Source organism: Cyprinodon tularosa, unplaced genomic scaffold, assembly GCF_016077235.1.
Source record: "Cyprinodon tularosa strain WSP-4 unplaced genomic scaffold, ASM1607723v1 ctg726, whole genome shotgun sequence".
Lineage (NCBI taxonomy): Eukaryota > Metazoa > Chordata > Actinopteri > Cyprinodontiformes > Cyprinodontidae > Cyprinodon > Cyprinodon tularosa.
In genome coordinates this window covers 769,364-837,500 of record NW_024039481.1, presented here as the reverse complement: position 1 = coordinate 837,500, position 68,137 = coordinate 769,364, and the positions used below count along the sequence as shown (strand labels likewise).

The window sequence follows — 68,137 nt, the reverse complement described above, 5'->3', positions numbered from 1 at the left end:
CCTGAGAGTGTGGATGATGCTGTAAGGAGGGGGTCATACCATGAGAACAATGGTGCTTCCTCTAGGTGTTTTTTTGGGAAGACTCTTACAATTTATAGCTTTTACAAACAGAAATCGGTGTGGGTTGCTGGTTTGAGCCCCCACTCTGTCCATTTCTGTCTTTGTGCCCTTGAGCTTGACACTTCACCTGCCTTCATTGCTGTTGATTGTAAGAGAGCCCAGTGACAGTGACTCTGATTGCATATCAGCCTCACCTCTTTTATTGTAGCTGTGGCTACATTGTAGCTCATCACCATTAGTGTGTGAATGACTGAATGGAGTGAATACTGGATAAAAGTGCTATAAAGTGCAGGCCATCTACAATAAACATGTAATGTTATGGTAAATGGCCTGTAATTCTATAGCATTACTACATTCAGTCAAGGGCTGCAACTAACTAACTTATTTTGCAAATCGATAAATCTGTTGATAAAAAGGTGAAACTATAACTTTTCGACTTTAGTTCTGAGGTTCCAGATAGAACGACGGAGTATTAGGGCCAGGCTAGAGATTTTTTTTTCATCTATTTCCAGAATAAAGTCGTAACGAGAATAGTCATGAAATTATAAGAATAAAGTCGTAAAATTACGAGAATAAAGTCGTAATGAGAATAGTTATGAAATTATAAAAATAAAGTCTTAAAATTACAATGATAAAGTCAACATTTACGAGAATAAAGTCATAAAATTATGGGAATAAAGTCTTAATATTAGGAGAATAAAGTCGTAAAATTACGAGAAACAAGTTGTATTTTATGACAACTCTTACAAGAAGCACTTTATTCCCTAAAATGAGAAATGTTGAGCACCATGTGAAGTTATACTTTGGCTCTGGTTTGACAAATAAGGCAATATTTTAGCACCAGGATCAAATTGGGCAGAATGTCAAGTTGCTGATTGGTGGAGCTGGTCGGTCGTCATCTGCTGGTCGAAGCTCGAAGCTTTCTTTCTGTAATGGGTTGTTGTATGATGACCTCATTCTCGTAATATTACGACTTTATTCTCGAAATGTTACGACTTTATACCCGAAATGTTACGACTTTATTCTCGTAATGTTACGACTTTATTCTCATAATGTTACGACTTTATTCTCATAATGTTACGACTTTATTCTCGTAATGTTACGACTTTATTCTCATAATGTTACGACTTTATTCTCTTAATGTTACGACTTTATTCTCATAATGTTACGACTTTATTCTCGTAATGTTACGACTTTATTCTCATAATGTTACGACTTTATCTTGTAATGTTACGACTTTATTCCCGAAATGTTACGACTTTATTCTCGTAATGTTACGACTTTATCCTCAAAATAAAAAACTTTAAAAATATCTAGCCTGGCCCTAACACTAAGACTAAATATATATAATTTTTTATCTTAAAAGTAAAATGTTTACATATTTTTTTTATTCACAATTTTGATATAATTTCTGCTCTAAGTTTGGCGCTCTTTCAGCTAAAGGCATATTTTGCTGTCTATAGGGTAATAATGAGGTAATCAGGTAAATTATTAATCAATTACTAAATTAGTTAAAGACTATTTAAATAACTTATTAATGATGATTAATCCAATTAATTGTTTCAGCCCTAATTCAGTCGATAACCCATTCACGCACACACCTACACACTGATGGTGGCAAGCCACGATACAGCCACAGTTGCCCTGGGGCTCACTGACAAAAGCAAGGCAGCCATCGGGAAATAACAGAAAAGAAGTTTTAGTCTCTCATAAAAGCTTTATCATTCAAATCACTCTGGCTTAAACATGTAAATAAATGTATTCTTTATCAGACGATATTGTCCCAAAAATTTAAAAATTTCTATTTAAAGACAATCCTGTCTTAAAATCTGTGGGGGTTTTTTCTTGTCTAATGAATGCCAGTTAGTTACACGTCAGCCTGAACACCTAAATTCGGCCAATCATATAACAACACTCATCTGTCAATCAAATTTTTTTCGGTCTTAGCATTTTGATTCATATGTCGCAGCTAATATACGCAATGGTTGAAATAAGAAATAAGAATCATTTCCTTTCCCATTGAGTTTCTTCCCAGTGTTCAGGGGGATGGACGTCTGTGTCTGTGTCTAGAGCTAACAGTACTGGCAGAATTCGGAAGTGCAACAGTTGGAAGGGCCGCTTCCCTACGACTTTAATGCTTTAATGGATTTTCTGATGTTCTCCTGTTGATTCTTCCATAAAATAATTAAATTCAAACATATGAAAAAAAAATAAACACTGATTAAAATCTTTATTTATACCTTTAGAACAGCCTCTTCCCTACGACTTTAAAAAAACAAGCTTAAGTATCTCTTAATGAAAATTAGAACAAACCTTAACCAACGATTCAGTCTTTTTGATGAATAGTTTCACGTGGCTGTGCTGTCAGCCACATGCAGCACAAGCTCCTACTATTCATTTATGAAGTCTGTGATGAAAACACTGCGTCTGAAATGCAGTGTCGATCTCACCTTTGGTGACAGAGGTTTATCCTTATCCTCTGAAAGACAGAAGAGCCTTCCCGCCTACAGCCATTAACATCTGCAACAAATTGTTGAAAAAGTTTTATGCTGTCACAAAACAAATATTTATAAATAATAAATGTTTAAATAACAGTTTTCAATGTGTAATTTTATAAAAGTGTTGAATTTCACACTATGAATTAAACAAACACTTTAAATTGTGTTAAACAGTTTGAAGTAATGTACTTCTTTGTGTTGGTCTGATAAAATAAACCATATCAAAGGTTTTGGTTGTTGCCTTAAAAACTGTGAAGAAATTTAGCAAAAACAATCCATCCTTCAGGTTTCAAGTTTAAGGACTGCTTGAAGTTTAAAGCAAAACAAAAGCAGCAAAAGATAACATTTTAAAATATATTTGACTTAAACACTTTTAGATCCATCTTCAGACACCTGGTTGATGCTTTCATGCAACATTATAGTAAGAAGTAAAAACAAATCTCTACATTCTTAGGAATTTTAAAGCTGATGGACATGAAGTTTGAAACTCTGCAGCACTGTGTAGCTCTCTGCAACAATTAAAAGACACATTTGGAATGTTTTATGCATTATAGGGTGGAAGATGGAGCGCTGTGTTCTCTGTCAGCTGTCAGAGGCATGCTTATTTGTTCAGAAGGAGACAAGTGTTTTGTAAATGAAGGCGGAAACAATGAAGCTTTCTGCGATTACACACTGAGAGACTGCAAAGCTGTCAGCTGTTCCAGACATCTTATCTGAATAAAAGGCGGTAAAGTCGGACTACAGTCATTTAAAAATGAACTTCCAACCTGCTTTTTTCAAGTTCTGACACAGTAAAACCTGAAGTTCAAAGGAGATAGCTTCAAGTTTAACTCCTCCCAGACAGCAGGAGGCGCACTCGCCCACTCTTGTTCCAACATTAAGCTGTACTATTTCCCAGCTGATGTAGGTACCAGATTTGCTCGGCTGGTAAGTTCTGCTCGGGGCCCTGCCTGTTCCTATAACATCAATATATGGCAACTCCACTCGGACAAACTGTAATGCACTCGTTTCTTAAAGGAATAGTACACCCAAAACATGATTAGCCTTCATTTTCTACTCACCCCCATGCTGAACAACACTCTGGAGTACTTTTTTGATATCTCAAATGCATCTGGAGATCTGGGAGGCTTCTTGCTGTCTGCTGACATTTAAATATTGGAGGTCTATGGCGCCCGAGGCAGAAAGGTCCATAAAAGTCCACAAAAAACGTGTCAATATTCCTCCATACTGCTCGTCCAATGTATTCCAAGTGTCCTGAGTGGGTAGCGTCCATAATTTACTCGAAACGAAGTCATTTAGAATGTTTTTAGAGCATAAACAGTAGTGTATAGGATTTCTTAAAAGCGCGTTCACGACACTACGGAAACCGCGGCAGACCAAACGAGATGAAAGTGCGCATTCAGCTAGGCAAAGAACTCATGCTCTTCCTCAACACTGAAGTCCTCAGACATTTTTCTTTCGTTGTTTCTTTCTTTGCACAGGTAAACAGCACATTTCTTCTTCTACGCTTGCATTATCGGCAGAGCAGACGCTGAATGCGCACTTTCATCTGGTTTGGTCTGCCGGCTTCCGTAGCGTTGTGAACGCGCTTTTAGGAAATCCTATACACTACTGTTTATGCTCTAAAAACATTCAAAATGACTTCGTTTCGAGTAAATTATGGACTGCTGCTTAGTGTGAGGGATTGCATTCCAGTTAATGAGTCGATGCAGTAAGCTGGTTTTTCTATAACATAGAAGATAGAAAACTTTGAATCAATTTGACTGTATGGTGAGCTGTAAAGAGCCTTGAGATGACGTGTTGTTAATTGGTGCTTTATAAATAAACTGAATTGAATTGAAAATCTGACCAGATTAACATCTTTCATTTGCTGCATCCCTACATGACTTCAGAGGTTAAGTTAACTTTTTGGTGATTAAGAAAATGAATATTTCTGCATTTACTGTACAGTTAAAACCTGTCCATATTATCTGCATCTGAAAGAGAAGAACTTGTCTGCAAGTTTGTGAAGAGGGGGCATGGGGGAGGCATGACTGTGGTGTCCCACACAAAGACGATAAAGCTATTGGTGTGGCGTGGGTGTCCACTAATGGAACGCTGAGTTGTGCGAGTAGGAAATGTGTGCACACACCAACAAGGCTGCATCTTTTATTGATGGCTACATTCAAACACTGCCTTTCTTTCCTTTCTATTTACAGCTCAGCCGCTGTGCCTGTACAGGCAGGCATCTATTCAGTCGTTCCTACTGTTTCCAGGCTACAGAGTGTGTTGATGAAAAGTCTGCTCTGGTTTTCCAGCATCAAGGCTAGAGCTGTGCTCCTCAACATAAGCACACTTTCATCTGGGCTGTTCTATAAAAGAAATGTTTTACTAACTGGATTGCTATTTTAAAAAGATAGGCATCTAAATTGGGGGATTTAGTGAGTTTATTCAGTTGTTATGCGTAATTTTTAGGTTCATTTTACTCACCTGCTTCCTTTTTCTGCACAAGAGTCAGACTTTAATATATAATATGTACTTTTTCCTAATGTGATCACATCATAGAACCTTTTACTAGAATACATCTTAATTTAAATTAACACAATTCCCATAATCTGCGTTTTTTCCCCCATTTTTAGACAGACATTGAGTTAATAAATGTGTCTTTTATACTTTCTAGCCGGATCTTCTAACTACAATTAGATAAATGGCGCCCTCTGCTGGATAAAATCATGAAACATTAAAAAATATTAGATTTTCTTGAAAAAGTTACATTTTTCGTCACTTATTTTTAGAAAATAAACCTAATGGGCCAGATTAAACTAGTTTAAGCATTTAATTACTGTGATTAAGGTGATAAAAGCTTATATATTAAAAAAAAAACTAATTCAATGTCTCAGAAAATTAGAATATTGTTTAAAAAAGGTACAGTTTTTACATCCTTATTACCTCAAAAGGTTTGCTGGTTCTCCAAATATTCTCTCAGTCTTGGTCAGTAGGAGACTCAAGTCTATTGACTAGTCAAATTTCTAAAAGACGGCCTATCCCTCCCATAAGGAGGGGAAGGCACAAAAGGTCATTGTTAAATAAGGTTGTTGCTTATAGAGTGCTTTAAACATGTCTGTTCATAGAGAGCTGAGGGCAAAGAAAAACAGAGAAAAGAAAACTACACCAGGATAATCGCAGGATTGTTGATTCAGGGATTGGAAGAAGTTCAGAAGGATTAAACTGTGGCTGGAGTGAGAGCATGAAGAGCCATTATACAAGACCTTATGTTAAGTCACTCCTGAGTAAGATACGGCTTTAGATTCACTTTACCTGAATAAAGACACAGAAGACATGTGCTGCTGTTTAAAGGGTCTGAAGACCTATTTAGACTAAATGTGTATTTTAAAATCGAGGTCCTAGAATCTGGATGAAGAGCAGAAAGGCACTGAATCCATGTTGCTTGAAATACTTCAATTCAGATTATATAGCATCAATTCCCAACAGGTAATCTCAAGGCACTTTACTGAGACAATACTATCAGATTAAACAGTCAGACTGGTTGAACGTTTTCAATCTGAGTTTAGAGTTTAAACCTCTAAAATACACAAACATACACAGCAGGATTCATTCCTCCTGGAGGAACATGTGAAAATAAATTTTCAATTGCATTGTGTCTTTGATTCTACAGCAATTTCTCACGTCTGTCCCATGCAGTGACAGTGGTGACAAAGATATTTCTGCTAACAAGACGCAGAACCAGCCTAAGTGTGAACGGCCTTCTGCTGAGGTCAACTGGTAGTTCAAGGAGAGAGAACATACACAAAAAGAACATAAAAGCATGGATCCATAAGTACTCTCGGTATTTGAGAAGGTAACAGTGAACTAGCTCCACAGATGGCTGTCTTGGAAAGAAACATGCAAGCAGATGAGCTCTGAGTCGATTTTCATCTCAAAAACGATGACAGAGAACACATCTAGTCAGTCACAGTAAAAGCTGAGCCCATAGCTATAGGAGAGAAACAGGACAAAACACTGAAAACAGGCCCAACTTTATTGTCAATAATAGAAATTGTTGATGGCAGAAGCCCAGTTTATGCTGCATCCATGTCAAAGGATGAAGAGCTCCAGGGTGGTGTCACAGCTAAACAGAACCAGGGCAAAGGAAACTACTATGATGAGAAAAAGCAGAGAGAATCTAAAGTTAGAATTTGAACCAACAAATAATCAAGAAGAGAAGTAGAATAAAGCAGAGTGAGAAAAAGTTGTGGCTGTGTTGTCCAGCAGCCCAAGGCTATAGCAGCATAACTAAATAGATAGTTTAGGATGATCTGACCCACAACAACTATATATACTGTGAAGCTTCTACAATCAGGGATTATTTAGGGTATCTTGTCATCTACTGGTTCAAGTCCACTATTTTTTCTGAACCCCACAGTCAATGCAAGTATCACACCAGGACATTACAAATTTAAAGAAGTTCGGTCATATTCAGAATTCAAACTTCTGAAAGTACTTAAAGATATGAAATTATTACATACTGTTCAATAAATGTTAAGTGTTTTTAATTCAGAGTAGTTTTCACATGAATGTGCTTTACTGGAGGCATCCATGTTTGTCAAAGAACACTACTGCACTGCAAAAAATTGAAATCTAAATAGGTAATTTGTTCCTAAACTAAGTACATTTGTTCTTGAATTGAGGAGGTAATTGAGACACTTTGCCAATGGAACAAGACAATTTACATTTAAAATAAGAAAAAACAATTGCATTGTCTTATTTCAAGTGCATTTTATCTAATTATCTTATTTTAAGAGTAAAAATACTCATTCCATTGGCAAATCATCCCATTTACCTGCTAAAATTAAGGTAAAATACACTTCATTTAAGGAATTTTTACTTATTTCTAGATTGTTTTTGCAGTGTGCCACCTACTGATTTGTGACGTCACGGTGCGGTATCTGCTGTTGATCAAGTTCCAGTGCTGTATCTGGTGTTTGTCTCAACGCGCTTTTATCCAAGTCATCTGGAAAAATGTTGGCCACATATTACATGTTTTTTCTCTGGCTAGAAGTATGATGGCGAATCCTCTCTCTTCAAGTTGGCAATCCAATGACGAACCCGTCCGTGGAGGATCAGGAATATGAAAGGTGAAATAATTAAAGAAAAAGCAACACAGATAATTGGTGTTGCTTTTTCTCATAAAATCTGATTAAAATATGCTGAATTTCATTCCTTTAACTTGAAAAAAAATCAAGGAGGGCTTACTTCTGGCTGCTGTGCCATTAGGGCTGGAGGAATATGAGGTCACTGAAAGTTCCTCCCTGGTTCGATTAATTTTCAATTCAATTCAGTCTATTTCTATAGCGCCAATTCACAACAATTCATCTCAAGGCACATTACAGTTCAACCAGATCATACAGTCAAATTGATACAAAGCTTTTCTATCTAAGGAAAACCAGTTGATTGCATCAACTCATTGATTATGCAATACCTCACACTAAGCATGCTTGTAGCAACAGTGGAGAGGAAAAACTCCCTTTTAACAGGAAGAAACCTCCAGCAGAACCAGGCTCAGTGTGAGCAGCCATCTGCAGGGGTCCGACTGGGGTTCAAGGAGACAGAAGCAGAGATACAAAAAGCAGCTGTAAAAGGCGGCCCGGTCCAGGAAACACACAGCCAGGCAGACGAGCTCCGAGCCAGCTCCCATGTCAGAGGATGAAGAGAGCACATCCAGCCAGTCAGAGAAACAGGACTACACTGGAAAACAGGCCGATCTCCAGCATCTATAAACAAAGGTGTTGATGGCAGCAGCACAGCTGATATTTCTCTCCAGGATGGAGTCACAGCCAAACATGACCAGACGAGGCAAAGCTACTCTGAGAAACAGCAGAGAGAGCAGAACGTTAGAGATTGAACTAAAAGATTCTGCAGAGTGGGAGAATAGAGATAGAATGAAGCAGAATAATGAAATAGGGGTCCCTCTGTCCTCCAGCAGTCTAAGCCTATAGCAGCAGAACTATAGAGATAGCTTAGGATAACCTGAGCCACTCTAACTATAAGCTTTATCAAAAAGTAAAGTTTTAAGCCTACCCTTTCATCGTTCATATTATAACATTACCTTTGAATAGTTATTGTTCAAGTCTCTGCTGATGATTACTTTGAAAATTTAATATAAATGCAGTCCTTTAGGGTCCCATACTGAATTTCGTTTTTGTTTTTTTTTATATTTTTATTTATTTATTGAATTAAACAATTCATAACATATTGTCGGTACATCCCGCTCTACGTAGGCTGTGATGTAGGCAGTCTCGTGATGGTTCGGTTTCTTCGTGAACCAATAACGAGTCAGAACCGGAAAGAAGATGGATATATTAGGGAATGTTGTGGTTTGCTTTGGTTTGCGCAATTTACCGACAACCCCGAGTCCAGCTCACCTCCTTCAAGTGCATTGTGGGTAGCGTAGTCCGACTGCTGGTCAAAGGCTACTGTTTGAGAGGAGGCGTTTCACGTTCTACTACGTCTCCCACAATGCACTGCGGCATTCGGAGCTGTAGCTCGGACTGAGCCAAAAAAAAAAAAAAAGAGGAACGTTTGAGAATTTGCCTTCGGACTTGGAGCGTCGCTGCGAAAACAAACAATGGCAAGTTTAACGCGCTTTTTACGAACAGATTTTAGAGATTTGTTTTCACTTGTGTAAAAAACACCGCTGGGATGGTGACGTGTTGGCCCGCAGAGTTTGTCAAAGTCCGCTAGTAGCAGTGATTGCTAATAACGCGAGGAAATTAGCTTGCTTTAGCTAGCCAAGACAATTTAGCTTTTGTCAAAAAGAGCAACTTTTTATCACCAGTTAGAAGTTAGAGGTCAAGAAAAACGCTTCGGGGGGATCTTTTTAAAGAATAACTGTATCTGAAGCCGATGATATTTATGTGGGTGAAACATTTAGCCTGAGAAGTTTGGTGGTGTTGAGCCGTGATCCGCCCCCTTCCCCTTTACGGGAACCTGCAAGATTGTGACCACATAAACATTACAGATTCTCCCTTCTGCTCACAATTAGGGCAGATAGTCTGCATAGCTTTCTGTTTACATCATCGGTCTGGTTTTTGTTGGGGTCGCTGTCACCTCTCCCCCCTCCTCTGTTTCTGTCTCTGCTCATCCAGCCCTGAAATGTGGGATCTGCAGATGTCAGCCACTTTTAATCACTATCCTGGAACTCTGTAGAAGCTTTAGCCTGAAATAGTTTTAATATTTGGTTGTTAAGATGTTTATTTTTTTCTTTGGAAGGGTGTCATGCATTGATAAAACATATAAACATGTTGGTGTCTGCATGAGTTGAATTTGGTTAATGCTCAAACTTTTGGGACCAACAAAATCAAGAAATAGTCATAAAATGTATCAACTGATCTGCCTCTATTTCCTTGAGTTAAGGAGATTGGTGATCAGCTGATTGTTTGATACGAAATCGATCTCATCCACTGATGTCATGTACGAAAGAAAAACTAAAATCATCTTCTGTCATGCATTTAACCTCTTTGAATCTAGAAATAGATTGAAGCATCGTCTGGCTGATATTTTGGGCCAGTATTGGCAATTGTTATTTCTTTGTTTTTAAGTTGATATACTCCATGCTATTCCCAATACCAAAAAGAGCAAAGATATGCATTTAGTATCGTTACCATACCAAATTAGTACAGCGTTACAGTTTAATACTTTTGACAACCCAACAGCCAAAATACACACGGGTTGATTTACCATTAGGTACATACTAGGCTGTTGCCTAGGGTCCCAAGTACCTGGGTGACCTTAAAACTCCTTTTACATGTATGATTAATGCAGTTATTACTTATTTGTGCACATTAATTATGTCTTTATAAAGATCCTTTTATTGAAATGTCATCAGAATGCCCCCGCTTTTGTGTCCACCACATTGGATCGGTCCGTTTGCTGCACATGTTCAGAAAGGTCCAAACAGACAGCAGCAAACCATTTGAAAACAAACGCTGTGAAGAGCAGTGTTACCAACTTAGAGCTTGTGTCACTATATTTAGCGACTTTTCAGACCCCTCTAGCACTTTTCTTTCATAAAACGCCTAACACCAAATCTAGCAACTTATTTTCTGCTAGTGGAGACGACATATAAAAGCAGCGAACTCTGCTCTCCAGAGCAAGTAGATTGGTAACCCTGCCTCCTGCTCTCCTCTATCCTGTCTGCTGTCATGATTCATGCAGCTATTATTTCATCCAAATGAAAAATGGAGAACAGATAAGCAGATCATGACTTGTCTACAATGTAAATAAGGACTTTTGCTGTCGCCTTTTTGGAAACACAGGAAGGAGCAATCAGCTAAGTGAGAATTGGCTTAGTGAGTGACAAAATGTAGAACAAATAATGAATGTTTATTCCATAAAAATTTCTGTATGTGTATAATGTATAATTTTTATGTGTTGTCTTCCCAATTCAGAGGGTCCCCTGCCCGTCTTTGCCTAGGGCCCCACATTTCCTATATCCACCCCTGCACACACACATGCATTCTCTGACTTATTAGTGCATTTAGCAGCCATACATTAAGAATTAAATAGAATAGAAAATCCCTTTATTGTCCCACAAAGGGGAAATTCTGGTGTTTACAGCAGTAAAAAGATTATGGAAAAGTGGTTACAAAAATATGCTTAGAACCTTAGAAAAGTGTATAAGAATAACATAATGGTGAAGAGTTAAAAGATAAACAATAAAATACTGTAAAGTGTTTTAACAATATGATGCTGTGCACCTGGAGAATAAATAACCAATATCCAGCTGTGGACTTTTTTACAGTAATGGATATTATAAAATAGCAGCAACATCAGAGACGTGCAAAACGACAGCAGCATGTTATTTAACTGACTAAGATAGAAACTTCAAAAATCAGCATGAATGTAAGATTTTATTGAGGTTGTTGGGAACGGTGGTGGTTATAGAGTCCATCCAAACTGTGAAAAGATTTGTGAAATAATGTTTTTATGATCTGTATTAGTTGATGAAGCCTTTTCTAACATTCCACAGTATAAAATAGATAATACAAGCTGGTATGATTTGTGTTAATATCGTATCAGGTCAATATCGGCAAATTCTCTAAGCTGCGATATCGATGTCGTGTCAGAAATGAAAACATTGTATCAGGACAGCCCTATTGCACTCGTCTTTATCGCCGATGTTAACATCGGTAAAGTTCCTGATGTTGGAAAAAAATCTAGATGAGAATGGGCTCCAGTCTATAGGGGCAGATCTATACAGTCTATTTCTATAATAAATTCTATTTCATTTACAACTGTCTCCAGCAGCGGAAGGTTTTTAACTCTTTCTTAGCTCCTGTCTTGGATTTAATAAATACAGTTTAAAACCTTAAAAGTTAAATATTGTGTTTAGGACAGAATAAGTCCTTTTAACATGATTATACTATATATATATATATATATATATATATATATATATATATATATATATATATATATATATATATATATATATATATATATATATATATATATATATATATATATATGCATATGCTTGCTTGGAGAAGATTTAACGACAGCCTCGAAAATACAGTAATGATGAGAAGATGAAATCAAACGGATCTCTGGTTTCCAGAGAGTGAAAGAAGTTTGGGTCAGTTCCTCCCTACAAAGACCTTTAACTCAAGTGGAGGGGGGGAAATGATAAAGATGTTTTTGGAAATGCTTTGCAGCTGTTGAAATAGATGCATAAGACCTGTTTGCCACAAATAGAAACTCCCAATGAAGGAGATTAGACAAAGCTGTGACTCAGGAGGGCTGATTAATGTGAGTCACGGTTTTCTTTCCTCTTTAAAACCTTTGTGATTTTCTATCCCATTGAAGTTTGTTGTGTTCTTAGAACAAGTGAACAAACTCAGCCTTGGATTTGATGTTTTAAGGATCTACGGTCTGATTTTTATCTGTCATGCAAACTAAAAATGTCAAATTTTCTTGTCCTTTACTACTTAAAAACACAAAACTGAACCTTGAACGTCCTGTTATGCCAAACATTTTACTGTTCTGGTTCTTATAGCAAGAAGTAGAGAAAGAAATTATGTTCAATTTAGTTTATTTATACAGCACCAGTTGCAAACATATTTCTTCTCAAGGCATTTTACAGTCAGATAGATGGAAGTGCAACAGTTTAACTTCACTGTTTCACAGAAATTGGTGGATAACATTGCTGGATTGTTTCAGTGCCTTTTTAAATATAGTTAATGTTTTTTTTTAAAAATAACCTAAAGAGAGATGGAAGGGGGTTAGTGAATAAAATCTGTGGCTTTAACTGAATGCTTTCGTCGCCTGATATGTGCGTTTTTAGGTTTAAACTAGGGCTGCAACTAATGATTTTTTTCAAATAGATTAATCTGTCGATTAATTTTTTTCTATGAATTTATTATCGGATAGCCAAAGGCTTTTTACAAAATTAAACGAGATGAAAATAAAACTTTTCCATTTCTGGATAAAGTATATTAAAAGAGAAAAATTGTATTTCTTCTATCATTTGTTTCCAACTTTGAAGACGTTTTGCTTCCCATCCTGGAAGCTTTTTCAGTTCAAAATGTCAGGAATAGAGTTGAGATTGAGGTTTAATACAGTAACCCAACAATAAAAAGAGAATCCACCGGATGGGAATGCTGATCAGCGTCATTCATATGATATCCCCACAATGTAATTGCCCAATATCAGCTGATATCAGCCGTTTTAGTAATTGATTAATCTTATATATTGTTTTTCTCCCCATCATTCTGCAAAAGCATGAGCTTCATGAGATGTTAAGGCATGGCTGCTGAATGCATTAATGAATCTACGCCTGCATACATGTATCGGCTGCTACGATACAAGGAAAAGCACAAATATCGGTCAAAAAAAAATCAGAGCCTGATCAGTTCGTCTCTAAGCGTTTTGTTTAGAAAGGTCTCAGTTAAAGGAGTTTGGCAGCAGAGTGGAACATCATCTGTTCTATGGAGTAATGAGAGCAAATTGAAGATGTTTTATTTTGGTTTCCAGCACTATGTTAATAGAAACAGCACTAACTCCAGCTGAGGAGTTAGTTAACAGGGAGGAGATGTGGTTGGACTGAGCTTTTTATGTCCTGCATTTTTAGCATAGTAATAAAGCTTTATCTGTGTACTTAATGTCAGAAGACGTTTTGGAGCTCTTAAACAGGCTGAGCTGGATTAATCATATCTTTCTCAATCTCCTTTTGCTTTAGTTTTGTATGTCTTCCTATGCGCCTGTTGCTCCATCATTGTTGCCCTAATACCTTCATGTTCTCTCTGCTCCCAGGCCTAGCAGGCCAGCCGGTTCCCTGTGTTTCCGTTCCGTGTGCACTCCAGGTCGGGGTTATGAGCAACAGTAAAACGCCTCGTTACAACCAATACTCTGGTGGAGCCGCCGCCGGCGGGTCGTCCATCTCCAGCAGCCCCTCCTCTCCACCTGCAGACTCGGGTGTTGGGGTAAGATGGGTTTATTTTTAACTCTTCAATCTTTATTTATGTTTTTTTTTTTTTACTCTTAAATCTAAAAGAAACAGCAACAGAAAAGAAACAGGAATCGAGAGTACATCCAACAATGCAGAAACAAAAGCTGACATGCTGCTTTAGGAAATGTAAGACTTAAAAAAAAAAAGAAAAGATTTTAGAGACACAAAGTGAAAAACAATTTGGTTGAAGTGACATCAGGGAAGTTTAGAAATTTCGATTAAAGGAATAGTACCCCCAAAACATGATTAGCCTTCATTTTCTACTCACCCCCATGCTGAACAACACTCTGGAGTACTTTTTTGATATCTCAAATGCATCTGGAGATCTGGGAGGCTTCTTGCTGTCTGCTGACATTCAAATAATGGAGGTCTATGGTGCCCGAGACAGAAAGGTCCATAAAAGTCCACAAAAAACGTGTCAATATTCCTCCATACTGCTCGTCCAATGTATTCCAAGTGTCCTGAGTGGGTAGCGTCCATAATTTACTCGAAACGAAGTCATTTAGAATGTTTTTAGAGCATAAACAGTAGTGTTTAGGATTTCCTGAAAGCGCGCACATGCGCGTTCACGACGCTATGGAAGCCGGCAGACCAAACCAGCGCATTCAGCTCGGCAAAGAACTCATGCTCTTCCTCAACACTGAAGTCCTCAGATATTTTTCTTTCGTTGTTTCTTTCTTTGCACAGGTAAACAGCACATTTCTTCTTCTACGCTTGCATTATTGGAAGAGCAGACGCTGAATGCGCACTTTCATCTGGTTTGATCTGCCGGCTTCCGTAGCGTCGTGAGCGCGAGTGTGCGCGCTTTCAGGAAATCCTATACACTACTGTTTATGCTCTAAAAACATTCTAAATGACTTCGTTTCAAGTAAATTCTGGATGCTACCCACTCAGGACACTTGGAATACATTGGACGAGCAGTATGGAGGAATATTGACACGTTTTTTGTGGACTTTTATGGACCTTTCTGCCTCGGGCGCCATAGACCTCCATTATTTGAATGTCAGCAGACAGCAAGAAGCCTCCCAGATCTCCAGATGCATTTGAGATATCAAAAAATTACTCCAGAGTGTTGTTCAGCATGGGGGTGAGTAGCAAATGAAGGCTAATCATGTTTTGGGTGTACTATTCCTTTAAAGTAAATGTTTTGAATAAATTCAGTTTCTTCTGCAGGGCTTTGTATACGGAGGGAATTCTGTTCAGTTATTGTTGCAAGCGAAAATCGTGCTCTTTAATGGAAATTTAGAGAGTAACTCTGCCATTATTTCCTATTTTGTTGTTTTTCTTTAAATTTTTTCTCATTTTATATTTTTTTCAGATTAAGTCGTACTAATTTTTTTTTTTTTGTCACATTGCCTTTTCCATCACGTTCTCCTTGCTTCTGGGGGCGGGATTTCCTCTGCAGGAGGAGCAAAGAAGCATTTCTATTGGTCTGCTGGTGGATGTTAGCAACATTTTAATGGTCAACAGCAAGTTGCAGTGAGCTTAAAGGTGCAGTAGGGGATTTTTTTCTGTCGCATTTTTTACCATGTGGCTTAAAGATCTTCCCACAGCCACTAAGCAAGCAGTGAAATAGAAGGTCTGGAAGTGAAACTAAAATAAATGGTCCCCGCTACAGTGAGAAATCAGTGAGTAATCCCGACCAATCACAAAAGACGGTGCGTTGCACACTATTGGTTCCTTCCAATACTACAGGTGCTGGTCATAAAATTAGAATATCATGAAAAAGTAGATTGATTTCAGTAATTCCATTTAAAAAGTGAAACTTGTATATTATATTCATACATTACATACAAACTCATATATTTCAGATGTTTATTTTGTTTAATTTTGATGATTACAAATGACAACAAATGAAAATCTCAAATTCATCATATCAGAAAATTAGAATATTACTGAAGACCAATAAAAACAAAGGATTTATAGAAATGTTGGCCAACTGAAAAGTATGAACATGAAAAGTATGAGCATGTACAGCACTCAGTATTTAGTTGGGCCTCCTTTGGCCTGTATTACTGCAGCAATGCGGCGTGGCATGGAGTCGATCAGTCTGTGGCACTGCTCAGGTGTTATGATAGCCCAGGTTGCTCTAATAGTGGCTTTTAGCTCTTCTGAATTGTTGGGTCTGGTGTATTGCATCTTCTTCTTCACAATACCCCATAGATTTTCTATGGGGTTAAGGTCAGGAGAGTTTGCTGGCCAATTAAGAACAGGGATACCATGGTCCTTCAACCAGGTACTGGTAGCTTTGGCACTGTGTGCAGGTGCCAAGTCCTGTTGGAAAATGAAATCTGCATCTCCAAAAAGTTGGTCAGCTGCAGGAAGCATGAAGTGCTCTAAAACTTCCTGGTATGTGGCTGCGTTGACCCTGGACCTCAGAAAACACAATGGACCAACACCAGCAGATGACATGGCACCCCAAACCATCACTGACTGTGGAAACTTTACACTGGACTTCAAGCAACGTGGATGAAGTGCCTCTCTTCTTTTCCTCCAGACTCTGGGACCTTGATTTCCAAAGGAAATGCAAAATTTACTTTCATCAGAGAACATGACTTTGGACCACTCACCAGCAGTCCAGTCCTGTTTCTCTTTAGCCCAGGCAAGACGCTTCTGACGCTGTCTGTGGTTCAAGAGTGGCTTGACACAAGGAATGCGACAGCAGAAACCCATGTCTTTCATACGTCTGTGTGTGGTGGTTCTTGAAGCACTCACTCCAGCTGCAGTCCACTCTTTGTGAATCTCCCCCACATTTTTGAATGGGTTTTGTTTCACAATCCTCTCCAGGGTGCGGTTATCTCTCTTGCTTGTACACTTTTTTCGACCACATCTTTTCCTTCCCTTCGCCTCTCTATTAATGTGCTTGGACACTGAGCTCTGTGAACAGCCAGCCTCTTTAGCGATGACCTTTTGTGTCTTGCCCTCCTTGTGCAAGGTGTCGATGGTCGTCTTTTGGACAACTGTCAAGTCAGCAGTCTTCCCCATGATTGTGTAGCCTATAGAACTAGACTGAAAGACCATTTAAAGGCTTTTGCAGGTGGTTTGAGTTAATTAGCTGATTAGAGTGTGGCACCAGGGGCCATCAATTTTGAACCTTTTCACAATATTCTAATTTTCTGATATGATGAATTTGAGATTTTCATTTGTTGTCATTTGTAATCATCAAAATTAAACAAAATAAACATCTGAAATATATGAGTTTGTATGTAATGTATGAATATAATATACAAGTTTCACTTTTTAAATGGAATTACTGAAATCAATCTACTTTTTCATGATATTCTAATTTTATGACCAGCACCTGTATTTCTGTGGGAGCCGCTTCTGCAGCACTTTTAAAGTGGGAAAAAATTGGATCTTTAAAACTCAATTAAAAAAGTAGAAATAAACAAAAAATTGGAAATATAAAATCTGTAAAAGAAAAAAAATTGGAGAAAATAAAATATGAAAAATTAATTTTCAACAATAACAGAACAAAATTCACCTTATAGTTTTGAGTGTAGCGTTGCTGTTTTTTCAGATAAAATTGCTTAACTTTTTTTTTCTTTTAATAAAAGATAATATTTTCTAACTCATATTTTCACTTTTTTTGTGGAATTGTAATTTTTTAGATTGAGATTTGTGTACAGTAATCATTTAAATTTTCTTTAAAGGATCTGCCTCCCTTTCCCATTTCAAAGGCTTGCTCTCAATTGACCATAACAGAAATAGGAAAGAGTCTTCAGCCTCAAGTGATGAGAACGTGATCTGAAAAATGCAATTTGTAAAACTTAATCAGAAAAACAGAAAATTTATAAAAGAAATGAAGAATAAAAAAAAAGAAAACCTGAGAAAAAAGAAATGTTGTTGAATAAACAAACAAAAAAAACATAAGAGCCTATAAACATTTAAGTCCTACAATTGCATGAAAAACACCACAAACAAACATAAATAGAATGGACTTACAGGTGGGATGAGGAACATCTTGCACAGCGGCGGGCACAGGAGCAGGATTTCTTTAGTTGGTTTCACTAGATAAAAATATTCACATTTTATTTTATTTTTTGTAAAGGGGCAAAATGATTAATTTAAGTGTAGAATTTACAGGAAATGTTTTATCGGTGTCATCACCGGCTTCCAGGAGCACAGAATGAAGTTTGTTTGTTGGGATTTCTCCTTTTTCTTAATGATCGGTGACGATAACATCCATGCAGGAGAACAGAGGCAAAAGACTGACAGCACGGGGGATTAAACGGCCTCGGATGGACTTTGTTTCCGGTTAGAATACGCAGAAGTAGTATCAGCAGTTGTTTCTGTTACAATGTCTGCTGGGAAACTGACATTTTTCAAACTGGAGTTAGGAGCCAGATTGAACAGTGGACCAATCAGGTTAGTGCATGTCTTAAAGAGGCGTAAACAAGGCGTGTCTTGAGCTGTAAACAATCAGGAGGGTTTAGGAATAATGGTGCAGCCACTTCTTTGCAACAAGCATGTTGTCACGATTCCACCAGCATTTATAGGTCCTGCCCTCATTTTCTACGGCAGCCCGTAAGGTACAAAAAACAAACAAAAACGCTTAAACAATACAAAGTACAAATACCTTCAAACAAAACACAAACAATGCTAATCAAAAACAGACAAACATCCACAAACAAGCCGCAATATTTAGAAAACCCAATTCCAATAATTTACATTAAAAATAAATTACACAATTCATTTTCAGTAACTTACTATCCTTTACACAGATAATGAGATGTCGATCCAAGTTGTTTTTTGTCTCTGTGGTTTTGATTAGCTGTAGTGTAACCTCTTCATCTATCTAATCAGCCTCTCTTTGGTCTTATCCTCTACAGAGCATGATGGAGGCGTCGTTTGGCCCCACCTTTTCATCGTCTGGAGCTAAAGGTAACATTACTGAGCTCACCTGTCTGCTTCTGGTCTGTTCCGTCTTTCTAATCTTCTCTGAATGGTTTCAGCAGAGACCTCCAGCAGCTACAAGCAGCACAGAAGAACGCCCTCCTCCTCCAGCACCCTAGCGTACTCCACCCGTGACGACGACGATGGAATGGTAAACAGATTATTTTAGATGAACTCTGAGGGTGAAGCCATTTTCTTTTTTCTGCTGCACTAATGATTGTGGCTGTAGGGAGTTTACCAGACTTCTCCTCCTCCTTCCAGCCTCCCATCGGCACTCCCCGGAGGTCAGATTCAGCCATTTCAATCCGGTCGCTCCATTCAGAGTCCAACATGTCCCTTCGCTCTACTTTCTCGCTGCACGAAGAGGAGGAAGACACGGTACGTCCTTACATGGAGGTAGATGTTGCTCTCTGAATTTAAGAACCCCAAACAGACCCCCCCTTCCACCCCCTGTGTCTCTGTGACCAGGAGCCGCAGGTGTTTGCAGAACCGCCCTCTGTAAAGCTGTGCTGCCAGCTGTGCTGCAACGTCTTCAAGGATCCGGTCATCACCACATGTGGGGTGCGTTTGTATTTTATTTATTTGAGGTGTTCTCTATTATGATACAACAGTAGGCAGTCTTATTCCCACTGAGGAGCTCATTTCTGACGCATTTATTATGTCTCTACTTGAAAGAGTTTTGCATTTTGTGACGTTCCTGCTGCTGACCTCAGAGGATTTTTATTGGCATTTTATTACAGATCAACCAACACATTATTATTATTTTCACATTGATTTATTGGGCCGATTCTCAGAGCCGCCGTTGCTTTTCTTCCTCCGTTTACAAAATAGAAATGAAAATGATAACAAATGTAACACAAATCCATTTTTCTGTCAATGTTTTTTTGTTTTGTTAATAAAAGTTTTTAAGTTAAAGTTTTTTTTCTGTAATTTTTGGACTATAAGTCGCGACTTTTTCCCCATTTTTCGACCTTGCGGCTTATAATAATGCGGATTATCTATGGACTTTACAGCTAACGGCCACTAGGGTAATACCTAAATCTATGGATTTTACCATCCACCATGTTGGCGACACATTTGCTTCAACACACAAGTGCGGTAGCTGCACGTGGGAATGCGGAGGTCCTCCGGAAGCAGACTTCTACCACGAGTGCTACGAGACAGAACGACAGCGAGAAAGACTGACATGGCGAGCGTGTTAAACATAAAAAACGCTGCGGCTTGTATATGTACAAATCATGCAATTTACCTTCTGCGGCTTATATTCAGGTGCGGCTAATAGACTGAAAATTACGGTAAATTAAGATTTGTATAAAATGTGTTATCACTTGTCATTTTTTACAATAGAGGAGAGGAAAAATAAAGCAACGCCAAACTAAAGAATTGGCCCAAAACAGTCTGTAGCACATTTAGGGGATCAGATGGACCGAAGCTAAAATAATTACGAGCATTGTGCTTAAAGACAAAACAAAGCAGTTAATTATCATTCAGCAAATATTTAAAAAGTAATCCCACAGCATGATGCTGACACCACCATGCTTCACCATTAGGCGTGTAAATAATCATCGCTTTGTATCTATGCATCGATCCAACAGCCGACGATCCGATGCGTCGACACGTCCACCAGAGTGTCGATTCATGTTTTCTTTTTTTCCTCCGGTCTATTTTTATCCATTTGCTCCTGGACCTAATTTTGACTCCCGTTCTGCGGTGGCACTAAACCTATTTTGCCCTCCTACTTCGCTTCCTTTAGCCACTACCCTCTTTCCGCCTGCGCACACACACTCGCGTAAACGGTAGGCAAGACAAAGATGTTGGAGGAAAAAGAAGATGCCTTGCACACCCCTTACGGGTTCAAGTCATATGTGTGGAAGTATTTCAAGTTCCGTAACTGAATGAGGTTTTCATCGGCCTAGATGGAGTACAACTTTTCTACTTCTGTTATTTGCTGTTGTTTCTCAAATAAAATGCATAACGATATTACAGCTTTCATTGTTGTATTTCAAAATTAAAACATTATCTAGCCTTTAAGGTAAAAAAAAAAATTAACCAATTAATCATATTGATCGCGGTTTATTCTTGAGTATTGAAAAAAATCGAATCTTTGGGTCAGGAAATCGATACTGAATGGAATCGACTTGATGGGTGTGATTTACACCCCTATTCACCATGGTGGTGGTGTGTTCAGAGTGAGCTGCAGGTGATTGTCAAAGAAGCCTTAGCATTATTGGATTCAGCTTGCTATCATTTTAATGTTTTCTTTATTTAGTTGCTAAATGTTTCTTTTTGTTTCGATTGAATTTATCAGCAGCAGATTTCAGAGATGAGAGCAAAATCATCATTATTGGCCTTTATAAAAACAGTCATCTTCTAATTTATAGTGACTAAGAAATAAATAAATAAATTCATTCATTGAAAACATTTAAAAATTTGAGAAAATGTTCAGCTTTCTCCCTGTTTTACTTCCTCTGCAGCACACATTCTGCAGACGCTGTGCCTTGACTTCAGGTGAGTCCTGCTGGAAGGAGAACATTTTTAAGGTGTTTGCTTTGAAGCTTTTTAACACCGAATCCTCTCCTCCCAGATAAGTGCCCGGTGGACGCAGCAAAGCTCACTGTCGTCGTGAACAACATAGCTGTAGCTGAGCAGATCGGCGAGCTCTTCATTCATTGTAAATACGGCTGCAAAGCGGCAACCAACGCCGCCGGCGGAGCGGCCGCCTCTGCGGCGGGGAAACCCGGGGACTACGAGGTGGACCCCCTGGGCTGCCCCTTCACCATCAAACTGTCCTGTCGCAAGTATGGCAAGCCGTTATCGCGCAAAGCCGATTGCGAAACAGAGATCCGTAATTAACAATTGCTTTCTCTGCAGAGAACATGAAGCAAACTGTGACTACAGGCCGGTGCGCTGCCCCAACAACCCCTCCTGCCCCCCACTGCTCACCATGAACCTGGAGGCCCACCTCAAGGAGTGTGAGCACATCAAATGTCCGCACTCCAAATACGGGTGAGTTTATCTACCTCTGCAAACCTTATTTATTCATCCACATCGAACCAGATAGGGTTCCATAAAAACCCTCGTCTCTTGTCCCCACAGCTGCACATTCATAGGGAACCAGGACACGTATGAAACCCACCTGGAGATGTGCAAGTTTGAGGGTCTGAAGGAGTTTCTGCAGCAGACTGACGACAGGTGAGCCACGACTGAGACGAAACATCTGACGGCAAACATCGGCTCACCTGAAGGGTTCTGAGGAAAACTTCTCTGGGTTATTGATCAGGTTCCATGAGATGCAGCTGGCTCTGTCCCAGAAGGATCAGGACATCGCCTTCCTGCGCTCCATGTTGGGCAAACTGTCTGAGAAGTTGGATCAGCTGGAGAAAAACCTGGAGCTTAAATTTGGTAAACACTGGTTTTGTTTGGCTCACATTGTATGGAGTGAATTTGCTTCCACTATTATTGCAAAGAACGTGTTCTGTAAATTGAAGATAGAAAACATTTAAAGGAAAAGTCTGTTCAATGGATCAATATCTGTACCTAAAATTATTATGTGTGCGATAATTTAATGAATTAAGGGTTAATTGATAAAAAATGAAAACAATCATTTTTGTCGTGATCACTGAGTCTGGGAGCGGCCATTTTTGCCCAAATATAGTAGCACCTCATTCCTGACATCTTCCCGCAGTGACGTCACGATATTCGTGAAAGCTATAGTTAAACTGACAATGCACCGTGCATGGCAGTTGGATGTTGTAATACATCGAGTAAAAGTGAAAAAAAAAAAAAAAGTTATTTCACCTTTCCGATTCCCGATCCTCAACGGACGGGTTCGTCGTTGGATTGCTTAACTTTGTCATTGAACTTCTGGCCAGAGAAAAAACATGAAATATGTAGCCAACATTTGGAAGAAGAATGTTTTCATGATGACTTGGATAATAGTGCGTTGTGACAAACACCAGATACAGCACTGGGACTTGATCAACAGCCGATACCGCACCGAGACGTCACAAACCACTAGGTGGCAGTAGTGTTCTTTGATAAACATGGATGCCTCCAGTAAAGCACATTCACATGAAAATTACTCTTATTTAAAAACACCAAACATCTATTGAACAGTATGTAATAATTATATATTTAAAGTACTTTGAGAAATTTGAATTTTGAATATGACCGGACTTTTCCTTTAATAAAGAAACTTATAAAATAGCTTTAACAACATTGTATTGGTCAATATGGGTCAAGAGCAAAGTTTGAATTAGGCCTAAAGTGAATGTGATCCATGCAGCATGTAACACTCAAAAACTTAAAATCTGTAATAAATTAAAAATAAAATCTGCAAAAAAACAAACAAAAAAAACAACCTAATTTTTATGTATGATTTTTTTTTTTCTAAGAGACTGAAAACACAAACCCAGATAAAACGTCAAATGTACGGTACTCAAAATGTTTATTTCTAGTTTCTAGATTCCATTTGTTTTTCCGTTTACAAAAACTTGTACTTTGCTTGCGGCAATAATGGAACAAAATCCTCTCAAAGACATCTCTGACCTTTGAACCCTAAATAGATTTATCTTTACAAGAACAGAGCCTTTTAATGACATTTAGTCTGTCAGGAACTAATGCTGCTCTGCTGTTTCTCCACTGAAGTCGATATGAAGCTAAAGTTGTTCAATAGTTGCTTTTCCTCTGATTTGCTTGTCTTTGTGTTTTTTTAAGACATGTTGGACGAGAATCAGAGCAAACTCAGCGAAGATCTGATGGAGTTTCGAAGAGATGCCTCCATGTTGAATGTAAGTGTCAAACATTTGTGTGTGAAAATCAGACAATGAGGTCAGATAAGAGAAGGCTTTTAGCAAAACAATTAAATATTTATGGTAAAATAAAACTAACGTCAAAAAATCCTCAAGTTTAAAGGACAGAAGCATCTGTACAGCAAAAATGGATAGAAAAAGGATAAAAGCATATTTCCTTTATTATAAAACCAATGATGAATCTTTTTTTTTTTTTGTCTTTGAAAACAAACCTGAGATCATATTTTACCCCTTAATATGATCTATTCAATAATAATCAACCAAAACCAATTTAAAGCAACGCTATGTAACCCAAGTAGCTTGATTTGAGCGATCCTGTCTGGTAGTACTACTGGCTGCTTTTTACAGTGATCCATGGTGGCAAATCTATTGGGATTTCTGTCAGGCGATTAATTACATCTGCAATAGATTAAGAAAATTATATTTTCTTATCACAGAGATCGCATGACATTTACAGGGTTCCCACGGGTCCTTAAAAAGTCTTAAAAGCATAGAATTCTTCAAAATAAATCTAAGGCTTTAATTGGTATTAAAATGTCTTAAATCAGTCTTTCGTAGGTCTTAATTTTTAAAACATCATAAATAGGATTATTTTTATTACGATTTATTTTTGTAATCTAAATAAAAAGTTAAAATTGACAATTTTCTTTTCGCCATTATTGGTTCCGTCCCGATAGCGGAACCAATAAAAGCGTTGTTGCGGCCGGGACATTTGGGAGATGCACCATTTGTCCGGAAAATATGAGCAAGTGTAAATGTAACCAAAATTGGCTCCAGCCAAGAGTTTTCTCCATGGCTAAAACCAGGGAACATGCATGAGGCTCAGTGGATTTTGTGCAAGAAGTCATTCAAGCTCGGAACGATGGGAATTAAGGCAGTGGAGTCACATGCGAAGCGCGAAACACAAAGCGTCAAAATCGAGTTACAGAGAAACAGCCGGTATTTCTCAGTTTTGTTCCACCCTTGTCTCTGCAACGCCTCCACTTATCACCAAATCAAACATACTAAGAAAACCATACAAATAAAAATAGCAGCAAAAAAGTCTTAGCACTGGTTATGTTCTGGCTTTAAAACTGATTTTTGTTCCCTGCTAAAACAAAGTTTGTGAATTCAGTTAAATAATTGTTAAAATATATCTGTCATTTGTGTGTTTTTAGCTTTCTTCCTGTATGGGAAGCTTTTCAAAATTTGAAACATTAGTGCAGTGGTTTATGTTGAAATAAACCTTTGGGCTAAGTTATCACAAGCAGGTTTTTCTTGTGTTTCTTGTGAATTTGGTCTTAAATTTTTATTTCAAGTGGCATTAAGAAGTCTTAAAAAGTCTTGAATTTAACCTGCCTTATGCTGTAGGAACCCTGATTTAACAAGAGACTCATTTATTCTGGCCCCAGCCCTTTAAGTTGCGTTCATAACCATAAAGTGGATTTACTTCCGCAGAAAATGTGTATTGTTGCATCGCTATCAAAAAACCGCATAAAAATAGAAAAGTATGATTATAAAAGACATAAAACACCTGAGTATAATCTATAGTCTCATACTTTATTTCTTTATGAGAAGTCTAAATCTTTTTAAAAGTGTGATATATTACCCAGCACTGATTTTAGACATAAAAATCTTTTGTTAAATCATTACTTGAAACTGTACAGTCTTTCATTTAGGATCAGCCATTTGAGGTGGTTAAGATGTGCCCTCTGTGTGTCTACACCCTGCAGTTTTCTCTCTCCGGTTAATTTTCCTTAAACGGTTCTCTGGGGTCAAACTCTTTAAATAACACTTCATAGGTACCTATAGGTATTAAAGAACCAGGAGACATGACAACAGATTCTGATAGAAATTGTACTCAGATCAGAGAAATTTCTTAGAGTTACAGAAGGCAGCTGCTCACCTCTCAGGAAGTGGCCCCGATTAACAGTTAAAAGGGCATTTTATTCATATCCAGTCTGCCACGTCATTACATCATACACGTTAGCAGATGATTAGACATCCATGGCTCCAGTCTTATCAAAATATTACACTTTGTTCTTAGCTGAAGGACGCCGCTCTTATTCCATTTCCAAATCTTTGCCACCTACAGAATGAAGATTATAACTGTATATCCAGACAGAGGAACTGTCCTAATTAGATAAACTATTATGGAAAATATCAGTTCTGACACGCAACAGACAGCTAATATTAAGGTGTGATAAAATCACACATCAATGATAATTATTCTAACAGTAGATTGTACTCTTCTGTTTTATAATAATATTTTAAAAGGAAAAGGGTTAATTCCAGGGAACAGCTGAGAGAATATTATGGTGCGTTCAGATGCAGTGTTTACACCCTGGGCAGCGTCATGAAGTAGGAAGCTGAAATTAATAAACCAAAAAAAGATGTGTGCTGCTGTTGTTTTGGAGATATTAAAGATTATTTATTGGTAACGCCTTCAATAACCATGTCATAACATGGTAATAACATAGCAAGGTATACTTTATTACTAGGTAACAAGAAACACTTTATGGAGAATTTTGGTTAGTGTTGTGCTTCAAATTTTAGGCAAACAAGGTTAAGTCAGACTTCTTAGATGTCAAACCGTTATTAACAGGTAACTCAGTCATTTCACTAACAGCAATAAATGAATATGAAGACAGTTAAGAAGACAGCAAGCCAGTCTTCTTAACTAAACTCTTATTTATATGTAACTTCAGTTCAGTTTTATTATGCTTTATTAACCTGATCACAAGTTATAATTTACTTTGTAAGCTGTTGGTAGCCGGTGGCCAAAATAGAAACTTATGTAGTGACCTAATGAATAGGGCTGGGTATTTTCGCAAAAATTCCTGAATAGCTTCTATTTTGATTCATACGGTTCTAAATCGATTAATTTCGATTCGATCTGTTTTTACAATAATGAAAGTGATTCAACTGTGTCTCAAAATACTCATGTATTTTAGTTTTTTCCTGTCATATTAAACACAAAGTGCAAACTTGTAAATCAGACAGTTTAAACTTGAGATGTGAACAAAACTGCCTAAAACGTCCAAACAAAGCAGAACTGCATTATCCTCAATGCACAAACCACATTTGCAGCGTCGGCTGTAACAACCACAGGGTGTTTGCTGGTCAGCCCCCATATGTTAATGTCTTCAATCAACCTATTAGCTGTATTTGCAGCTGTCTGGCTTGAAGTATTTTGAGTGCATCTTTGCTGCTCATTTGAATGAGAATGTCACGCATGTCACTATAAAACTAATCGCTCTCATTCCCTAGACATCGATTTTGCAACAATGTAGAGGAATTGATTCAAAATCGATTAAATCAACTTTTTTACCCAGCCCTACTAATGGAGATTAACCACCAAAAGTCTCCATTGTTATATAGTAACATACAATTATAATAATTATATTCAGCTAATTAACATATACCCCTTAATTTTGGGGTTATTGCCAAATAATCTTGTTACAGAGCAATATACGGTGACTTGCTTTCTTATTACCATGTTATTACATGGTTATTGATGTACTGTAAAATAAAGCGTTACCTGTTTATTAGCTCACCCAGAGGTCAATTATCCCCCCATTGAGCTTTGAACTGAGTCAAAATTATCCAGCCTGCTTTTTCAGTGCTACAGGTAAAACTATCGTTTGTGCTGATTCGGTTTTCAAGATAAAATTACTTTTAATTACGTCCATCTCTGCAGACGTTAGTGCTGCGTTCGTTCCTCGTTGCATAACATCACATGTCATTCCTGTGCTGATATTAGATATACCAGTGGGCATGTTTACCTTATTTAGTGACTGGAATAATTGTTTAATATTTAGTAAATCACCAGCATCCCAGACCCCTTTGCTTTGGACCCACTGTTACCCCTGGCAACCTCATGTGATTTCCTGTCAAGGTCTCGCTGTCGACATTTCACAATAAAAGGACGGATGAAAAAACATCACAGACTAATGCCTAATTATTCCTTATAGAAAAAAACTTTGAATCACTTTGGGGAGACCATCATTTTTGGAAAAGCTTCAGAAGCTCAGAAAAATAAATTCCCCTTTATATAATCCTGAGCATCTGGGTGACGGTCGGATTCGGTACGTCCCTGTAAATCTACCCAGACAGAAAGCCCCGATACTGGGCAATGACAGACTGGTCTGTGCTGGAGGCGAGGGAGGAGAATTAACAGTGCTAAGACTAAATTAAAATGGCTGTTTTTAAAAGCCACCTAAAAACCTTTGGAGAGCATTGCCTATTTCTACATTTTTTAACATTATTTTTTCTATATTCCATTTTACCTGAGAAATGTTTACCTCGACTGCACTTCTTTAGACTACATAACAGCCGGTCCCTGATTGGCTGCTAGAAAAGGTCAGCTCGTTTCAAACTCAGCGATCGCTGCTCCGCTCTCTCCATGCGATGCTGCTGTTTGAAACCTCAGCTCCATCACCACAAAACTCTCCTCCTCTTGCATGTTTCCTCTGTCCATAGCGTTCCTTGACAGTGTCGTTTCTAAGTCACCAATTTAGTGCTACTTGGTCCCAATGGAATTTCCCATTGGGATCCTACTAGCACTAAGTTGCTAACTGGTTAGCAAGATGCTTCAATAATTTTCTTCAAATTCTTTTACACTTTAAATATTATAATGTTCTATATATAAAAAAATTTTTTTGTTAAATTTGTTTTTCAGGTTGAGTTTAGTGAATAGCGTTCTTTTTAAATAGTGTTTTATGGATCACGCTCTTCACATCTGTGTTTGAAAGTGAAGAGAACGTGATCTGTGAAATGCAAAAAAAAAAAGAACTCTTTAAAAATTGAAGCTTGCAATATTCATAAACATAAATTTTTTTAAAACTATTTTAAAAAGGAAATAATGGTGAAAAAAATTTTGTTTTTGACAAAGCAAATTTTAGAAAAAGCTAAATTACTTAAAATATCTTTTGATTTTCTAGATTGTATTTCTTTTTTCCAAATATAAATTTACAAACGGTTTCCTTTGCTGCCAACATTAATGGAACGGATTTCTCTCCATAAGATTCTTTGTGTAAAGTTGAGCTTTGTCTCCTCAGGATGAGCTGTCACACATCAACGCCAGGCTCAACATGGGAATCCTTGGCTGTAAGAATCTCTTTACCTTCGCTTCTTCTCCGTTCTTTTTAACTTATCCATCCTGAATTCAAACCCAGCTCCTCTCGTCTCTCAGCCTACGACCCACAGCAGATCTTTAAGTGTAAAGGGACGTTTGTCGGCCACCAGGGGCCCGTCTGGTGTCTGTGCGTCTACTCTACCGGAGACCTGCTTTTCTCCGGCTCTTCTGACAAAACAATTAAGGTAAAAAATCTCTCTTGATGAAACCATTATGCTACGTTCATACCTAAAGCAGCAGAGGCAGCAGAATCAGATGGTTTACATGCAAAGTCAGTGGATGATGCACATCTTGGCATAACAAACGGTCCAGCAGCGCCTCAGGAGCTTCTGAGGGGGACGCACTGCGAAAGCAACAGCTGCTGGAGCTGGAAAAATTCAACTTTTGCTGCTCGGCGCGACACATCAACCAATCAGAGAAGCTGAAGCCGCACAGAGGTGGCAGCATCATGCTGAGGGGATGCTTCCATTTAGTGGAAGAAGACAAGATGACTGGCAGAGGAGTACAGTATGTAAAACTAATGGGTAGTCTGTGCCCCCCCATTCTGAAAACATCACTAAAGTATATTTAATGTATTTAGATGTTAGGAGGAGACAGATCTACTGATCCGATACTCTGAGTCTATCTGCTCTGATTTCGACCAATTAGCAGGATGGAATATCTGACGAATGACGCCGGATTTAATCTGGATGAACTGACTGAACTGATGAAGTTTTCAGGTGGACTTTCTCACTTAACCCATTTAGGCCGGGAAAGCATTACCGCATTTCTACCATTCAAGCCGGGGGCGCTGTTGCGTAATTCTACCATTGACGCCGGGAGAGCATATAAGTCAAGCAAGAAGAAAGAAGTTTTTTTCAAGCAAACATGGAGGAGTTTGACAGAGAAGAGTTGTCGGAAGGCAATGATTTTGAGGAGTGTGTCGGCTTTGATGACGGTATAGATGAAAATGATGACTTTGAACGCGCTGAACCAATCGAACTACCACCGCAATGCACGGAGTGTTTTCAACCGCACACCTGGAGTGAAAGTTGATTTGCCTGGAGACGCCACACCGCTGCAGGCATTTGAGCATATTTTTAATGAAGAACTTTGGATGCATCTTGTTATCGAGACGAATAGGTACAGTGACCAAACAAACCAAACTCCAACAAGAGCAAAGATGGCAAAGTGGTCACCCGTGACTGTGACGGAGATGAAGACATTTATTGGGCTGTGTATGGGCATGGGACTTCTTGTGTTGCCAGTACGAAGAGATTATTGGCGACAGAGTAAACCTCTCTTCAGGACGCAGTTCCCCCAAAATATGTCCCGGGACAGATTTGTGGCCATCTGGAGGTAAGTTGTATGCAATTTATAACACAGACATATGCATTATTATGCATAATAATACTGTTAATAAGTAATCATCAGATAGTTATTTATGTAATGTTTGTTCTTTATTTTAAAAACGTTTTATATTGCACATTCTCAATGAAGACATGATCACATATGGAAAAAATAAAAGGTTGAATTTTTTTTTTCTTTTTGATTACTGCTTTTCACTTTTTTTTTTTTTTTGGAAGAATTTCAAAGATAAAATATATTTTGAGTTCTATCTGCTACAGAAGCTGAGATATCAATAATTTACTAGGTGTTGACACAGTTGCTGAATTTACAGAAAAACTTCAGGTTTTAGGGGTATTTTTTAAAATCGGCCATAGGTTTTTAAGGTGTTTTTTCCAGGCGTTTTAGGCCTAAATGGGTTAAAAAAATATTAAAACTACTTTTTACCCATTGATGACAGCAAATATAGCTGCCATTGTTACAGGCAAAGAAATGATAGGGTTGCTCCGCCCAACGCGCATCAGACCCACTTTTCAGCACGCGTTTTTGCTGCTTCTGCTGCTCGCTGTGTGAAGAAGCATTACATTGATCTTTATGTTTTAATCTAAATTGTTTACACATTCCAATCAGAAGTGCCGTATAACCATGCATTGTTTCGCCTCCTTTAAGGTGTGGGACACCTGCACTACTTACAAGTGTCAGAAAACCCTGGAAGGTCACGATGGGATTGTCCTGGCTCTGTGCATCCAGGGGTAATATAAAGCAGACATACGTTTTGCTCCATAGTGTCGTTCTCTTTGCAGCGCTAAGCAACAGGACGTTTTACATTTGTCTCCACAGAAACAAACTGTACAGCGGATCTGCTGATTGCACCATCATTGTAAGAAGCCTTCGTCCGTTCTATCAATGCCACCGTATCATAGTTTGCTTTCAGGAAAAAGAAGCCCTTTGTATTGCTTGTTACCTGTGTAGGTGTGGGACATCCAGACCCTGCAGAAGGTGAATACGATCCGTGCCCATGACAACCCCGTGTGCACGCTGGTCTCCTCCCACAACATGCTGTTCAGCGGCTCCCTCAAGGCCATTAAGGTACGCAGCCTTTGGAGGAATTTTATCCCACCTGGATTTTCAGTCTGAGTTGAGCTGATTGCCAACAGGAAAGGATGTGTAAAACATTTATAGATTTATTTAATTTTTTTCTAGCTTGAAAGGTAATAATGAAAGGTTAGATGTTTTTAAGCATTGCAACTAGTCATTAGAACGCCAGACTCTTATCACGCCATAAACAAAATATTGCTGTTGATCTATTCTCAAAGATAAATTGGAAGGTGAGTCGATATTGATGATAATTTTCTCCTGGATATTGTAGCGTGTTTGCCAACAATTAACTCACGCTAAAGCCAAGGTCCAGCAACGATGCACTTTGTTTATGCAACGAAATATACCAGGAAATGCTTGTTCACTTATATCCAACAGGTGAAACATTTTTCCGATGGTGCCACTTACAGCTGCAGCCTCCAGAACATAATGTTAGCTTAGTATGAACAGACTACCAACACAAACAGCCCTGTTTAACACAAAACTAGGATAAATGGTGATGTTTTCCCCATCTTGACGTTACCCAGCAGCCCTTGCTGCTTCTCCAGCCTCATTGGACATTACAATGACAGCCTGAGTGACTGGTGGAAAAAGGAGAAATAGTTTGACACAAACCTGCTGACTGTAAACAGTTCATCACGACCTATTATGTAGGCCTACAGTTCAGAAATCATGGTTATGTTATTAAATAATTGTTTTATTAAACACAAATATATCTTATTGAATATTATTTATTTTCATCTCCAGTTATCATTCTAGAAAAGCTTTTTCAAACAGGTTGTGATGAATTTTGGAAACAGGAGATGAGTCCCTGGTCTAATGCGCCACCTGGCTTGAGCAACCTGTTCAAAGTCTTATTTTTATTTATTTACTTATTATTTAGGTAGCGCACACGTCATCCTTATCTTATTTAATTATTACATCTTATTTGTACTTACAATCTTATTTTCCTCTCTTTTTTTAAACGATTGCACTGCCAGAAAAAGTTTCCCGCAAGGGATTCATAAAGTAATAGTGATTCTGATTCAGGAACCCATTTGGCAGAATTCAAATTAGCTGTTTTAATCTAGATTATTTCATCTCTACAGTTAGATTAATCTAGATTAAACAAATTAATCTATGCCCACCACTAATTAAAACCAAAAACTTTCAGGTATTTTCTATTATTTTTCCTGTCCGCTTTGATACTGATATATCTGCATGAATCAAACATAGCTTTATAACTTATTTTATGATTCATTAATATTTCTAAAACAGAATAATCTTAATCCATAGAGTGAGACAAACTTTGAACTGAGTGGATAGATGGTGTTTCTATGAAGGTTCTGATATTTTAGAGGCAGGCTAATATACTAAAGTAGTTTATTCTAAACGAATTAGAATCCGAAGCAGATGTCTAGCATTCGTCTTTCACCTCTTTTTAAATGTACACATCAAACAAAATCTGGTTTCATCCAATAGATGAGATCTGATTAGTAAATGTCCCACTATAAATGTTTAAAATGTGGAGGGAAACTGAAATCATCCCACTGATGATACACAGAGGTGGCAGCATCATGCTGAGGGGATGTTTTTGTTTAGTGGAAGCAGAGAAGATGACTGGCAGAGGAGCACAGTATGTAAAACTAAAAGGTAGTCCCTGCCCCCCCCCCCCTTCCTGACAGGATCACCAAATTATATTTAATGTATTTAGGTGTTAGGAGGAGAAAGATCTACTGATCCGATACTCTGACTCTATATACTCTGATATTGATTAATTCACTGGTTGGAATATCTGATGATTGACAGCGATCCAGATAAAGATGCACTTTTGTCATCTTCTGGCCGTTTTTGGTGTTGGATTTTCAAAAGTCAAAACAGGAATGGTTTGAAAGGTGGAGGCCACTGACATTTTTCCCTTCCTCATCTTTCTCTTTCACCAGTTTTGCATTTGGCTAGGGTCACTGTCACTACTGTTAGCATGAGGACGTCATCCGTCGTCTCATTAGGAGCATGCCCCGACATTGTCAGGCATGCATACACACACGTAGGGGACACACAAACTACTGAATACCGTTTTGAGTCGCTGCAATGAAATTTCAGCAAAATGGACTAGCCTGCCGCATCATTTTTTCACTGTAATTTTTGGGATGTCTTTGAATTCAGCCCTCTGTAGGTTTATTATTTTAATTTCCATCAAATGATGTGGCATCCTTTTGTTCCTGAAACATCACCCGGTCCATATCAGTATAAATAAACAGCATGACTTTTTTCCCCTTTGAGAGCTGGTATATATATATATATATATATATATATATATATATATATATATATATATACACTCACCGGCCACTTTATTAGGTAACCCATGCTAGTAACGGGTTGGACCCCCTTTTGCCTTCAGAACTGCCTCAATTCTTGGTGGCATAGATTCAATAAGGTGCTGGAAGCATTCCTCAGGGAGTTTGGTCCATATTGACATGATGGCATCACACAGTTGCCGCAGATTTGTCGGCTGCACATCCATGATGCGAATCTCCCGTTCCACCACATCCCAAAGATGCTCTATTGGATTGAGATCTGGTGACTGTGGAGGCCATCTGAGTACAGTGAACTCATTGTCATGTTCAAGAAACCAGTCTGAGATGATTCCAGCTTTATGACATGGCGCATTATCCTGCTGAAAGTAGCCATCAGAAGTTGGGTACATTGTGGCCATAAAGGGATGGACATGGTCAGCAACAATACTCAGGTAGGCTGTGGCGTTGCAACGATGCTCAATTGGTACCAAGGGGCCCAAAGAGTGCCAAGAAAATATTCCCCACACCATGACACCACCACCACCAGCCTGAACCGTTGATACAAGGCAGGATGGATCCATGCTTTCATGTTGTAGAAGCCAAATTCTGACCCTACCATCCGGATGTCGCAGCAGAAATCGAGACTCATCAGACCAGGCAACGTTTTTCCAATCTTCTATTGTCCAATTTCCATGAGCTTGTGCAAATTGTAGCCTCAGTTTCCTGTTCTTAGCTGAAAGGAGTGGCACCCGGTGTGGTCTTCTGCTGCTGTAGCCCATCTGCCTCAAAGTTCGACGTACTGTGCGTTCAGAGATGCTCTTCTGCCCACCTTGGTTGTAACGGGTGGTTATTTGAGTCACTGTTGCCCTTCTATCAGCTCGAACCAGTCTGGCCATTCTCCTCTGACCTCTGGCATCAACAAGGCATTTCCGCCCACAGAACTGCCGCTCACTGGATGTTTTTTTCTTTTTCGGACCATTCTCTGTAAACCCTAGAGATGGTTGTGCGTGAAAATCCCAGTAGATCAGCAGTTTCTGAAATACTCAGACCAGCCCTTCCGGCATCAACAATCATGCAACGTTCAAAGTCACTCAAATCACCTTTCTTCCCCATACTGATGCTCGGTTTGAACTGCAGGAGATTGTCTTGACCATGTCTACATGCATAAATGCACTGAGTTGCCGCCATGTGATTGGCTGCTTAAAAATTAAGTGTTAACGGGCAGTTGGACATGTGTACCTAATAAAGTGGCCGGTGAGTGTATAAGCAGGGTATGCTTATTAACACTTATTAGTCACAAATATATATTATTGAATATTATTTTTTTTCATCAGCAGTTATCAAAGCTTTGTCAAGCAGTTTGGAAACAGGAGATGAGCCTCTTTCCTAATCCGTCACCTGGCCTGAGAAACCTGTTCAAAGACTTCCTTTATTTATTTATTCTTACCCTTATCTTATTTTTTTTTTCATCTTTATCTTATTTGTTATTATATCTTATTTGTACTTACAATCTTATTTTTATCTCTTCTATGAATGATTGTACTACAAGAAAAGCGTTTCCCGCAAGGGATTATTTAACTAATTCTGATTCATGAATTAAATTCATGAAACAAATTCAAATTAGCCATTTTAATCTAGATTAATTCCAAGATTACAGTGAGATTAATCTAGATTAAAGAAATGTATCTATGCCCACCACAAATAAATATAAACCGTATATATATATATATATACACATACTGTATAGGGATGGGACGATTTATGAAAACCGTCCGAACTGTTCGGTTCGACTGTCTCGGTTCGGTTCGCGTGTGTTGCGTTCGGTTCATGCGCTGCTCCTTTTTCTCATAGGCGAAGCGTTTACACTCCAGAGCAGAAGGTGGCGGTACTGCGACCAAAGCCAACCACCAGTACTAAACAAGAAGAAGAAGAAGCGAAGCAGCGTAGCCGGGTGTAGCAGGGAAAAAAATCAGTTGTTATGGAGAATTGTGTCGGACTGGCGAGTGGGAAAGAACAGGAGTTGGAAGACGCGCCAGCAGCGCTTTATAGGTCTGCTGTATGGGACCACTTTGCATTTAGAGTGACCTACGATGACGGCGGAAAGAAAGTTGTGGATAAAAGTGCAACAGTGTGCAAGCATTGTGCAACACGTTTTGTTTATGCTAACAGCAACATGACCAACATGTCATGCTAACCCCGAAATCCCTCATACTCCGTCAGCAATCCCCGCTGCGCTCCAGACTGGCTGCTTAAAGCAAAGCCTACAGCCTCCATTGTGGCTCCGTCCGCTCCCCTCTGAGTTCCTTGGAGATGGTAGAGAGGATGCGCAAGATGATTAAATTCAAAGCAGCAAAACATACGGAAATGATCCAGGGTTTCCGCGGATCATTTAAAATAATTACAATTCATTATTTTTTGGGGGATTTTTTCATTAATTTCATTAATTTTTATGGGATTTCGGTGTAACAATCAACATGTATCGAACCGAAAACCGTGACCAGAAACCGTGAACCGAACCGTGGATTTTGTGAACCGTTCCACCCCTAATACTGTATAATAGTTTCCTGTTTTTTTTATCTTAATATATTGAGTTTAGTAATGTGTAGGAAAATATTTTTGTTTAGTCAATATTTAACTCATCTGGAAATACTACAAGAGAAAACTCGGTTATGAGATATTGGGCGCTTACCAATTAATCATTAAATTAGATTGACTTTAGAGTCATTAATCAATAACTTGATTAATTTGTCTGAACTTTATAATTGAACGTAAAAGTGACCAAATAAACAAAGGAAAGAACTTCTCTGCATCTAGCTGTCGGGTCCTTTATGGTTAAAGCTTGAAATTAGGGTAAACATTAAACATTGGGTCAGTGTTTTAAAGATGGCGGCTCTCCTTAGATGTCTCTCCACCAGCTCATTGGAAATAAAACATTTATTTCTGTTCCTATGGTAACCCACCACTGTTCCTGGTGCCTGTTTAAAACCCACCTGTACTCTGAGAAAAGCAGGAGTTCATTCAATGTATTTAGGAGAACCGCTCCTCTCTTCTCTGGGTTCTTTGTGTTGCATCTAGTGTGTGTGTGTCTGTATTGGTGTAGGTGTGGGACATAGTCGGGACGGAGCTGAAGCTGAAGAAGGAGCTGACCGGACTGAATCACTGGGTCAGAGCGCTGGTGGCCTCCCAGAACCACCTGTACAGCGGCTCCTATCAGACCATCAAGGTATGTAAGAAAAATGTTCACTCAAACTCCAGATCGTTTTGGTTGATGTTCCGATCATAACGCATCAAACAGTTCCTAAAAATGATGATTTATTACATTTAATGGATCTGCTGATATTCTCCTGTCGATTGTTCCATAAAATCATTAAATTCAAACATAGGGGGGAAAAAAAAAACAGATGAAAATCTTTATTTAAAGGATCAAAACTGGAAATGGATAAAACTGTGTAACAGAGATAAATAAAACTAATAAGTCGATTACAAGATTTCACTCCTGATTTTAATTCTATTTTGATTGTAGTTGGTTTTTAGTACTTTTTTTTTTAAACCGTTTTAGTTTTAGTTATGAAAATGCTTTAGTTTTTTTATTTGTTTCAGTTTTAGTCTGTTTTGTAATACGACTTAGATACCAGGAGCAAAAGTAAATAAAAGATAAAAATATTTTACCGTTTAAAAAACTAATTAAAACGAGAACTTTAATGAGAGAATGTTCGTAGTTTTCATTTGAGTCGATTTGCAAAACAATCTTTAGTTGCAGCCCTACAACAAACCCACTGTAAGCGTGTTACCGCCACCTAAAGGGCTGGAGTGGGAAATTCAGTTACTTAATATTAAATGTAAAGTGACCATTACTTAGCACCTCTGCAATTGTATTGCAATGCAGTAAATTGCCCGGCCTTATTTTAGGTGCAAAAGCAGACAACAGATGATGTAAATTTATTAGACTCACTAATTTTAAATATCTATAATAAAATGTTTTTTTTTTTTCTCACTGAAGCATTTGAATCAGTGATGAACTTGGTCGCTTTAAACGCCTCAGCCTTCAGGTGATCACTCTGTTGGTTCCAATCTTTATCTTATTTTCTGTAGTTGTCAGTAATATATTAAAACATAATTAGATAATGTTTTAAATTTTCTGTTTACTTTTAACATTTTTAACAAAGTCCTCTGGGGAAACCCTGAGAACTCTGAGGCATTTGTTAAGCCGGTTCTTCCTTCATTGATTCACCGTTACGTCTGGCGAAAGCATCTTATTTATTTATTTTTTCCAAAATCAAAATAGAAAACTAGAATACATCAATAAAATAAGAAATGTCATGCAGTGTGACAGAAACCCCATAGATCAGGGGTCTTCAGCGTTTTCTAGGCTAAGGACGCCAAAACTGATGGCGAGATGGAGCGAGGACTCCCTAATTATATATATATATTGTTTGAAATTGTGTTAGATCAAACTGGTCCTATAGTCACTCTATTACAGATGGAGTCATGTAATGAAAGTAATTTCTCCCTGGAATTATTAAAGTATTTCTGATTCTGGTTCCTGGTTAATGGGACAGGTGTTGTGAATGAAACTGTGCCCAGCTTGAAAGAGCTCCTGTGTGACGCTAAATGTGTGCATTGATGACTGAAAGACATCTTCTGCCTCCATTTATCTGTTTACTACAGTCTGTTGAATTCATGTTAATGTGGATTTAAAGACATTTCAATTAGTGGAAAAAATTGCAGTTGGGAAAATAAAAAATACAAATTTATCAACCAAAACATTTGCGACCCCCATGCAGTACCTCCATGGACCCCCTAGGGGTCACAGACCTCCACAATAGGGCTTATACCAAAGGCCAGAACCCTAAAACAAGGAAACATCAGGCAGCTCACATTATGAAAGACATTTCACTGGAGAGAGAAAAGAGAAAAGACATGTACAGTAACATTATTTCTACATTTAAGCTTTCAGATTTCAGGAAGTCAATACTTGTAGAATCATACATTGCTGTCTTTTTTGGATAAAAGTATTTTTTTCAAAGACTTTCTACCATTTATTTTTGACAATACCAAATATTTTCCATATTCATTCCATAGTTTTGCATCACGATGCCGAAAAGAAAATTGAGTTTTAATACTTAAAGGAAAATGAAAAGAGAAAGCTTGTCCAGTAGTGGAAGAATGGACTTGGTAGTTCTTAACAAAATAATTCTGGAAACAATCAGGAGACTGACCTTGTTTTATTATAAAAAGAAAGGTACATGTTTGATAAATATTAATGTCATAAATATTTAACAGCTGTAATTTGGAGAAAAGGGGAGCACTAGCTGGATAAACTTTAGAAAATGTTTCTCAGCGAACAAAAGCATTTTGTGAAAGTAGGATTTTTATAAGATAACTAAGTTTCTTGTGAACAAAATTTGTAATCCTTCTAAAAATACCTAGAGATTCAGTGACTTCTATCGCCTCCTAACTCCATGTTTCCTCCCTCTTTGCTGGCAGATCTGGGATATTCGCTCTCTGGAGTGTGTTCACGTCCTGCAGACCAGCGGGGGCAGCGTTTACTCCATCGCCGTCACCAACCACCACATCGTCTGTGGCACCTATGAGAACCTCATCCATGTAAGAATCTCACCTAAACACCCAGACCTGCTTGCCTTCCTTTTTATTAACAGTCTACATAGACTGGGAATACTGGAACTGGTTCTGGATGTGTGATCAGACCCTCTACAGACGGACCTGCTTCAGTCACACCAAGTTTTTTTTAAACCGTTTGCTTCCAAATACCTTTAAAAATATTAAAGGTATTCCAGAGGCAGCTAGCTGAACTCCTCCAGGATCTGTGTGTTGAAGCTGCAGGGCGGGATGCTGACGCTGTGGGTCTGTGTTGTAGGTGTGGGACATTGAGTCCAAGGAGCAGGTCCGAACCTTGACGGGCCATGTTGGAACAGTCTACGCGCTGGCCGTCATCTCCACTCCTGACCAGACTAAAGTGTTCAGCGCCTCCTACGACCGCTCCCTCAGGGTGAGTGTGGTGGCTGCAGTAACACCCAGCAGGTAGATTAGAAGTGGAAACAAACAGACTCCGCTTGTGTTGCAGGTGTGGAGCATGGACAACATGATCTGCACCCAGACTCTGCTCAGACACCAGGGCAGTGTGACGGCGCTGGCCGTCTCCAGGGGGCGCCTGTTCTCCGGAGCCGTGGACAGCACCGTCAAGGTAAAACCGACCTTATCTGCTTCGTCTGATTGGGCCTCAACCTTATGGAGGGATTTTTGTTCCTTTATTTCTACAAGCAAAGGACACATTTTGGGAATTAAGTTTTAAAAATAAAAAAACATTTTGTAAATTGATTTTAGAGATTCAATATTTTTTTTGAAATCTTGAAATATAACTCAAAGTCGTAGGGAAATCATATTTAAATGTCAAATAATTCTGGCTTAGGAATGTATATAAATGTACTCTTTATCAGACCAGATTGTCCCAAAAGTTAGAAAATTTCTATAAAAAAAAAAAAATCCTGTCTTAAAATCTGTATTTTTTGCAGGACAGTTAGTTATACGTCAGCCTGAACACCTAAATTCAGCCAATCATATATCAACGGTCATCTGTCAATCACATTTTTTCGTTCATAGCATCTTGATTCATATGTCGCAGCTCATATACGCAACGGTTGAAATAAGAATAATTTCCCATTGAGTTCCGACCCAGTGTTCACAGGGATGGACGTCTGTGTCTTCGGCAGGCGTAGAGCTAACAGAACTGGCAGCGTTGCGAGGCAAGGGCTCAAACGTGTACGGCTGGAAGCCTTCTACACCAAACCAAGCTTCTGCCGCCCTGGCGTCCTCTTCCACAACATCTTCCTCCCCGCTTTCCTCCTCTAAATAAAAAATGTTTGATTGAGGAGACTCATCCAAGACCTCTGACACTAAACTCTCCTCCTCTTGCATGTTTCGTCTGTCCATAGCGTTCCTTGACAGTGTTGTTGGAATTTCCCATTGGGAAACTACTAACACTAAGTTGCTAACTGGTTAGCAAGATGCTTCCGAGACATCGGCCAGAATCAAATTTGTTTGCGAACCTTCCGCGGCAACAATCCCGCCCCCTTGATAAGCGACCAATCACATTCACTTTATTCACTCATGTAAAATCGTGCACCACTCAGGAGAATTCAGAAATGAAACGGTTGGAACAGCCGCTTCTCTACGACTTTTGAAGAATGTTATCTGGAAAATCCAATTTGAAAAGAAAGCAATTCGTAAAACTCCGGTCATTGGACTCATAAGTATCACACACAGTAAAGATCTCTGATCATCTCTGTCCTTCTCTCTCAGGTGTGGACTTGCTAAACGGACCATCGGCTCTGCAGGCATCCAGCAGACTTTGTTCTCTGCTAACTTCTCCAAAAGACTCCCCTGTTCTGCAAACATCTCTGAACGTGACTCTCTTCATCGCCGTGGCCTCAACGCCGACTCTTCAGCCGCCGTCTCACAGCTGACCCTAACCGGAAAGGATGGAGCAGAAAGCAGACACTATGGTGTCGATTTTGTTACATTATTGTTCCAAGCAAAGATCAGGTTTTGTAAATTAGAATTTGATAAAAAAAAAAAAAAAAAAGAAATGCAATCCACAAATGAAACTTTTTTTAATTTTATTTTTACGTTTTTTTTCCACCTTTATCATTCAAATTAAATTTTTCAACATAATTTTTCTGATGTTATATTTTCAAAATGTAATTTTCTTTAAAAAAACATTTTTTAATCCTTGTTTTTCAGATTTATTGTTTAAATCGCACTTTTCAAATTACGTTCTACAAATCAAATTCTCCTCTTTTCAAGCACAACACAAACGCTAGCTTTTATCCGCACATCGACCAATAAAGATGTTACCTTTAATGCCCATTAAGACCAATAGAGACATGTCTTCACACCCCCAGATGTAAAAAGAACGTGAAATTTTCTATGAAAGGAATGCCCTTTGTAAAACTTTTTCTAAAAATCTGAAATTTGAAGAAGAAAAAAATATATAAAATATGTAATACGTAAAGAATGAAATGAATAGAAAAAAATATGAAAAATAACTTGAAAAGGAGAAATAAAAACTAAATAAGACAGCAAAAAGCTACTCTCATAACATTTTTTAAACTTACATTTTTAGATTTTCTATATTTCCATTTACAAAACGTATCCTTTCGTTTAAACAATAATGGAGCAAAGTTCACTCCATAGACGATCATTCTGACTCCTCACTCTCAAAGACTGGTTTCCACTCCATGCGTTTCCCTTCTTTTCTGTGGCCTTTCTCTGTGGTTTTCATTGTAAACTCGAGGCTCGATCATTGAAGGCGCAGACCTTGAACTGGTCGACCCCGCTTTCATCTTCAACGCATCGTCAGTTTCTGTACGCTGCCTTTATAAAAAACACTCTGAATCTAGAAAAGTCTTTCAAGAAGTGAACGATCTCTAAAGTGTCCATTGTTATGATAAGGTTGTTTGCAGAGCTACTATATGCTTGTACAGTTGTGTTATATATTTTTTTCTCCGACGGTAAAGAAGGATGGTTGTTCTGCATGCACATCTCTGTTAAAGTGTAAAGGACTTCTTTTTAATAACATAAAAACAAGTGCCATATAATTCAGTTGTATCGATGCATCTTACGCTCCTTTCTCTGCAGCTGTCAATGGAAGAAGAGGAGATGGAAACTGTAATCTTGGCTTGAAGAAGTTGTTTTAGGACCCATATTGGGTTAAGAATAATGAAAACGATGAAATGCAGACCCTTGATGTTATCCATTTAACACGTTAGCTTAACATTTTTAAAGTGTTTTTTTTATATATTATTTTAGCTCACATGGACTGTAGCTTTGGTACAGAAGAAGGAAAGAGAAACGAATGAGACAAAGTGTCTGACTTCACTGATCCGGTTTGGTGATTTCTTGTATACTTCTAATCATTTAAGATCAAGTTTATCATTGATCAATAAACGGTTGTACTCTTTGACGGCTGCTGATCTGATTTATTTCATTTCAATATATATGGGGGTATTTCACAACCATTAAAGTACCTTTAAAGGGGTCTAATCACATAATATATCTATGAAAGCAGTGTAACTATTAGCCACTAGGGGCCTTAGAACGGTGACCTCCAGGTTTAGTTCCCTTATGAAACTAAACCGTCTCCCTCATTGATAACAGACCAGCAGATGGAGAAGTTAATGGGTTAAATAAATAACCTATGGTAAATAAAATTAACCAGTCTACTTTAAAGAACAAGAAATGTTTCTGAGCTCCATGAAAAAAAAAGCAGTAAATGAAAGTCAGTGTGGATGAAGTTATACACGCGCTGCTTTGTTTTAAAAAAATAGAAATATAAAAAATATAACCGCGAATGTCTCGGGGACAGTGATTTGCCTACATGTTATGAATGCTGGCATACCATAAATGATAAATTATGAACAGTTTAGTTTGTGCCTTCAAGTCGTTTGCCCATAGGAAGACGTTACCTGGATATAACCTAATGTAATATATCTTCGGAACAGCTCCAAATTACACAAAACTGATATGGGTGAGTAGAACATGATGTAATAACGTAAAATCAAAGGGCTCAATGTAAAAAAGTCGGCCTTCCCCTTTAAGGAGACAGAAGCCATAGCTCTGTTGAACCCTATACCACCCCCCCTGCTCTTTGCAGTAATGACTGTATTAGATTCTTTATATGATAAAATTTATAAAGATTTATCATATCAAATATAAGTTATTGGCACCCCTCTAAATATGATTTGTTCATTTCTGGAAGCTGAGGCAGCATCTGAGGTAACTATAGAACCCCTGCTAGGTTTGGACTGTTTTGATCCGGTTGAGCTTTTATAGTTATTGTTGCATGTTGCAGTCCCAACCAAGTTATTTAATTTCAGTTCAGTTTATTTCTATAGCGCCAATTCACAACACATCATCTCAAGGCACTTTACAGTTCAACCAGATCAAACAGTCAAATTGATGCAAAGTTTTCTATCTTATAGAAAAACCAGTTTATTGCATTGACTCAAAGGCAATCCCTAACACTAAGCATGCTTGTAGCGACAGTGGAGAGGAAAAACTCCCCTTTAACAGGAAGAAACCTCCAGCAGAACCAGGCTCAGTGTGAGCGGCTATCTGCCGAGGCCGACTGGGGTTCAAGGAGACAGAAGCAGACATACAAAAAGCAGCTCTAAAAGGCGGCCCGGTCCAGGAAACACACATCGGGGCAGACGAGCTCCAAGCCAGCTCCCATGCCAGAGGATGAAGAGAACACATCCAGCCAGTCACAGTCAGAGAAACAGGACTATACTGGAAAAACAGGCCGATCTCCAACATCTATATAAAAAAAAAGGTGTTGATGGCAGCAGTACAGCTGATATTTCTCTCCAGAATGGTGTAACAGCCAAACAGGAACAGACCAGATGAAGCTACTATGAGAAAAAGCAGAGAGAGCAGAAGGTTAGAGATTGAACTAACAGATTCTGCAGAGTGGGAGAATAGAGATAGAATAAAGCAGACTGATGAAAAAGGGGTCCCTATGTCCTCCAGCAGTCTAAGCCTATAGCAGCATAACTATAGAGATAGCTCAGGATAACCTGAGCCCCTCTAACTAGAAGCTTTATCAAAAAGGAAAGTTTTAAGTCTAGCCTTAAAAGTAGACAGAGTGTCTGCCTCACGGACTAAAACTGGTAGTTGGTTCCACAGGAGAGGAGCCTGATAACTAAAAGATCTGCCTCCCATTCTACTTTTAGAAATTCTAGGAACCACTAGTAAACCTGCAGATTGAGAACGATGTGCTCTGTTAGGAACATGAAGAACAATCAGATCTCTGACATAAGCTGGAGCTTGGCCATTTAAGGCTTTATATGTGAGAAGGAGGATTTTAAAGAAGCATTCCCTCTCATTTTTAACTCTAAGATATGATTAAACAATTCCTGTTACAGGGATATGTACATCCGACTTTTAAGGTAGCTGTAATTAAAACTTAAGAAACTGTCTCTGGATCCAAACGACTTGGTCAAATATTTGCCAAAGTGTAATCCTCTTTCCTTATCCAAGGTTCTTGAAAACCCCTGAACACTTTGTCTAAATATGAAGGTTTTATTTCTTCCAGCTCACAAGATGTGATGCAAAACCTTCTTCATTTCTACCAAAAGGAATCCCTGAATTATATCCAAAGCAAATATTTCATTGCATTCTGTTTATTTTTGGATAAAGACCCAGATAAAAAGGTACATAGATCTTTAAATATTTCTTTCTTATAGTTCTTGTTTCTATCTATTTGAATATTCAACATTTTAGATAATATATTGAAATTTAGGTCCAGATTGCTACGGTATTATAAAGCAATTATGTAGGTTCTCTGTGTATTTTTTTAAATCAGACCCCTATGAATTTAAATCTACATTGACCCCTGAACAGTGGCAACCAAGGGGGAAATTGAAGAAATAAAGCCAAATCTGCCAAAGTAGAAAGAATGTTTTTGGTTCTTTGCTTTTTTGGAGTAATATAGATTTTATTGATCTGTGTGTAATACACAACTCACAGTAGATCAGGTAGTGTTTGCTTTGAGATGGAAACCCTGTAAGTCTAAAACCATTCCTTTATGCTTGTCTGTCTGCTTTATTAAACAATATAAAGTGTTGAAGTAGATCTGCTATTTTCACAACCTTTTTGAGACAGTTTTTTAAAAAGTAGGGCATTCAATCACAATTTATTTTATTTTTTTATTCTATAAATCAACGCTTTGTACCCAACAGCAATGATGAACTGCATGGCAGCATTTTGTCTCCAGCAACTGTATTACCTAGGCCAGAGCTGTCAGTCTGGTAAAGGATCTGGTTGTTATTCAAAATTGTAAAGGGTAACGGTTTAATGAAGTGCAACATAAAACCATAAACCCTTTTTGAGTACTACTAAAACCGACTAAAACTATCACATATACTAATGACTAAAATGTGAGAAATGCAAAGACTCCGAATAGAAAACTTTGAACTTAGCAATAAGTCAGGAAGTTTCTTAGCTAATCAGCTAAAAATAAACAAATAAAAAACGGCTATATTTGCAGTTACAGACTCAATTGGTAATATATTACAGGATCCGGAGGATATTAACAATACCTTCTGAGATTTCTATAAATCTTTATACACATCATAGGTAACAATGGAAATTCCACAGATACGAGAATTTTCGTCAGTCACCAGTCCCCCCGCAGTACTTATCATATGGAAGCCCGTTTCCGCCACTCAAAAAAATAATCTCATTATAATGAGATAGTAACTCAATATAATGAGATACCATCTCAATATAATTGAGCAGTCGCCTCGTGCCACAGATCCAACAGCTCCACTTTAGTTTCTGTTTGTCTTTATTTCAGTAAACGTTTTGAACTTTCCTACTGACTGTCTCTCCTTGAAAACTGGCTCCATCTGCCCTGTTTCATGACCAAAATTTGTTTTTTTTCCACATGGGTATAAAGTATGAATATGTAATAAAACAATTAAATATATTTAAATGTTAATTTAGGATAATGTTTCATCAAATTGATTTAAGCATCTAAAGTCACACTGGAACAACATTTGGAATGAACAGCGAGTGGCAGCATTAGCAGTTCTACCAAACTAGCATTGAGTTACGTTATTTAAATGATCACATTTTACACAAAGAAACAAATATATTTCTAAAGCTTTAGACTTCAAATAAAATCCAGACACTCAGTCTTTAAGAGCAAGTCAGCATGTGCCTGAGTCAGAGAAAAGACCATCAATATATGATGCTGCAGCACCCATACATGAAGAACGGGTCTTCCAGCCTACATCACTGCAGACAAAGCAGAGCTTCAGCTCTAATGCTTTATAGGCAGAGATTCTAATGAATTACTGAATTAATCCAGATCATGTTATATCCACTGGTGGAAAGTAACAAAGTACATTTACTTGCTTAAGTGCGTTTTTGAATATATTTACTTGAGTATTTTTTTGGGAGGGTACATATAACTCTCCACTACATTTCAAAGTCTAATGTTATACTTTCTACTCCATTTTTAGGAAGCCGCAAGTTACTTGTTCCCTTTGGCTCAGCTTAGCTTTGTAATCCACTGTTGCTGTTTTTCTTTCTTGAAATGAAATTTTAACACGGCAGATATTAGCCCTTAGGACTGAATCTGGACACCACTGTTTTAAAGATTTGCATGACATTATAACAATGTGAGAAACTCAGGGCAGATATTATTTGTAGTTTATTCATTTTAAGGCATTAGTTGTCGCCAATGTGGCCAGGTTGTTCAGATGAGTTCTCAAATGAGAGCTGTAGTTTGTTTCTGGTAATAGATTCAACATTAAACCTTTATTCAATAGTGAAAGTTTAAGGAGAATCAAGAAACTCCTGTTTTCTTTTTTGGTTTGTTTTTAAATAAGAAATCAAAAGAGCTGTCTTTATTTTCTGTGTCATTTTTATGCTGAAGTTCTTTCCAGGTGGGGTTGAATCTGTAGCAGGTGGTTCTACGCATCAATACATCAGGTGGATTCTGAAAGTTAGAAGGTTCTTTAAAATTACTCTGAAAATTATACAGAAAAGTGCTGATATTAGAACATTTTATTAGAATTTTTGAAAACTAATACTTTTTAAATACCTACTTGAACATTCATTTCTTCCATATAAATCTAGTTTTTTATTAAAACAACAAAAATAAAAATTAATACAAAGTGGAAGGTAAATTGATTCAGACCCCCCCCCCCCCCGTCATTGACATTTATGCACTATTTTTGCACGCCACGTATCACTTTACTTGGATTTATCACTTTAGTTGGATATTCACTTCATACATATATATATAACAGAAGAGCTATATGTGTATATATTTTATCTCTTTTTATTCTTATTTTTTATCTTTATTATTTTGTGTAGTTGGATGTTTGTATATATTATATAAAACTGTAACTGGAGCGTGTAACAAAAGTAATTTCCCTCTGGGATTATTAAAGTATTTCTGATTCTGATTCTGATTCTGAAAATCACGGAATTAGACTAGACTAAGACTTAGATCAACTTTATTGACATTAAATATACACAGATCGATCTTTATACATTAAATATATATTTTCTTTCATAGATTCATTCGGAAAACAGGAAAACAACATTTTCATATTTCATTTGATTTAATTTGGGGATACATTCTTTTATACCTTTCAAAAAATTATAATGGCCCATCCTCCGGTTGCCATATAGGCTATAACAGTCAAGTGGAGCGCCCTGCGAGTCAAATATTGAAAGGGATACCCGGTGTGTCATTATGTGACGCACAGGGATACTGACCAAACGTCCAAATGTGACGAGCTGGGAGGGAGAATGTGTTGGAATATTTTCTAAATTGAATATTTCAATACTTGAGTAGATGTTTAAACGAGTAACTTTTAATTGTAGTTTATTAAGTTTTCACTAATAGTATCAAGTACTACTTCGTCCACCACAGTGGAGATAATTTAACTCCAAAGATCGAAATTGGGTGTGTACATGGATGCAAATCAGAATGGAAATCAGAAAAAAACTCCTTTGGATTGAAATTTCTTTCTAAATTCAGATTCAGATTTATTGCACAATATTTCAATCTACAGTAGAAAACCTTAGAAAGCGGCCAGTGAGCTTTAGAACTCGCTCCTTTGCCTCATTAAATGCAAACTTTGACTGGACTCCCCTTTAGGTAAGGATTAAAATATATTACTGCAGAAAAACGTGCTTTGTTTGATGCTAATTAGCTGGTGCAGTTAGCAAGCTTTTCTAATTGATCACACGCACGCGTGCGTGCGTGCGCACGCTCACCCGCTGCCATGGAAACGGAGCACCAGCCATCTTTAATGCTCATTTCTAACCTGAACCTTGGAGATAGAAGTTGCTGCTTTCTGTGGTTTGCTAACCTGCTAAAGATGGGCTTCGCACCAATGGACAACTGGTTCCTGGATCATCTGGAAGGTTTATGTCACTCTTTTACTATGTTAACTAAAAACAAAAATGTTATGTGAAAAATTATTAGTTTGATGTTTTTTCATGGAAGTTGTGACAGCTAGCTTAGCATCTAGCATCTTTGACATCTCAGAGATTAAAAGGTGTTTTGTGTTTTTGCCAGGAATGTTATCAGTGATTTAGTGATTTAAAAAAATATATTTGTGTTTGAGAAAAACACCTTTGTTGAATTTGAGATGAAATGTTTGTAAACTAGATGCACTAGTTCTATGATTTTTTTAAAAATGCCCTGAAAATAAGTTTGCTCTATATAAAAATGTTGGTGAAATTACATTAAATAAATATAAAAAAGACACTTGAAGGACAGTTAACATAATATAAGCTGAACTTTTTTTTTTTTTTTTTGTATTTGATAAAAAAAAATATATAATTTTGAGTGTTTTGGAAGTTGACTGAATTTCTCCTGATAAACAACTGGGAAATAAAAGATAAAGATTCTCAAGTTGTTTAGTTTAGTTAATGTGTATTTAGGAAATGTTAGGTTTATAACCAGTTTTTTTTTTTTTTTTTTGCTTTAAATTGATTTTTATTGGTTGGAAATGGGAGGAATGATAACAGAGATATAATGATGTAAAACAAAAACACCTTTTGGTTTGTGAGAATAATCTTTGATGAATTTAATGCGGAAATGGTTGAAAAAATACAAAAAAAAATGTTTTAGGATAAAACGTTTTTTTATATATATATTTGAACTTGAAAAGGAAGATTTTTTTAAAACATGCAGTGGTAAACATATTGGTTTCCATGGAAACCTTAGTACAGGGCTCGGCAACCTTTAACACGAAAGAGCCATTTGATCCGGTTTCCACGGAAAAGAAAACACTGGGAGCCGCAAATACTTTTTGACATCTAAAATGAATTTATTTATGAACGCATTTATTAAATAGAAAGAAAAAACAACTTCCCTTTCATGCTTCAGTACGTGCAAAACACTTATTAGTGCTTTGACTACCCTTTTGAAGATGGGCTATCATCTTATCTAAAATGAAGATAACACTGTATATATTGCTTTTTTTTTTTTTACCTTTACACTTTTTATAAACAACTAAAGTGTGTTGGTTAAATCCACGAAGTGCTACAGAGAAAATAAAATTTTATCTAAAGAACACATTTTGAATTCTTGAAAAAATTATACAATGTCTGAATGTCTCTTTCAAATAAAATAAAAAGCTGAACTTAAATTATCCATGTAGCAAACAAAAGCAAAAAAAAAAATGCCGTGAGCTGTCAACCTTATATCGCCTTTGGGCTTTCAGAGCTTGTTGCGGAGCCTTGACCTGAATTTCAAAAATAAATTAGGGAAAAAAGAACTGTGTCACTAAACAATGAAAAATAAATATTTGCAAAATATCTGCATAAATATTTATTTAATCTGGTTAATGGGACTTCTGCTCCTGAACCTCTGCGCACAGCGCTGCAAATCGGGGCTGTACGACGTCACTCTCATCTTTACGCAGGAATGTAAGCTGTCATCTATGAGGCGTTAGCAGTGTTTGTTTTTAATGTAGTTCATGGATCACAACAGTATTTCTATTTAGGAATAAAATATTAAAGAACTAACACAAATAAAATACACTTAAATTCGTTTTTTTTTTTTTTTTTTTTTTTTTTTCCCAAGCCACTTAGAGCTGCAGTATAAGGATGAAAGAGCCGCGGGTTGCCGACCCCTGCCTTAGTAGAATGCATTACACAGGATTTTAAGGTGGCATATATTTTTGACTTTAATGGAAGGTCAAAGGTGTTAAAAAATTAGTGATTTTAAAAGTTTCTGGTTGAGGATGAGGACGAGGATGAGGCTAATTACAAGGTTGAGGATGAGGAGGAGGCTGAGTAAGAGGTTGAGGCTGAGAATGAGGAAGATGTTGAGGATGAGGCTGAGGACGAGGATGAGGTTGAGGATGAGGAGGAGGCTGAGGATGAGGAAGAGGTTGAGGATGAGGCTGAGGACGAGGATGAGGAGGCGGCTGAGGAAGAGGATGAGGATGGGGAAGAGGCTGAGGAGGCGGCTGAGGAAGAGGTTGAGGATGAGGAAGAGGTTGAGGATGAGGCTGAGGACAAGGATGAGGTTGAGGATGAGTAGGCAGAGGAAGAGGTTGAGGATGAGGAAGAGGTTGAGGATGAGGCTGAGGACAAGGATGAGGTTGAGGATGAGGAGTAGGCAGAGGAAGAGGTTGAGGATGAGGAAGAGGTTGAGGATGAGGTTGAGGATGAGGAGTAGGCAGAGGAAGAGGTTGAGGATGAGGAAGAGGCTGAGGAAGAGGTTTCAGAGGATCGTTTTTGGTGAGTTTGGTATCAAATCCTTGGAAAACAAGGTGGCGTCTGGCCCCTTCTGTTAGAGAACATGTATGGTCTCCTTAATACAACAATAAACAACTTTAGCTTTTAAAATTATTTTGAAAGGCAACGTATTTCTTGTAATATTAATAAAACCCTAAACATTATAATTTTTTTTTTTTTTTTTTTTTTTGTTTCCTAAAACACTTTAATGTTTGCATTTGACTAAAAATCAGATCCTTTACATTTTTGGGCTGTAAAATGTTTAGAACTTGGCTGAGTTTATTATAAGTGCTGTCATTGTGAGGAAAGCGTAAAGAATAAATGTTTGATTCAATATATTATTTAAACGTGTTTCTGCAGCCCTTGTTTTGATTTTAAGGTGAATGTAAATAATTTAATCTCATCTGTCACCAGAAATAATACAGGTTGTTCACAGAGGACTTTATCAATTTATAGATCTTCAAAACATTTAACGCTGAATGGTTTCTTCTAAACAATTAAAAGTTCTGTATAAGATCCCCTTTCTTAGATTTGTAGAAAAAAAAGAATCTGAATAGTTTGGCATAAAGTTAGCTAATGTCCATTTCTGCTCTGGGCTTCCTATGTGTGTTAATTAAGGTTTTTATTTCTACTCTACGTCTGATAAGCTGAGGTTCTGATTCTGATCATTTTAGATCTGAAATTTAAAGCCTGATGTTTTTAAACCTTTATTTCTGTTAATTAGGATAATTTTCTGCTTATAGTAAATAAACTTCAAAGATTTATGATTATATTACTAAATCACCCAATGAAGCTTTTTTTTCTGATAAAGAAATATATTTAATGGATCAAAACAATTTCTAATTTGGTAGTATAAGTTTAATGCAAAAAATGTTTACTGACAGTTTAAAGTGTCCTCCAATCTGAACTAATCTAGATGCATAGTCTAGGTCAGTAGTTACCAAAGGGGGGTGGGTGCCCCCTAGGGGGAGCTCAGTCTCATTGCAGGAAGCTTGGTAAAAATAAACTAAATAAATTGACCATTTATTAATTGATAATATTCTGAAAATAAATTCCAAACCCTACTAGACAGTAAAATAAATATTTACATAAAAAAAAAAAATTACAATTTAATGGCCTTCTTGTGATTTAAAAGATATCCTCAATGTGATGGTGAAGTCATTAAAATCCTCCTCAGGCTGATACTGAGACAGGAGCACACAATCATATAAGCACATATATACATATTTTTAAATATTTCTGTGTGTATTAATTTTTGTATTATTGTGTCTTTTACAACGATGTCCATTTTTATTTTAAAACTAACCAAACCACTAACATTCTTAATATGTTTTTTTATTGAGTTATTTTAGCTCACAGATCGATGTTCTTATTGATTAAATCTACTTTAACCTGAGAAACTCACACAGGCACATCCAGCAACCTAAAATAAAGCATTTCATTTTTTATTTAACGTTCCTTTATTAACGTTCCTGGTCTAATGATTTCTTTCCCTCACAGTTCCAGTCGCCGCCCTTCCTGACCCGGAGCTCCCGTTCTGGATTCAGGAACTGGGTAATTTTAATTTCAATTTTAATAACCTCATGGGAGGACTGAGGAGAAGGATGAGGAGGTTGAGAGAACTGAACCCCATTGAGGAGGTGGAGGAAGGTTTTGGCTGATGATAATGAGGAGGAGGAGGTACATGCTGAAGCAGTAGTGGTGGAGGAGAATGAGGAGGTGGAGATACAGGATTTTGTGGAGGTAGAGGTTGAGGATGAGGAGGAGGCTGAGGAAGAGGTTGAGGAGGAGGCTGAGGAAGAGGATGAGGACGAGGATGAGGCTGAGGAAGAGGTGGAGGATGAGGAGGAGGCTGAGGAAGAGGATGAGGCTGAGGACGAGGTTGAGGAGGAGGCTGAGGAAGAGGCTGAGGCTGAGGACGAGGATGAGGTTGAGGAGGAGGCTGAGGAAGAGGATGAGGACGAGGATGAGGTTGAGGATGAGGCTGAGGACGAGGATGAGGTTGAGGAAGAGGTGGAGGATGAGGAGGAGGCTGAGGAAGAGGATGAGGACGAGGATGAGGTTGAGGAGGAGGCTGAGGAAGAGGCTGAGGCTGAGGAAGAGGTGGAGGATGAGGAGGAGGCTGAGGAAGAGGATGAGGCTGAGGACGAGGATGAGGTTGAGGAGGAGGCTGAGGAAGAGGATGAGGCTGAGGACGAGGATGAGGTTGAGGATGAGGCTGAGGACGAGGTTGAGGAGGAGGCTGAGGAAGAGGCTGAGGACGAGGTTGAGGATGAGGACAAGGTTGAGGATGAGAAGGAGGCTGAGGACGAGGTTGAGGATGAGGAGAAGGCTGAGGAAGAGGCTGAGGATGAGGTTGAGGATGAGGAGGAGGCTGAGGAAGAGGATGAGGCTGAGGACGAGGATGAGGTTGAGGATGAGGCTGAGGAAGAGGTTGAGGATGAGGAGGAGGCTGAGAAAGAGGTTGAGGATGAGGAGGTGGCTGAGGAAGAGGTTGAGGGTGAGGATGAGGCTGAGGACGAGGATGAGGAGGAGGCTGAGGAAGAGGCTGAGGACGAGGATGAGGACAAGGTTGAGGATGAGGAGGAGGCTGAGGACGAGGTTGAGGATGAGGAGAAGGCTGAGGAAGAGGCTGAGGACGAGGATGAGGACGAGGTTGAGGATGAGGAAGAGGTTGAGGATGAGGAAGAGGTTGAGGATGAGGAAGAGGTTGAGGATGAGGAAGTGGCTGAGGATGAGGCTGAGGATGATAGGTCTTTTTTAGTGAGTCTCTTGAGGTATCTAGTGAGTTCTCCGGATATGACACCACAAGCTCTGAGGAAGAAGACGATGAAGACGATGGCCGTCCTCCGCCTCACCTTCTGTTCACCCAGAGGATTCCCCCTGACTTCAGACTCCCATGGAACCACGAGGAGCCAGAGGATTCTCCGGACTGCCAAGAAGACCGTGCCTCCAGGAGAAGGAGAAGAGAGGAAGAGGATGAAGAGGAGCCCCCTGGGAAGAGGCCTTATGGCGAGAGGCATGTTTGAGAAGAGGGATTTCTGGAAACGACTGGAAACAGTGATTTAAAAGATATCCTCAATGTGATGGTGAAGTCATTAAAATCCTCCTCAGGCTGATACTGAGACAGGAGCACACAATCATATAAGCACATATATACATATTTTTAAATATTTCTGTGTGTATTAATTTTTGTATTATTGTGTCTTTTACAACGATGTCCATTTTTATTTTAAAACTAACCAAACCACTAACATTCTTAATATGTTTTTTTATTGAGTTATTTTAGCTCACAGATCGATGTTCTTATTGATTAAATCTACTTTAACCTGAGAAACTCACACAGGCACATCCAGCAACCTAAAATAAAGCATTTCATTTTTTATTTAACGTTCCTTTATTAACGTTCCTGGTCTAATGATTTCTTTCCCTCACAGTTCCAGTCGCCGCCCTTCCTGACCCGGAGCTCCCGTTCTGGATTCAGGAACTGGGTAATTTTAATTTCAATTTTAATAACCTCATGGGAGGACTGAGGAGAAGGATGAGGAGGTTGAGAGAACTGAACCCCATTGAGGAGGTGGAGGAAGGTTTTGGCTGATGATAATGAGGAGGAGGAGGTACAGGATTTTGTGGAGGTAGAGGTTGAGGATGAGGAGGAGGCTGAGGAAGAGGTTGAGGATGAGGAGGAGGCTGAGGAAGAGGATGAGGACGAGGATGAGGCTGAGGTAGAGGCTGAGGAAGAGGTGGAGGATGAGGAGGAGGCTGAGGATGAGGATGAGGCTGAGGATGAGGAGGAGGCTGAGGAAGAGGCTGAGGACGAGGTTGAGGATGAGGAGGAGGCTGAGGACGAGGTTGAGGATGAGGAGAAGGCTGAGGAAGAGGCTGAGGATGAGGACGAGGTTGAGGATGAGGAAGAGGTTGAGGATGAGGAGGAGGCTGAGGAAGAGGTTGAGGATGAGGAAGTGGCTGAGGATGAGGCTGAGGATGATAGTTCTTTTTTAGTGAGTCTCTTGAGGTATCTAGTGAGTTCTCCGGATATGACACCACAAGCTCTGAGGAAGAAGACGATGAAGACGATGGCCACCCTCCGCCTCACCTTCTGTTCACCCAGAGGATTCCCCCTGACTTCAGACTCCCATGGAACCACGAGGAGCCAGAGGATTCTCCGGACTGCCAAGAAGACCGTGCCTCCAGGAGAAGGAGAAGAGAGGAAGAGGATGAAGAGGAGCCCCCTGGGAAGAGGCCTTATGGCGAGAGGCATGTTTGAGAAGAGGGATTTCTGGAAACGACTGGAAATAGTCACACCTAGATATCATTTAGAGATTGTTTTTATATCTGGCAGGTCTAGGGATGCCTTAGGTAGCGTCTTGCACCCTGGCTTTTCTTTACCCCGCTGCTAGATTTTGTTTTTTAGATGCTAAGGAGTCTGGCAGGTCTAGGGATGCCTTAGGTAGCGTCTTGCACCATGGCTTTTCTTTACCCCGCTGCTAGATTTTGATGTAAGTTTTAGATGTTAAGAATTTCCGTTAGCACAGACATCTGAGGAGATGATAACAACTAATAAAAGGTGTGAAACATGAGAGCTGGTTAAGGCAGAAATAGTCTAACATTCTCTACATCTAATGTGGACATTCTGCTAGATAACAGAAGGAAACCCAAACAGTTTTGACAAGAAGAAACACAGAATGGAGGCAAATGAATAAAAACAAATAAATAAGAAACACAAAAAGTCAGAAATTAAATCCTGGTTAAAAGATCAACCACAAGGAGGCAAACCAATTCAACGAAACAGCTGCTGAGGACAATGGAGGAGGTGAAACTTAAACCCTAAAGGAGAAAAACTGGAAAGAATGGAACAGAGACACAGCTGGTGGTGATCATCAGTTGGTGTGGTCTCTGGGATGTTGGTGAGAAGGTAGAGAGATGACGCTTGGTGGGACTAATTGATTTAGACCAGTTTGAGGCAGAGGACAGGACTGATGTGAGGATTTGGGTTGTGAGAAGCACCGACTGTTAGAAACGGCTTTCAGATGTGACTTGGTCTAGTTCTAGATGTTCCTCTGGTCAGTTAGTTTTCAGGCCTAGTTGGAGGGAAAAGAACCCTCTGCAGAAATACTCTCCATATGATCTAGGCCTGTTCTGACCGCAGTGGATCTCTTCTGTGTTTTTTGAATCCCATGTTGGACCGAGCCTCTCCAAGCTTTGGGCCAATCAGAAGATGCTGATGAGATCTGCAGCGACCGAACCAGAGGAGGATCATCTGGGCTGCTGACCTTCACAAAGAGTGAGAGCATGTTCGGTAAGGAGCAACAATAATCCATCATTTAAATATAAAGTTAACATTTCAGGTGGCCTCACTCAGTTTTTCACGTATGTTCAGACTCTGTGGACGTCCAAAAGCAGGAAGTCCTGTGAGGAACCTGGACATCCAGGGTGGCGAGGAGCTTCCCAGTCCCCACCTGAGGACGGCACAGAGAAAGACTGGAACAGAAAACACACGGAGTAAGACTTTATTAACACGACAAACCCACATCTCAAGCTTCCCTTCCCTGATTAAAAGCTAACAATCATTGAAACACAGAAAGACCAACATCCTGCCCAGATTTAAACCTGGTGACGAGGAAATTCTGTAGATTAATTTCTCTTATTTTTTACAGGGAAAGCAGGTTGAACATGGAAGCAGTGTTCTACACTGCAAAAACCATCTAAAAATGAGAAAAAATGCCTTAAATTAAGTGTATTTACCATTAATATGAGTAAGTAAATAGGATAATTTGCCAATGGAATGAGTATTTTTAGTCTTAAAATAAGATAATTAGATAATATGCACTTGAAATAAGACAATCCAATTGTGTTTTCTTATTTTAAATGTAAAATGTCTTGTTCCATTGGCAAAGTGTCTCAATTACCTCCTTAATTCAAGAAAAAATGCACTTAATTTGAGCAAAAATGACTTATTTAGATTTCCATTTTTTGCAGTGTAGCAGTCGGATCACATTGGAACAGAATCCATCCACGCGTGTTTGGAGGTATGTTGGTTTGACTAGAGAAGCATCACATGCAGATAGGATGGTTTGCTTTCATTTGCTTTCATTTATGAAGGAGCTGAAGCAGAGGATGGAGCACACAGACCTCTAAGGAGGAGAAACATGGCTCCTCTATTTGTCTCTCCAACATTCTGGAGAAAACGTTGACGACCCTACAGCTAAACCATCAGTCTGCTCCACCCAGTAGAAGAAGGTAACGAACCTTTATTTCTTCCAGATGTTCATCAGAGTTGGTGAAGATACTAAAAATAGATCCAGAACAAACAGATACAAAAGCTACAACCATCCCATCAAGGTGGTCTAACCTTTAATCTTTATCTTTCCATCATGAATGGATGTTCTCCTCTATTTGCATCTCTGTAACCAAACCTTTACTAGAACCAGAAGTTCTGACTTTTCCATTAAACCACAGAGAAACAGTTAAGAATATGGGAGAATTTCCCCCTGGTTTATCTCTGAAGGTTTTTTTTTTTAGTACTTATTAAAGCAGAGAAATGACCAACTGAAGACAACAAATGCAGTATTTTCAGGCATTTTCTCCAAGCTTCCGTTGTCTACAGTTATCACTTCTGTTAACTTTAGCTTCTCCCTGTGTGTTTCCCTCTTCTCTTGATTAAAGTTATACCTCTCTAAATGTTTATGTGTTTAAATGTCACAGACTAGCATATTTATTTACTAACTCCTGTTCTTTTTTTTCCAGATAAGGTCATCTGCTCCTTGGACCGGCGCCTCTGTGTCTGTCGGACGTCTGCTGTCTTGTTAAAGACCCGCTCAGCCGCAGTAGATTGGCACTGACATGGAGCTGCTGGAGGTTCCTTCCTGCTTGAAGCTGCTTTCCTCTCAACTGTCACCTCATTGCTCAGGAGGAGGGACTGCAGCAACATTGTCGACTGGATGTGATTGGCTGAGCTTCCTTGGATTGAAGACATTTCTCTGAATAACATGATAAACTGAATTTATCTTCTCCATGTTGTAAATAGGATCTAACTGGATGTTTGTGTTTAGATTTGATTCTGTGTTTGTTTTGACTTCTGTTACATGTTTCTGCATTAAAATTGTCATGTTAATTGCCTTTAGATGACATTTGCTGCAACTTGTTTCTATTTTAGGACTGATTTATATTAAATCCCCTTACTGTTTCTGTTGAAGTATGCTTCCTGTCGTTCTATCTTTACCAGTTATTTCTCACTTTAATAAAGGTTTGATTGCAGTAATTTGAACAGGATCTGTTTGTATTTTCTGGTAAAGTGTCTTTAAATAAGTGGCTGTAAATTGATTCTTTATAAATAAATGAAACTGTAGTGAAATGGAGCAAGAGTCCTAATATTACTATAGTCCAGCGCTTTGGCCGATTGGTGGTTATTATTGTTTCCCTGTTGGGGGGTCTGACCTGACAGATCATGTTAACAGAACAATTGTTCTTGTCACCTTGCAGCGTCAAAACAAATTAGCTTTAAAAAAGGACAGTGAGACGTTCCTACTGCAGTTCTCATTTTATTGACCTTATAGTCAATCTGGTAGTTAAGCAGCAGAGCAGAAGGGACACATCAACACTGAGCCATACAAAGAACAACAAACAATTATGGGAGGATAATTAAAGATTTACTGTTAAAACAGTAAAAAAATCAATGAACTAGGAAGATGACAGGAACTAAATGTTTAATGAACCCAAAAGCAAACAGCTTTGGTTAATTTGAATAAAAATAAAACGTTTTAAGGTGATTTTCTCTTCTTTAAACTATACCTTTATATCTCTACCATACTTGGTCCCTCAGGGTTGCATTGCTCGCTCCTTTTAGCAGACACCAAGTAGTTAATGTTTATGGCTCTATAATCTATCAGAGGAACATGGATTTAAATGGATTGATGACCCTAAACTCACATTTAAACTGGTTTTGGAATAGATAAGGCAGCTTTAAATGAACATCTGGAACCTCGGCCATTGTCCTGTCTGGATGATGATGTTTAAGGCTGCGTTCACACTGCAGGCATTAATGCACAGTTCTGATTTTTTTAGGAAATCTAAACATGGAAGGTAGAGCTGGAGCACATTTGCTATCTTTCATTTCTTTCCCAGCCTCAGCCCGCCATTTGGACCCGGGAGCAAAAATACACATTATACATTTTCTTATTTCAAGTGCATACCTAAATATCACCTGAGTGAAGTTGGCCCCCCGTCCTTCTTCAAAATTAGACAAAATTGGTGTCAAACGTTTGTGCTACGTTTGTGCTGGTTTTGCAGCAAAACTTTTCGTTTGTGCCGCTACCTTTTTTAAGATATAAAGAGATGTTTCTAGAGGTCATCAAAGGTCAACCAGCCCCCCCACTTTCTTCAAATTAGACAAAATTGGTGTCAAACGTTTGTGCTGGTTTGTGCAGCAAAAAAGTTCCTTTGTGCCGCTATCATTTTAAAGACCTTTACATTTTAAAGACCTTTTGACCTTTGCATTTTCATTAATATCTTCAAAGCCAAAGCAGCACAAATGAAAATTTCTGCTGCACAAACCAGCACAGACGTAGCACAAACGTTTGACACTAATTTTGTCCGATTTGAAGAAGGTGGTGGGGCCAACTTCACTCAGGTCTAAAACCCTCATTATAAAGGCAGAAATATTCATTCCATTGATTAATCATCCTATTTACCAACTCAAAATAATACATTTAAATAATTTCATTTTGTTGTTTTTGTTTCATCTTTTGCAGTTTAATGCTGCAGATGGCAAAACTTCTGTTATTACCCCTAATAAAAAACAAAACAAAAGATGGAGCTGTTTACAAATAAAAGATAAAAAAAAAACCCAAAGCAAATAAATATACTCTGTAAGTAAAATAAATAAAGGTGAATGGTGATGGTAAATGTGCTTGAATTAAAGGGTAGGTTGATCCAAAGGTTCTTCCATGTTTTGTTTGCTCCTATAAAAGACGTTGATCTAAAGGGTTTGTTAAAATCTTCACCAGGAACACCAAAGAATGTGGCCTCATGGTGTTTGCAGGTGCATAAACTATGTTTGATATTAATGGTATTAATCTGGTTGTTTTAGTTTGATAATCATTTGGTAGATCATGGTGATTTGGTGATCATTTTGACAGTTTTTGATGAAAAAAAGCTATTTGTAGAAAACAGTCAGGTAAGGAATCAATTCAATTCAATTCAGTTTATTTATATAGCGCCAAATTCACAACACATGTCATCTCAAGGCACTTTACAGTTCAACCAGATCATACAGTCAAATTGATACAAAGTTTTCTATCTAAGGAAAACCAGTTGATTGCATTGACTCATTGACTCAAATACAATCCCCCACACTAAGCATGCTTGTAGCGACAGTGGAGAGGAAAAACTCCCTTTTAACAGGAAGAAACCTCCAGCAGAACCAGGCTCAGTGTGAGCGGCCATCTGCCGAGGCCGACTGGGGTTCAAGGAGACAGAAGCAGAGATACAAAAAGCAGCTGTAAAAGGCGGCCCCGTCCAGGAAACACACAGCCAGGCAGACGAGCTCCAAGGCAGCTCCCATGCCAGAGGACGAAGAGAGCACATCCACTCAGTCACAGTCAGAGAAACAGGACCACACTGGAAAACAGGCCGATCTCCAACATCTATAAACAAGGGTGTTGATAGAAGCAGCACAGCTGATGTTTCTTTCCAGGATGACGTCACAGCCAAACAGGAACAGACGAGGCAAAGCTACTCTGAGGAAAAGCAGAGAGAGCAGAAGGTTAGAGATTGAACTAACAGATTCTGTAGAATAGGAGAACAGAGAGAGAATGAAGCAGAATGATGAAATGGGGGTCCCTATGTCCTCCAAAAGTCTAAGCCTATAGCAGCATAACTATAGAGATCACCTCCACATTTAAGCAGTTTGTTTGATCCAAAGAGAGAGGTCCACATTTCTTTCCTATTTTTTCTAGATTGAAGTTTAATGTCTAAGAATCGGCATCTATATGCTGGCTGAAACTGGTAAAAAACCATATGACCGCCCATGTGCATAATGAGCTACCTAAGACCTACCTATTTATACTGTGAAACACCCACATCCCAAGCTAAAGAAATTAATTAACTAATTAAGTAAATGACTAAACAAATCCTATTCTAAATAACAAATCAAAATAAATAATTCAAATTCTAAAATTTTACTAAAAAATGGAGAAATAGCTCCTACACTCCAGCCCCTAATTGTGCATTAAATCACAATTATATCTCTAACTAAAGGAGCTATTCTAACAACCTCAATAATATAAATTGATGGGAGTAATGGCGTTAGTAACGCTGTTACCTTTTTTTTTAGTAACTAGTAATCAAAATTTTTACTATTACTGTAACTATAACGCAGTTACCATTGCCGACACCCCGTTACTACACGTTACTCGGGTCGCACAATGAACCTTTTTTCATGATAGGACTCGTGCGCGCGTGAAAGAGGGGAGGATGAGATTCCAGATGGAAATACCGGTGTTACGTCGAGCTGCGTTGCCCCATCAGATACGGTTTCCCCTGCATCTCCGCACAGCGCAGGCGGCACGATTCACCACGCAAGCGACAGGAAACGCGCATGCTCGCTAAAGCCGAGTAACAGCCGCCCTGTGCTCGCGAACACCCTGTTAAAAAACTTCACTCCCATGAGTAGAGGTAATGCAGCCTGATGATATTTACACCACATCAGATACCTAAACCCCATGTTAAGAAGAGGGAACGCTATCTGACGGGTTTAGAAGCCCATCAGATAGCGTTCCCCCCATGTTAAGTAGGGTGAACACTATCTGATGGGGTTTATAGGCCCATCGGATACCGTTCCCCCCATGTTAAGAAGAGGGAACGTTATCTGATGGGATTTATAGGCCCGTCAGATAGCGTTCCCCCCATGTTACATGGGGGGAACGCTATCTGACAGGGTTTAGAAGCCCGTCAGATAGCATTCCCCCCTGATGTCATTTACGTTGAGTTGCAATAAATGCAAAACTCTCTGCAGGTTCTTGTCTTTGTCGTCCGCTCTATTCAGCTGGCTTTGGAAACACACGGCGAGAAGGTGGAGGCTGGGTGGTGAGGGTTTACGGGGGCAAGAAATGCAAAAGTAATGCAATAGTTACTTTTACTAGTAACTAGTTACTTTTATTGTGGAGTAACTCAGTTAGTAACTCAGTTACTTTTTGGGAGAAGTAACTAGTAACTATAACTAATTACTTTTTCAAAGTAACGTGCCCAACACTGATTGTTAAAAAGGCCAGCCACGTTGATACAGTTTTGTTGTTCTTTATTGGTTAATTTAGCTGTCAGTCATCCTCACAGCCAGCCAATCGCATTCCAGTTAGAACTTTCTAGGACCGCCCACAGCAACTGCCGTTCGAGTTTACAATCGCAGATCGCTAGATGGTTACACAGACAGCTGTAACGGTAGAAGTTTCTGAAAGAGCTGTGCGTGAATTATAAAGTGGGTAAATAGTTTTAGGACAGTTTTGTGTAATGTTACTGAGGTTTAGTGTAATGTAAAATGAATATATTGATGTACTAACTATAGCCACGTTCTTGCTAGCTAAACTGTTATATTAGCTTACTGTGGTGTTGTGCTAGTCGAGGCTAATGCTAAAAATAGAGTTAAATGAACTTGTTAGCTTCTGTATGTAGCGCCCATTGATGGCATTTTCAGAGCCGTTCTCTCAGTTTATTAATATTATGATAGTTGTAAACTTCTATATATTTTTTCTATCTGCATTTAGATGCATGGCTTGTGTTTATATATGTTAAAACTGGTAGTTGTTAAGTAATCGGCTATGTATATGTTTATTATTTGTTGCAGAACCACACCTAACTGTATTTTGGAAACTTCTTCTACATAAAAATCCAACACTCAACCTTTTGGAATCTGTCTCTTACTGGACAGCTGCAGTGTGTCTGAGTTTTAGCTAATCAGCATTAGTAGAACTGGTGAGGGCTTGCCAGCCAACCGTTCAGGTACGGGTGAGAGCTTCATACAGCTAACCGTATTTTTCACTGATAATATGCTATATTAATACAAAGACATGAATTATTCTTTGTTCTACGTTTTCATAATAATGAACCTGCAAGAAAATAAAGAAAGAAGAGAATAGAAGGAATAGGGATGTCTTTAGTCTGTCGATGCCTCCAGTAGCAGACAGAGCTTTGTCACTGGCCTTTCCAACACACTGGTTTTGGTCTGAAGTTGCTCTGAACGAACGAGGCCTCATGCATCAGCTTTGACTGCCAGGACTCTCCCCATCTGCCAACATCCTCTGGCTGCAGTAGCATCTGCCATCAGGACAATGTCTCCAGGAGAGATTTTCTTTTCCGTTTCATCCACTTTTGTCTTTCCTGCAGTGATTGCAGATACTCAGAGATCCATCTTTTCCAAAATAGTTTAGCCATATACTGTACTTGCTTCCAATGCGCCTGAGGTACAGGTCTTGTTTCTGAAACAGTCCAGGTGGCAGAATGGGTTTCCTCTTTAATGTCAGAATGTGATTTGGTGAGAGGGCTTCTAAATCATGTGGATCCTCAGAGACCAAAGTGTCATGATTTTATCCAAAGATCTCACATGCGGAAAACCAAACAGAGAGACCAGGGGAAGGTTAAACAGGTTTATTATGAACTGGTAGAGAAGGGTCCAGTGCTGCTCTGAACACTGGCGAACCGAGACTGAAAAGTGAACGGGAAGATCCTGCGGTTAGTTCAGGCTCAGAGGGAAATTTGTGTTTTATCTATAACAGGGAATAAAGGCTACAGGACTCACATTTCCAGAAAAAGGTGTCTTTCTTTGAATCCAGTAGGTGTGGGTTGTTCCAGTAATAGACTTGCTCGTTGGAGGGCGGACAGGGTTTAACCAGGTTGAAGTGTTTCCTTGAGGAATGGAGGAGCTGACTGCCACTTAGATTTCCTATGGTACTTGAACGGTTTTGTTGTGGAGATGAATCCCCTGCTCAGTGTGAAGCCCAAACACTCCTTGTGGAAAAGTTGATCCAAACCACCTGTTTGAATCCTCAGCTCAGTTTGATGCTCAGAGAATCCTTCCAGGGGAGAGAAGGTCCAAAACATCCAGTTCGCAGGATGACTTCCTGCCGAGAGGCAAAGACAAAAAACAACAAGGTTAAGACTCAGGTGACAAAAACTCAGTCTGACTCAGCAAAACTAAACTTAGCTAGAGTACCCAAAACTGGCAAACACTCTGGTGTCGAGGTGGTGGCAGTCAGCAGCTTAAGAATCCTCCGGTAATGAGGCAACCATCCGCAGGTATGTGAGAACCAGGCGCCACCTGGTGGTGGATGGAAAACAAACAAAAATACAACCCACACAAATTGGATTCCTAACACAAAGTGTTTGGTCAGTCATTCAAAATGGCTTCAGCCTCACAGAAAACAGGTTGCAGAGTTTCATCATCCACAACCTGTTTTAGAACTGAGGTGAGTACACTCCTGGCTGAACGGTTTAAGCTCTCCCAGATGCCACCTTGATGTGAAGCAGCAGGTATATTGAAATGCCAGTTTATGCCATCCTGAACCAGAGCCTTTTTGATTTAACTCTGGTTTAAGGCAGCCAGACTTTCTTTTAGCTCTCTATTGGCTCCCACAAAATTTGTGCCATTATCTGACCTGATGGAAAAGACTGGACCGCGCCTGCAGATGAATCTTCTGATTGCATTAATGCAAAAATCTGTGTCAAGGGTATGAGCCACCTCCAAATGAATGGCACGACTAGTTGGGCAAGTAAATAATACTCCATAACATTTGAGAAGACTTCTGCCTCTTTTAACATCAATGGGACCAAAATAATCGACATCAACACCTGAAAATGGGGGTTTATCTGGTGCTACCATTTCCTGGGGCAGGTCGGCCATTTTTTGTTCCAGAAGCTTTCCTCTATTTCTTCTGCAGGTGACACAGTCAGACAGGATCTTTCTGGCAGCAGAGTTTGCATTGATTATCCAGTATCTCTGATGGAGCCTGGCCAACATGTGGTTTCTTCCTGCATGACCAAGCAGACGGTGAATGTAGCGCAGAATTAATGTTGCTGCATGCATGTTTTTACACAGGATGACCGGTTGCTTAATTTCAGATGGCATAGCAGCTCTTTTAAGACATCCGTCCACTCTGAGGACTCCATTATTGACCACTGGATCGAGTCTGTACAGCTGGCTGTCTTTTGAGACGGTCTTGTTGGCTCTGAGTGAGCTGAACTCTGCTCCAAACCTATGCTGTTGTTCAAAGAGAATAATGAAATGCTCTTCTGTAGTCAGATCTTCAGATGTCAAACACTGGATTTTCAGCATAGTTTTAAACTGCTGCATTTTTTGTGAAACTTTTGCTCTTTAATTTTTACATCTTCTGTAGACTGATGCATCATGGCTGAAAACTCTTTTCGTTTTTGAGACGGCTGAAGGAGGAGTTCTTTGAGCTTTAAAACCCAAGCTACAGACGTTTTTAACTTAATCCAGGATGAGAAGTAGGAGATGAAAAACCTGGAAGGGTTTTTAGCCTCCTCAGCAACGGCAATGTAAAAACTGTAAACTGTAAAAACCCTATTTATAGTAATATCCACCTGTATATTATATTCGGTACATATCCAGCTGTAAATTGTAAATGTGTATGAGGTCATCCACGCGCGCCGGCTACCGTTCATTCATCCTGTCCTCTGAACTGCTGCTAGTTTTCCTCACATGCCTGGAAGATGTCTAGTGCTGCTACCACAGATGATCTCGCTCTCCAAATGGAATCGAACGATTCAGATTAGCTAGCTGAATGAATAGAAGGTGTCTGACCCGCGGCTGACGTCATAAACACTCCGCTTTGTTTTTTACATATATAAAAAATATAACCGCAGATGTCTGGGGGACAATGATTAGGCTACATGCTATGAATGCTGGTGTACCATAAATGATAAATTCTGAACAGTTTAGTTTGTGCCTTCAAGTCGTTGCCCATAAGAAGACGTTACTTGGATATAAACGGAATATCTTCAGAACAGGTCCAAATGACACAAAACTAATATGGGTGAGTAGAACATGATGTAATGATGTAAAATCAAGGGCCCAATGTAAAAAAAAAAAACAGCGTTCCCTTTTGAATTTGAGCTTACCTTAAGAAACAGAGAATATGCTTGCAGTGATTAAAGTCCTTATTTTTAATAGCAGGCCAGTAGTTAATTTTGTCCATATAGGCGTGTGCAATTTTATATTCGTTTTCAAAATGTTCAGAAATAAGACTTTTAGCTTTAAGGTAGCCCAGTTCTGATGGTAAATGCTGGCAAATATGCACAAGGTCTCTAGGCTGCCCCCTAGTGTATTGTTCTAGAAAGTGCAAGCAGTCACTTAATGTACCCGTTCTACACATTTATCCTATCCTTTTATAGTCCTTTTATAATTACTAAATAATAAAAATTTACTTTTCTTCTAATTCAATGACAGATCCGGAGCCTGGTCCACTAATCTGTGGCCTCTTGTTTATGTCCCTGGCCTCTATTTTCAGGTACTTTTTCGATTATTCTACCTTTCTTAGGTGTAGGATGGGTGTGGCTGTACGGCAGGTGGGATACAATCCCCGTGCCCGAATGCTTCTCAGCCTGTGGCGAGGGTCTGCCTTACTACCTGCCCTGACCCTGCGCACAGCCTATGTCTGCAGTTGGATGGGGGAATGCTGGGAAGTGTCTTCAGCCTGGATTCTTGTGGCTGAGGTGCCATACTTGGCCTAGGGGGGTGGAGTACCCGGGTTGTGTATGGGGGACCGTGATCTGCCCTAATAGCTGGCCTTGATTGTTCATTTCACTCATCTGCCTAACTCTGCCCGGTCTCTAATTATCCCTGATCTCATCCCCGGCATCTGTTCCCTATATAGGGTTCAGTTCCAGCTATCGGGGCCAGATCATTGCTTGTTTGATTTCTGTTTCATTAGTTTTAGTTATTTCCAAGGTTCATGTATCTTCAGACGAGTTAATTCCTTAACCAGTGGTGAGATTGTTTCAGCATTTCCCTAGTGATTCTGATTTCCTGATTCCGTTCCCTTTCACTCACCGGCCTGTCTGTCCCATCTGATGTGTTCGCCTGAACCAAACTTTGACTCTACTGGATCCAGCCTGTCTGCCTCTGTGCGTGTCCATCTGGGCACGCCGTCTGAATCCAAACCTGCCTTCACGCCTTCAAGGATTCCTGGAAGCCTGGATCCCTCTGATCTGGTTTGGGTGGGAGCCTCTGATAGAGCGGAGGTTTCTTAGCCTTGTAAACCAGACTAAATGTGAGATTAAATGTGTAATTTAGTCTGGCCCCGATGAATGAGACATTGGAAGATTGTTGATGAGAACAAACCAATGTTTTTCAAACCATGTCTGTGCCTATTGGCCAACACTCTGACCAATGAGCGCAACTGGCTGTGACGTAGGAAGCGCGACAGAAAGCTGTGGGGGGAGCGTAAACAAACAGCCTGTCGGTAAAATGGGGAATACGTCCTCCTTAAATATTAATGAGCGTAGAACCTCTTCCTGCTCACATTTCAACAAAAACCCCAAGTCTAATCCTTCCAAAACTGATTCCACATGACTCAGCATTCCACAGCTGAGTCAAAAATAGCCATCAGAACCAGCGATCCTTCTCACACGACTATGTCGAGAGAGGGCCGCTGCAGACAACTGCAGTCAGCTCTGGCTGTCGTTAGCCTCGGAGAGCCGTTGGTTGCTACGATCCTCTCAACTTCGGAAATTGTTTTTCTAATTACGCATTTAATCGGTAAATGGACCATATAGTGATGCTTTAAAGTATAACATTCTCGCCTCAAATGATCTTAAAACGCACTTTTATTGAACAACAGCAACATAAAAGAGAACTTTTAACTTTTACTGGAGCACTCCATTGAAAGCTGCTGCTGCCGCAGTGCATGCTGCTGTTGTGCTTTCTCCAGCATCGTGCAGCTTTGTTGTCACGCCCTGAAAACCCTGCCTGCTTTGCATCCAGAAATTCAAAATACATCTCCGCATTGTGATTGGCCCGCCAGTTATAGGGCCTGGAGCATTGATCAAGGCTGGACCACTTGCAGGAAAAAATGCTTTTGGCAGCTAGGGGCTAGTTTACTAGGCTAGAGGTTTCCTGTATTCCTGAACTGTTCCTGCCTGCTCTGTTTTCCCCTGACCTGGATCGGCTTCCTGCATTTTATCCCAGGCTGCAGCATCAGCCCCAGAGAACACCACTGGGCTGGTTGGCAGCCCATCGGCTGGATCGCACCTCTTAAGGGAGG

At 39.0% G+C, this 68,137-nt stretch overlaps 1 protein-coding gene across 2 annotated transcripts; it reads left to right on the top strand.

Annotated features, from left to right (window-relative positions):
- Window positions 1-9,017: 9,017 nt before the first annotated feature.
- Window positions 9,018-41,154, top strand: traf7 (TNF receptor-associated factor 7). 2 transcript variants are annotated; one of them, XM_038269257.1, is made up of 22 exons: window positions 9,018-9,165; window positions 13,848-14,017; window positions 18,876-18,927; window positions 19,002-19,090; window positions 19,201-19,317; window positions 19,408-19,500; window positions 21,414-21,447; window positions 21,524-21,737; window positions 21,811-21,945; window positions 22,036-22,131; window positions 22,220-22,341; window positions 23,656-23,729; window positions 28,790-28,838; window positions 28,924-29,051; window positions 30,862-30,944; window positions 31,033-31,072; window positions 31,165-31,281; window positions 36,670-36,792; window positions 39,057-39,176; window positions 39,448-39,579; window positions 39,655-39,774; window positions 40,890-41,154. In XM_038269257.1, exons 2-22 carry the CDS (start codon window positions 13,907-13,909, stop codon window positions 40,902-40,904), a joined length of 2,064 nt encoding a protein of 687 aa, XP_038125185.1. In that variant the 5' UTR covers window positions 9,018-9,165; window positions 13,848-13,906; the 3' UTR covers window positions 40,905-41,154. The 2 variants fall into 2 exon arrangements, with proteins under 2 accessions (XP_038125185.1, XP_038125184.1); XM_038269256.1 differs by having other exon boundaries at window positions 18,999-19,090.
- The last annotated feature ends 26,983 nt before the right edge of the window (window positions 41,155-68,137 follow it).

Bases quoted from the DNA above. Each gene is read 5' to 3' on its own strand.
- traf7 (XM_038269256.1), top strand. From the start codon at position 13,907: ATGAGCAACAGTAAAACGCCTCGTTACAACCAATACTCTGGTGGAGCC. The intron at 21,448-21,523 runs GTGAGTCCTGCT...CTCTCCTCCCAG, and splicing joins ACGCTGTGCCTTGACTTCAG to ATAAGTGCCCGGTGGACGCA. The intron at 23,730-28,789 runs GTAAGTGTCAAA...TTGTCTCCTCAG, and splicing joins GAGATGCCTCCATGTTGAAT to GATGAGCTGTCACACATCAA.